This window comes from Dermochelys coriacea, chromosome 11, assembly GCF_009764565.3.
Source record: "Dermochelys coriacea isolate rDerCor1 chromosome 11, rDerCor1.pri.v4, whole genome shotgun sequence".
Lineage (NCBI taxonomy): Eukaryota > Metazoa > Chordata > Testudines > Dermochelyidae > Dermochelys > Dermochelys coriacea.
The window spans coordinates 968,338-1,036,408 of record NC_050078.2 but is presented as its reverse complement, the minus strand read 5'-3'; the positions used below and the strand labels follow the sequence as shown (position 1 = coordinate 1,036,408).

Here is a 68,071-nt window from a genome sequence, read left to right as displayed (position 1 = left end):
GGGAATTGCGGGGGGGGAGGCGACCTCTCTTCCCCCCCCCAGCCTCTATAGTTGGGGTCTGAGCAGCAGCAGCACCCCGTGAATGGGGGTCTGGCCGAGAGAAGATGCTGGGTGCCCAGAGAGCAACCACACCCGACCCTCACACAGCCCCCCGCCTCCCCGCTCCCGGCTTCCCAGCCAACGCTGCCCCGGTAGCCCGGATCCTCCAGCCCAGGTCTCACCCGGGATCCCGGCCAGGCCAGTCCCCCCAGCTCAGCTCAGCTCTCCCCGGCCCACCCCTGCCAGTCGGGCTCCCCGGTGCCCAGCCCGACCCTCACCGTGGGGCCCGGCGCCCCCGGCCCGCAGCAGGCGGCCGGCCACGAGCAGGAGGCAGAGAAGCGCCCGCAGCAGCCGCCGCCCCATCGTGGCCGCTCAGCGCCGCACCATGCCGGGCCCGCAGCCCAGCGCCTCCCGCCGGCCGGCCCCGCCCCCGCCCCCGCCCGAGGGGCCAATCACAGCCCAGCACCCGGACACGCCCCCTGCCACTCGGACACGCCCCCAAGCGGGGAGCCAATCGCAACCCGTGTCTCGGACACGCCTCTCTGGCTCAAGATAATTGTGCAGGGACACGCCCCTTGCGAATAGCCCCGCCCCTTTCGGGATATACCAATCACGGTGCTAGCCAGAGACCCGCCCTTCGAAACAGGGACTAACCGCAACTCGCAAGCGGGGTTAACCCCCGGGGGTGCACCAATCACACTTGGTCATAGGACACGCCCTTCTCTGAGGAGCCACGCCCACTGCCGATGACACCAACCACAACCCAGGTGGAGGGCACAAGAGACCCGCCCCCTGCGTAACAGACCAATCACAGCCCAGCCCTGGGACACGCCCTCACACCAGGTGGGCCAATGGGAGGGTTGTGGTCTGGACTCCCAGGAGTGGGACCTTGGGGCTTCCCCAGCCTGCCTGCTCCCGTGTTAGATTTACTGTCTGAGGGGTGCAGGAAACCATGGGGCGGGGCAGCCAGTGGGGCAGGGCGGGCAATGGGGAAGGGCAGGGCATCGAGGCAGGGATGACAATGGGGCAGGCAGGAGAATGGGGCAAGTTGAACAATGGGCACGACGGGGCAAAGCTGACAATGGGGCAGGACAGGATATGGGGCAGGGCAACAGGGCAGGACAGGCAATGCGGGAGTCAGACTATAATTATTGGATGTTACAAGTGGCAGCTCACTCCCACGCCCGCAGTGGGCAGCCCGTGGCTCTGTCCAAGGGGCCCAGCCTCCGCTCACACTGGGGTCCATTCTCCAGCAGAGTTTCTCCCCTGGGGCCCAGCTGGGCCTGCCAGGGACGCTCGCTGGCAATGCATTTTCGTGGGTGTGCGCGTATCCACTGAAATCGGCGTTCAAATTTTCCCACTGACCCTCTAATCCTGCTGAGCCGGCCGACAGCGTCCAAGAACCCATTAGCAGCGACGGCTCCTCGCACTCAGTGCAGCTGGCGTCGGCACCTCCCCCTGAGCAGGTTCGGAGCCTAATGCCGCAGTCGGCATTGCCAAGCCCCCGCTAACGCAAAAGCATCTCCGTGCCTGCATCGTGCATCTCTCCGGCCTGATCCCACGTTCCCTCGCCCCACCCAGCGCCGGGCATTCTCCTGGCCCACCGCGTTCACCATGTCACCCCTCTCGTTGCCCCCTCCCCAGCTCGCTCCTCTCCATTGCATCAAACATCAGCTACTTGTCTGGCCCGTCAGAACACTATCGCCCCTCATCTTCTCCCATTCCCTCCCGGGCTGTTCCTGCCAGGGGTCAGCCCCCAACCCCACCAGGCCAGCCCTCCAGGCCTCACCGGCCCTGCTGTCCCTCTGCAGGTTAGCCATAGGCACACACCAACCCTCAAGCCGTGCAAGCAGCCCCCAGAGTACTCAGCTCCTGGTCCACTGGATGCCCCTGGCGTGCCAGGGATGCCTCGGGATTACTGCTCTGTTTGACACACACACCCTGGCTACCCACGCACCCCAGAATCTCGACTGCTACCGTCACATCCTGTAGTACTGCTCAGCAGCGAGGCTCATCACAACAGCTAGGATCCCTCATCCACGAACTGCCATGCTCTCAGCTTGGCTCCTCACTGCAGGGACTCGAAGTGTCTCCTTGCATCCCTCTGAGACACCACCCTGATTCGCTGACCTGTCGTAAACAGGCCACCCTCCTGTTGTGTGTTTCTTACTGGCAGTTTTGTGGTCTCTTGCCAACTTTGCAATCTTGATTAGCTGGTGGTTCCCTGTGAGGATAGACTGACATTGTGAGACACACAGTGCACAAGGACCCACCAGGGAGAGGAGTGTCTCCTACCCCTTTGAAGGATGCTGCCTCTGCCAGGACACAACTGAGAGTATCAATTCAGGACAAATTGCTTAGAGCAGGGCAGTCACAGCCCAAGGCTGGGGGTCCTTTGCACACCGAACCAGCCGAACAGAGAGGACTTCAGTCTCATCCCACTGGCTAACCATAAGTCATACAAGCAATTCCCTTAGACACTCCAGTTTCCCAGTATCACCACCAGTGCCTCTCGTTATGCGTACAGATGGTTATGAAAACCAATACCCCAGGAAAAGAACAAAGGTTCTCTCGATCCCAAAGGACCAAGCCCCAGACCCAGGTCAATATACAAGTCAGATTTTACCCACAAATCATGCTGTTGCCAATCCTTTAGAATCTAAAAATCTAAAGGTTTATTCATACAAAGAAAGAAATACAGATGAGAGCTAGAATTGGCTAAAGGAATCAATTACATACAGTAATGGCCAAGTTCTTGGTTCAGGCTTGTAGCAGTGGTGGAATAAACTGCAGGTTCAAATCAGGTCTCTGGAGAACATCCCCAGCTGGGATGGGTCCTTCAGTCCTTTGTTTAGAGCTTCAGTTTGTAGCAAGGTTCAATCCTGCTTCTGACCTCTGGAGGAAGACAAGATGGAGGGGTTTCCAGGGCCTTTTATATCCTCTGCCCTGTCAAAGGACCCCTTTGTTCTTACTGTGGAAGATCACAGCAGCAAGATGGAGCTTGCAGTCACGTGGGCGAGTCACATGTCCATGCATGACTCAGTTTGCAGGCCAGGATGCCATTGTTTACATGTTAGTTTGAACGTTCCCAGGAAGGCTCAGATGTGGATTGGCGTCTTCCAAAGTCCATTGTCAGTTAAGTGTTTCTTGATTGGGCACTTACTGAGAATAGCCCTTCTCAAGAAGCTGACCAAATGCTTCACTGATGCTACTTAGAATCAAACACATTGAGATACAAGTGCAGAGTCAATATTCATAACTTCAACTACAAAATGGTACACACATACAGACAGCATCATCATAACCAGCGAATCATAACCTATCCATAGACACCTTACTGGACCTTCTTTGTACAAGATTTGGTGCAACTATAGGACCTTGATTGCAACAATGATCTATACGGTCAGAGTTTATGTCAACAACTTGGTTTTGTGGTCTCTTGCCAACTTTGCAATTTTGATTAGCTGGTGGTTCCCTATGTAGATAGACTGACATTGTGAGACACACAGTGCACAAGGACCAGCCAGGGAAAGGAGTGTCTCCTACCCCTGCCCGACCAGAACCCGTCTGTCACCTGCTGGTGACCTGTCTGAATTCACACACCTTAAGAACACGGCTTTCAGTGTAGATACATCGCTTTGTGACTAGCTGTACCTACCTGTCACACTGACTGTGGTGACCAGAGCTTTACTGGCTCTTGGGAGAGCCCTCATGCCACCCGTCGGCACTCTGTTCTAGAGCCATCAGACCCAGAGGACACCTGCAAACCCCTGTGCACCCCTCATGCCCCCTGCCAGTTGGCTCCAAGCAGTCCCTGGGTCACAGAGGTGCGCCCCATAAACACCCCCAAAGCTACCTCATCGTCCACCTTCCTCAAAGCGCTCCTTTGCCAAGAGCCCAACAGAAGCAACCTCGCTAGGCCACAGTGTGCTGAGCCCACAGCCTGCCAAGCTGCCCCGACAGGGCTCGTTTCCTGGCACTCCCTAGCTGACCACCCCATCTCTTGTCTCTTCCTCAGATCGTCAGCTTGTTGGAGCAGGACCTGCCCCTTTGCTCTCCGTCTGTACGGCGGACGGGGGTTCCGCTGCATGATGAGGGCTCACAGGCAGTGATATAAATAGAGCCTCATCCCTATTAAACCATAGACCACCTCATGCCTGGATCTTCATACAGATCCTAGCAGGTCCCACGCCCAGTGCAGGCCAGCACCACACCCCTTGGGCAAGGGCTTGCCCACTGCAGGAGGACAGGGACCGGGAGCACTTGCAGCTGTCTACAGATCATTTGCCAATATCTGCCCCAGGGAGGGTTTGAACTCGCAGCATATTGGGGCAGCTCAAGTTCCATAACCACAGTGTGTCTTTGACCCACCCAGTTCCTGTGCCAACAGCCTGCCTGAAACCCTCTCGCCTCAGCTTGGTGCACAAGTACGTGCCAGTCTCCAAGCCGGGCTGGTCTAGGAGCCAGGCTCTGCCTTTATTGCGCCCCCAGAGGGGCGGCTGGGAGAAATGCCGAGCGACTGAGACTGGCTGGGGACTGATCTGAGCCGCAGCTGGAGCTCCAGTGGGTGCACAAAGCAGAACGAATTGATTTGGGAACATGGCGCTGCTAGGGGAATTTAGCTCAGACACCCCTAGCTCAAAGGGCCCCAAAGCCAGACCCCTCACCCGACCCTGCCCCCAAGGAGGTCCCGCCCTTTTCGAGGCGAGCGGAATCAGTGTGAGGAGTTTAGAGCTGGAAACAGGAGCTTCTCAGCTTCCCTGGAGCTGAGCGGCCGCTCTACTGAACTAATTGGCCCGTTACAAGCATTAGCCAACGGCTCCTCCCTCCAGAGCCGGACCGTGGCCTGGCCATGGGCGATGGCCTAGCTCAGGAAGGGGCACAGGCAGGGGCAGGGGCGGAGAAGCCAGGCTGGTCATGTTGTACGAATACTGGCGCGTGGCTGGAGGCAGGTTTAGAACCTGCAGCTGGCAGAGCCATTCAGGGGTGGCCCATCCGGGCCGAGCCAGTGCCCTGCAAGGGGAGGAATCGCCGAAAGCGGCTTTTGTCTAACATGACCAAGGAATTTTGTTAGACAGGAGGGAGAGTCTCGGCCTACAGCTGCTCCCTCCCATCCTTGCTGCCCACCCCACTCTGCAGGGTGAAAGGAGCAGTTAAAGCCAGAAATGTCTTTCAGCTCCCGTGTGCTGCCTGCTCCGGCCTGCACTGATCTGGCACCCCGCAAGCAGCTGAGCTGGGCTGGGCTGGGCTGGGGGTCGCTCCACAGCTCAGCAGATAACATGGGGGCTGTTGGCTGGCAAATGCCCCTGGCAGTGGTCAATGCAGCCCCTGCACCTGGGGGCACAGGGCGAGACACTGCCAATCTGCACCCCCAAGAGCCTGGCCCCCCGAGTGGTGAGTTGCTCCAGACTGTGGGTGGCGAACGGCACTCGAGGCAGGCCACGCCGTCCGCCACCGCTGGGTTTATGCCTGAAGGACGAGGTCGATACCCGTTGCCAGAGCCACTCACAGAACAGCCAGGCCCTGCCCCACTGAGCTCGCTGGCCAGGGGTTTGTCCAAAGCAAGGAGTCGGACGCTCCTGTTTTAGGACACAAGGGACTGCTGGCGCCCAGAGGTTGGACCAAGGAGACCAGCGTCTCCCCGCAGCTGCTGCTGGCTGTTACGCGGCAGAGCGTCCGCACAGCCCCGTCCGCAGGTGGCTGCCAATTTCATCAGAGCATGGCGGCCATGTCCAGATCCCTGTGGAGCCCGGGGGCCGGTACCGTAGCACTGACCTACAGCCCCCGGCTCCTTCGCGAGTGCAGCGCTGGGCTGGGGCAGGTCAGGGCAAGCGAAGCAGCCAGCTGATGAGGCTTCACAGCAAGCCATGCTCCAGGGATGAAACCTGGTGCCAAGAGGCCAGAAGGATCAAGGAGCAGGCAGCCCCCCTCCTGGCCTCTTCTCCTTGCCCCACAGCCTGCAGGCCAGGGCCCAGAGCTCACTGCCCTAGGGCTGCTCCCAGCAGCTGGAACCAGGAGCTGGGGCTGAGCGAAGCCAGGAGAGCCTGAACTAGCTGCAGCTCACCCCATCCCTGCCCGATCATAGAGCAGAAACCTCTGGGCCCCAAGGGGACGAGGCTGCCTCTCTAGAGGGGAAACGTTCGGCCCTTAACGAGAGACAGCCCTTTCCAAGCCCTGGCTGCTGGGACATCGACCCAGCTTGCGGCCCAAGGGGGCTCTAAACCAGGGGCTCCCCTCCACGTGGGAGGGGGATGGTCATTCTGGGAGCAAAATGCACACAAAAGCTGTGGCTCGCCCCTGTCCCGCCAGCTCAGCCATGAGGCACTGCCAGAGCAGGGCCCTCACCTGCTCTGTCCCCGAGGGGCCCCATGCCCAGTGGTACTCTGCTAAACCACTCCCCTGGGGCCAGGGAGACATGGACAAGGGTGCCCCTTCTGCTCTGACCCTGGGGGGCCAAGCCACAAGCCCAGGGCGAGCAGACCCCAATGCTGGCGCTGCAGCAGGACCGGCTCCCAGGGCAGTTCAAAACAAACGTTCCCCTCCCAGCTCAGCTCAGCAAGATCTGCCCCTCCGGACATGCAACCCTGCCTGTCTGAGACCCCCAAAACGACCCAGGGCCCTTCCGATTCCCCCCCAGGGGAGGCACCCTCGCTCCCTTCTCCCCAACTGCCCCCTCTCCTGTATTAGAGACTGAACATTTTGGGACCTGCCCCTTTAGAGTCACAGTCTTGTCCCCCTGCAGCCCTACTGGAGCTGGAGGTTTCTGCCACCAGGAGCAGCAGCTAACAATTCTCTCCTTTCACCTATCGTCATTAGGTTCCAGAGTTAGAGAGACAGAGACATGGATTGCAAGGCTGGAAGGGATCACTGTGGATGTAGTCTGAGCCCTGCACAGCACACACAGCGACCTGCCCTACAATCACCCCTAGAGCAGCTGTTTTAGAGACACAGCCTGTCTGGATGTTAAGGTCAGGGATGGAGAACCCACTGTGCCCCCGGGGAGCAGTTCCAAGTAAATTCCTCTCACCCGTAAAACTTCTTTCCTGCCTGAATGTCTCGCTTCGGGTCCAGCCAGTCCTGTGTCTGCATGGTTACGCCCCTGGTTTGCGGGGTTGGGTTTGTGTCACGGCTGGGCTATGGGGAGGGGACAGGCTGGCGTTCCCAGAGGGAGGCAGGGGGCCCTGCACAGCCCCTCAGGGCTGTTGAAGCCAGAGGGGAAGCCACGGCCCCGTGCTAGGGCTCCAGCCAGTGGATCAGCGAGTGCCGGTCATGTCCCATTCCCCACTGCGCCTCCCTGCTGCCGGCCAGCTCAGGGGTGAGACCCTTGTGCCCCTGGGACTGGCTGGGGGCGGGAGAAGGCTCTGCCCTGGCAGCTGTGGTCCAACCACTCCAACGGTCTGCAGGTTCAGAACGAGGTTTGGTTTCTGTGAAAGCTCAAATGCTCCAGGAGCTGCCACAATCCAGAACGGCTGCCCCCCCGCTCCCCAAATTGCCAGGACCCCTGGGTGAAACCAGCCCAGAGAGCAGCTGTCAGGTCCGCAGCAGCCAGGCCAGGCTGATCTCCCTCTGCTGCCCCAAAGGGGGTTGGGGGAAAGGGGGGGTCCCTGCTCTGCACAGGGGGTTCAGTCTGATTCCCCCAGTTCCTCTCCCTCTGGGGGCTTGGAGGGAGGGGGCTCTTCTTTTCCCCTCCTGCCCCTTCCTGGGGGGGAGGGTCCACACTAATACCTGCTCCCGCCCAGGTGGGACCAGGTGCTGCTGAACCAGCCAGGGTCTGGTTGTGTGGGGCAAAACACACGTGCGGGGGTCCCCTCCTCTGCAACAGGCCAGGGTGGGGGGACGCCCACTTCCCACCCTAGGCAGGGCGGAAAGGCCAGCAGCTCAGGGTGTCTGGATACCAGTTATCCCACCGGGCACTCCTGGGGGGAAGTTCGCAGCCCCCACAGAAGCTCGTGACATCACTCCTGCTCCTCTGCCCCGCCCAGAGCCACACTCTGTGAATTTGTTAGTCTCTAAGGTGCCACAAGTACTCCTTTTCTTTTCACTCTGTGAATGGTGAATGCACTTTAATAGCCCCCGGGCAGCTCGGAAGGGCCCAGCTCAGCCCCCCACCCCACGCTGCTCAGTCCACCAGCAGGCCGCGGCTCACCTCTGGGAAGAGGCTGAAGAAGCCCTGGAAGGAGAGAGGCAGAGATCAGGGCTGGGGCCAGGGCAGGGTCAGGCCAGCCAGGGAGCTCCGGGGGCTGGGGGAGGAACAGCTGCTCCCTATTCAGTTATACAAGCGTTACCATGGCAACCAGCTAGTCACTTCCTGCTGGATGATGTTGCCATAGTAACCAATCACTGACTCAAGGCCACTGCAGGCTGCTATGGTAACCATTCAGGGATGAAAATGGCCAGGGAGGGGCTGGAACGGGGGTGGGGGGAGTGGGAGGGCAAGAGCAACAGGACCTGGCTGAATGTCCACAGAGCGTCAGCACATGTGTGGGGTGGGGACCCAGGGGCTGCAGGAGACCCTGGCATTTACCTGGAAGCACCCTGAGATGGAAGGGATGCAGGGGGGATGGGCTTTAGGGGTGGGATGCAGGGGGACAGGGTGCGGGGAGATGGGGGCAGAGGGGTGCAGGGGGCTCTCTTACCTGCAAGAGGCTGATGCTCTGCAGTCCCTGGAGCTGTAGGGGTGCAGGGGGACAGGGTGCGAGAGGAATGGGGGCAGAGGGGGTGGTGTGTGGAGGGATGGGGCAGAGGGGTGCAGGGGGATGGGCAGAGGGGGTGGGATGTGGGGGGACAGGCTGCAGGGGGCTGGGGCGCAGGGGGCGCTCTCACCTGGAAGAGGGTGATGCTCTGCAGTCCCTGGAGCTATAGGGGTGCAAGGGGAAAGGGTGCGGGGGGGATGGGGCAGAGGGGTGCAGGGGGACAGGCAGAGGGGGTGGGGTGTGGAGGGATGGGCTGCAGGGGGGTGGGGCGCAGGGGGCGCTCTCACCTGGAAGAGGGTGATGCTCTGCAGTCCCTGGAGCTATAGGGGTGCAAGGGGAAAGGGTGCGGGGGGGATGGGGCAGAGGGGTGCAGGGGGACAGGCAGAGGGGGTGGGGTGTGGAGGGACGGGCTGCAGGGGGGTGGGGCGCAGGGGGCGCTCTCACCTGGAAGAGGGTGATGCTCTGCAGCACGCTCGAGGTGCAGCACATCTCGCGGATCGAGTGCATGGCCAGCTGCGGGCAACCGATGTCCAGGACCCGCAGCCCCAGGTGGGAGGCCAGGATGGGCCCGATGGTGGTGCCGCAGGGCACATCGTTCCGCACCATGAACTCCTGGGACGGGCAGAAGGACAAGGGTGGGGGGGGAGAGTAAGGACCATTCTCCCAACTCCTCAGCCCCCATGAGTGCCTTGGGGAGCAGCCCCAGACAGGCTGGGCTCCCAGCTAACCACGGCCTTGGCATTCCACTAACGAGCCCGGATAATGACCCTCGGGGCTCAGTGCAGACCTGACATCCTGGAGCAGGCAAGACACCAGGGCCAGGCCCCAGCATGTGGGCTGCGAGCCCCTCAGTGCTGCCCACTCCTGCCCCGGGCTGCCCCAGGGGAGGGGGCACCAGAGCAGGGAAATACAGGTTCCTTGCCAGGCAGCCATTCGTCTGGGGGGCTTCCCTGGCCTGCCCTGCTACCCCAGTGACTCGGGGGGGGGCATGCAGACCCCTCCTGGTTGCTATAGAAACCCCATGGCCAATGGTGAGCAAGGAGGGAGGGGATGGCATGGAAGGGCAGTGCAGGGTGAACCAGCCCCTGGGGAATGGGGGCATCTGGCCCCATCGCTTCCCTCCCTGTCAGCCCTTGGCTCGGGCTGGGGTGTCCTCTCCCTCCGACTGCGTTCAACCCTGGGGGGTCTCAGCTCTGCAGCCAGTACTGCGGGTCCCCTCATGGGGTGTAAGTGGCAGAGCCAGCCCCACAGACACCCACGGACGAGGGGCCTCCCCAAGCCCTGCCATCCCGTGGGGGGGGGGGGGCAACAAGGGGCGAATGCCAGCACCCCGTGCGGATGAGTGTGGGAATGTTTTGAGCTTGCTCATGGAACGACCGTGGGGCTGTTCTCCCGCTTGTTCCGTACAGGGGGTCGCAAGAGATGGTCACCCAGGTGCCTTCCGGCCTAGGAACCTGGGAATATTCCAGCTCCGGGCCTATCCCATCGGCAGTGCCCCCCCATGGTGGGAAAGAACTGTGGGGCTCCCCGGGACACGGAGAGCAGGCCAGACATTTGGGGGACAGCCGCTGAGGCTGCCTGGGCTGGAACCAGCACCTCTGAACGGAAACCTCAGTGACTGAATACTGACTACGGCAAGTTACTGCCCCGCACGCCTCTCTGCAGGCCGAGCTGGAGAACAAAGGCAGAAGGGGTCCGAAGAGAGGCTAGACAGGAGGGGAGGCCAGCCCAGGGGAGCTAGGGAAGCAGGGCACGGGGGGCTTCCATCAACAGGAACTCAGGAAAGAATCCTACAAAAAGTAGAACCCAACCAATGACTAAGGAGCACGGAACAGCCCATGCTGGAGCCGCAGGATGAGCTCACGGAGCAGGGGCAAGGCAGGCAGCAAGAGGAGGGGCTGCAAACACATTTGGAGCAAGGGAAAGACAAAGGGAAGGGCAGGTCCTTTGCTGAGTGGGGAAGGCGCCAGTAACTGGTGCTCAAGAAGCTGAGGTGTTTAATATCTATTTTGCTTCAGGCTTCACTAGAAAGGTTCACGGTGACCAGACACTCCACACAATTACTGTGAGCAACAAGGGGGATGGACCAAGCCAGAAGGGGAAACGAGCAGGTTAGTGATGATTTGGAGGAGTTGGACGTATCCAGGCCGGCAGGGACTGTGACATTCAGCCAAGGCTATTTAAGGAGCTAGCTGAAGCAATCAGAACTGTGAGCAACTATCTTTGAAAGCTCCTGGAGGGCTAGAGAAGGGAAGACATGAAAAAGGGGGAGTAAGAGAACCTGGGGAGTTACAGACCCGTCAGTCTCACTTCCAGACCTGGGGAGATCCTGGAACAAATTATGGAACAATCAGTTTGTCAGCACCTGGAGGCTAATGGGATTATAAGGAGTAGCCAGCATGGATTTATCAAGAAAATCATGGCAAACCAACCTAACTTCCTCCTTTGACAGGGTCACCGGCCCAGTGGCTGGGGGAAGCAGGGGACGTGATATATCTGGATGTCAGTAGGGCTTTTGGCACAGTTCCACGTGACATTCTCCTAAACAAACTAGGGCAATGTGGTCTGGATGAAATTACTATCCGGTGGGTGCGCAACTGGCTGAAAGGCCATACCCTAAGAGTAGTTATCCAGGGTTCATTGTCAAACTGGGAGTGTGTATCTGGTGGGGTTCTGCAGGGGTCAGTCCTGGGTCTGGCATTATTCAATATTTTCAGTCATGACAAGGATAATGGAGTGGAGAGGATGCTTATGAAATGTGCAAGCTGGGAGAGGTCGCAAGCACTTTGGAGGCAGGATTAGAATCCAAAGGGACCTTGACAATTGGAGAATTGGTCTGAAACCAACAAGACGAATTCAATAGAGACAAGCGCAAAGTACCACACGTAGGGAGGAAAACTCAGATGCACAAGTACAAACTGGGGACTAACTGGCTCAGTGACAGTGCAGTGGAAAAGGAGGTCACAGGGGGGGGTCACAGTGGATTACAAATTGAAAGTGTGTCAACAAAGTGATGCAACAGTGAAATCTCCTGAACAGGAGCATCATGTGCAAGACACTGGAGGTCACTGTGCTGCTCTGCTTGGCATGGTAGAGGCCTCAGTGGCAGTGCTGTGTCCAGCTCCGCACGTTGCCCGCTAGGAAAGATGGGGGGAGTCCAGTGCCCAGCAACAAACCTGATCGAAGGTTTAGAAACCCTGACTTGTAAGCAAAGACTAAAGAGCCTGGACATGCCCAGCGTGGAGAAAGGAAGCTTGCGGGGGCCTGAGAACTGCCTTCCAATACGTTGCGGGCTGTTCAAAAGAGGTTGGGGATCAGTTGTTCCCCGTGTCCAGTGAAGGCAGGACAAGCAGCAATGGGTTGAACCTGCAGCCAGGGGGACTGAGGTTAGCGACCGGGAAAAGCTTTCGAACGCTCAGGGGAGTCGCGCTCCGGAGCAGGCTCCCAAGGGGGGCTGGGGAATCCCCGTCACTGCGGGTTATGAAGAAAAGGGCTGGACAAACCCGTCCCAGATGCTCGAGGCTCCCTTGGTTCAGTCACAGAGAAGGGATTGGGATGGGACGACATCTCGAGGTCCCCTCACTGCTGTGATCCCAGGCCTGCCTCTTTCTCACTAACCCAACTGCAGCCAGGTGCCCCAAATATGGTCACTTGTTATCCCAGGGCTGCCAGGCGCCTCACTGCAGACGCCGGCTGGGAGCACTGCGCCCCCAGGGCTGCCAGGCGCCTCACTGCAGACGCCGGCTGGGAGCACTGCACCCCAAAGGGGAGAACAAAGCCTCCTGCAAGTGTCTGGCCTGGCTGGACTTGTTGCAGGAAGCCATGCAGAGAGCAGAGGTCACCGGTGCCCAAAGGTACAGTCTGGGAGTGGTGCAGGCCAAAGGCTGGCCCTGTGGAAGCGTGGGGGGGCCTGGTGCCCTCATGGAGCACTCCTGGGAGGCTGGGCACAGACCAGACCCTGTGGTTCCCTGACTTGGAGATTCCCCAGGCAGGGAGGCCATTCTGCCAGTGACCACAGGGCATGACCCATTCATGGCCACAGCCCACGAGAGTGGGATCCCCTGGCGGCGCTCAGGCTGGCCAGGGCCAGGGCACTTACCTGCAGGGGAACGTTGACGCGGCCCGCGATCTCCCGGATCACTGCCTCGGTGACAGCCGTGGAGGCATAGCGCTGGTTACTGTTCACCTTGATCACGGGGCCCTGCGCAAACACCCAGACTCAGCCTGGCCCTGACCCCTAGCTGGGAGGGCAACGCCCCCTGGCAGTGGAATCTGCCCCATTTCCCAGCAAAGCTGCCTGCCCTCGGCCTCCCTGAGCAGGGGCGCGGCACAGTTGCCCCATGACTGAGGTCCTTCCCCAACCCCCTGGAGCTCCCGTGCTCCGCAGCCCAATGGGGCGCCGGCTGGGCCACACACCCAGGATCCTCACAGGGGGCTGGCTCGAGGCTTAGCACAGGCTGCGGGGGTCTCAGAGCAGCCGGTAGACGGGGCTTCGTGCCAAGCCAGGATCGGGGGCCCCAGAAAGCTGGATGGAGAAAGCGCTGGGGAAGGGCCCTGGATCCGAAGAGCCTGGCTCTTGTCAGGGGGTGCAGGGAGAGCTCCCCCCGGCCCCTGCCCCGAGGGAGCCCCCAGTCCCTGCCGCAGGGAGGGGGCTGCGCTCACCTTGTGGAAGGCCGGCCGGTGATTCTCCTCATGCTTGTCCCTGCAAGAGAAGCGGAACGTTAGTCCTGGGCCGGCCCCAAGGGCAAACTGCCCTCCGCCCGTGAGGCCTTCCCGTGCCGCTCCCCCACCGGTCACTCACAGGTAGTTGGGGTGGGCGGCGTGGGCCATGTCGGCGCTGAGCAGGTAGGACTTGGCCAGGGCCTCCTCGAAGGCCGTCAGGTTCTGGGGCGTGGCCGAGATGCGGCGCAGAACCAGCTCTGTCAGCAGGGACTCGGCGCCCTGCGCGCTCTCCGAGCCCACCTGTAGGGAGGGCCTGGTCAGCGCGGCTGGCAGCAGGGGGCCTCGGACTCCACCCCCAGGGCAGCCCATTCGCGGCTTGCCCCAGGACCACATGGGAACGACGCCCCGTTTCCCCCAGGCCATTCCTGGCCCCACGTCCCAGCAGGAGCCAGATCCCCACTCCGTGGGAACGCGCCTCCCTCTGCGGCTGCAATGCCAGTCTCCTGCTCCGCCTTGGAAAGGGGCTGCACCCCCTGGCTAGTGCAGCTCCTCCAACCTCGTTGGTGCCCCTCAATCTCGACCCACAGCTCCCTGCTAGCCCCGCCCTGCGCTCCCCCCGTGACGTTATTGACATGAACTGGGACCGTATAGATCATTATTGCAACCAAGGTCATGTAGTGGCACCAAATCTTGTATAAAGGGGGTCAAATATGGAGTTTAAGACAAGGTTATGATTTGCTGGTTATGATTATGCTATCTTTATGTGTGTATCATTCTTGTATTTAAAGTTATAAGTATTGGCTCTATAGTGTCTGTATTTCAAACTTGTGCTATGCTTCTGGGTGACACTCCAGACAATTTGGCATCAGCACGGCCTAGCTTGCTTGATGGCCCATTAAGGACCATCAGCGATACAACTGACCCATTGAGAGAAGGCAGACATGCCTTGTGACTCAGGAAGGCATGCAGGGACCTGCTTATGGATAGAATTTTATGTGTGCGCGCATAATTAATGAGCCATGCATATATTTTTAATTTTTTGTGCAGAAAAAAGCTTCTGCCAAAATGTTGCTGCAGTTCTGCCTTTTGTCCACCCGAGGGCGCTGTGGCACAAGAATAGAGCTGCAGCTTCTAGCAGAAAATAACTTCTGTCCTTCCATGTTTTGCCCATCAGAGAATGCTGTGGTGACAGAACACAGCAGCAGCTCCCAGCCAGCGAGGGAAGAGAAAGAGTCTGCCTTCTTCACAGCAGGCCAGGTTAGGAGACAGGGGCAGTGCAGAGACAGACAGCATGGGGTGCTGGGGGATGGTCATACAGGCGCTCATAAGGGCTAGCAGGGGAGGACAGACTGGGGCAGGGGCTGAATGGGAGTGGAGGCACAGGGCCACAGGGGGGAGGGAGGTGCAGGGCCACATAGTGATGAGGGAGGGGGTGCAAAGAGCTACATAGCAACAGGGGAGTGGCTGGGGGGGCACAGAGACTCATGGGGACGGGGGAGGGGTTACAGGGATACATAGGCATTGGGGTGTCTGAGTGGGGGCACAGAGACACATGGGGATGGGGAGGAGGTACAGAACTACATGGGGACAGGGGGAGGGGTGCAGGACCACATGGGGACAGGGGCACATGTGCCTGACTGAATGGGAAAGGCTAGAGGTTAGCCAGGGTCTGCATGGGGGAAACTCCCTAACAATCTCTCCCCGCCCCCCCCAAAAAACTTGTTCCATACTTTTCACACCCATACTCAACAACCCTCCAAGTTCACACCCAGGCTCCTTCCCAGCAATTTACTTCCCTCTACCGCAGCTCCTCCGTTACCCCTGACTCCCCCAAGCCTTTACACTGCTTCTGAGGGGTGTGGGAAATACAGTTCTGTATTGTAGTTTAAATGAATTATTACTCAGAGTCCTGCATTAATATGCCTAGTAAGGAATCTATTTGTCAAAAAACATTTCCTGTATCTTTTTTGTTGTCTGTATTGTTACAGGCAGACTGACAGGTATTTTGAAAAAAATTACCAAAAATAATTGAAACTGCTGTGATTATATTGTGTTATTTTGACAAATAAAATATGCAGAATTTTAAAATATTGTGAACAGAATTTTTACTTTTTTGGTGCAGAATTCCCCCAGGAGTAGTGGAGGGGAAGGACGGTTTGCTCTCAGGGAGGCTAAGAGACATTGACATGAATGTTGCCTGGCTGTCTGAGCAGGGATGGGTCATTAAAAAAAACTGGTGGAGCCTGACCCCAGATCAATGGGGAATCCCAGAAGACACAACGGCAAAGCCAGTCACAGGACGCTGGCACCCACAACCAGTGCCCGAGGGGGGGTGGATTTCCCCACCTCCCCCCAGGGAGGCTGGGCATCATCCTCCAGTTGGAGAACAGAGGACAGGGGAGGAGTGAGGTAGGGGATCAGAGCTGGCTGCTGGCAGGAGTCAGGGCTCACTTGGACTCTGCTCAAGAAGGCCAGACAGAGACAGACGGAGCCTGAACAATGGAGTTCACTACAGCTGGGATGGGCTCTGGCAGACCAGAACGGATGATGCTTTAACCTTTAATTCTCTGGGCTGAGCTATGGTGTCCCTGTGTTAGTCCAGGTGACTAATAACCCGCCTGTCGGCCTGCGCTGGCTGTGTGTCCCTGCAGATGTTGGGGGAGGGGGCGCTGCCCTCCAAGATGGTACAAGTCTCTGGGGTCTGTCTCAGGGGGACTTGCTGCCTGGAGCTTATGGCGGGGGCGCAGGGAGGCTGCAGGCCCAGAGGTCCAGCCCCAGGAGGCAGCGAAGCTGCGTGGCTTCCCCTGGAGGCAGAGTGAGACCCCTTGGGGGCCTGTCTCACTGACAGGGCCTACAGGGCCTGTCCCCATGCTCGGGCCCCGGGCCTGATCCTGATCCTGGGGGTCCATGACACCCAACATGGGGCGAGTGGTGCCTGGGCTATTGCCCTGCTGCTGCAGGGAAAGGCACCGGCAGTGGCTGCCCTGGGAATCTCTGGACATGGGGAGTAGGTGTGGAGGTTGGGGGAAGAGAAGATGGATCTGCCCCTTCCAATCCCTGCCCAGCTGTGAAGCGCTTCAGGAGGGGGAAGGGTGCAGGTTCCCCCCTCCCGATCTCCCCGCCTCCAGCTCAGTTCTCAGGTGGGGCACGTCACCGCCCCACCTCCGCTCACCTCCTCGTTGTCGTACAGCGCGATCAGGCGGACGTTGGGCTCCTGGGAGAGGGAGCCGAGAGCCTCACAGGAGCCAATCAGGGCCTGCAGGGGACAGAACATGGGGCTGAGCTGGGGTATTCCTGGGGCAGAGCCCACACAGCCACCAGCCGAGCAAGCGCCGGGCAAAGAGCCCCTCCACCCTGACACGTGCCTGGCCCTGCTGCCGTCCTGCCAGAAGGGGAGTCCCCACAGGGTCCTGCTGACACCCCGCCCCCCAGAGACGTGTGCAGCCGTGACCTCAGAGAGGAGCGCGGAGTAGGGGTTGGGGTGGGACAGTCTCTCTGGTGCAGCCCCCCACTCACCTGCAGGGCACAGTAGCAGCTGTGCAGATTGTCCAGGCGGGGGGAGAAAATGAACTCATCAAAGGCACCACCTAACGTCTGAAACGAAATGAACGAACGGAGCCAGTCACATGAGCTGGGGGAGCTGGTGGAACTGGGCAGTCCCATCTCAGCAGGGCTCTGGGCCCAGTTCCCACCGGCGCCCCGGGCCGGGCCCCTGCACATATGCCCAGAGCCAGGTGCTTGGGTGCTGCCCCACCACGCCCTGGGTAAGTCCCACCCTCCAAGAGCGGGGCTGCAGGGGTACCGGTGCCCTGGGGAGCCCGGCTCCTGCCCCAGCTGCACAGCGCCTGAGGACTGACCCCAGCCCTGCTTGGGGATTGCCCTGGGGACTGTGCCACAGGGAGTGGGGGGCAGCCTCCGAGGAGGGCACAAGCTGGGGACTGGCTTGGCTGGGATCTCAGGGCACGTGTGGATGAGCCATGGGTGTCCCTCCATGCCAGGCTCCCGAGCGCTCACTCCCAGAGGTTGGCGGCCGCAGACACTCAGCCTGAGGAGTGCAGACACTGGGCCCTGAAGGCTGGGGGGCGCGCAGCAGAGGCTGCTCCCAGGGGAAGTGCGCAGCAGCTACGTTGGCCCCAGGAGGGAGCTGGTGGGGGACCGACAGTGGGGGACGGTGGAGCCCCACGGGGAGGCCAAGAGCAGGGACCCCAAGTCACCGTCAGCACAGAGCAAGCAGCCTGCTCCCAACCCTGGCCACACAGGTGTGACCACGTGGGAATTTACTGTAGTGTCTGTAGCAGTCCCGTGTGTGCCTCAGTTTCCCTCACACGGCCACGGCGACCCAGTAGGAAATAGGGCAGACCCAGAGATGGGGGTGGGGTGGAATGAAGAATCCTTAAGGAAAGACCCCAGCTTGAGAACAAAGGCCTGGGAGGGGGGATAAGGGCAGGCCCCCGGCTGGGGGCTCCCCCACCTGGGAACTGACTTTGGAGACAGACGGAGCCTGAGCCTAGGGCTCCCCACAGCTGGCCTGGGCTCTAGGCAACCAGCACGGACCGAGATTTGACCTCCTGTTCTCGGGGCTGCCCTAAGGGCTTCCCGTGCTGCGCCCATGGGACGAGCCCCCCGCCCAAGGGACAGCGCGGGCTGCCCGTCCCTGCAGTGCACCAATCCCTGCGGAGCGGACAGGCCTCGCCCTGGCGTCTGTCTCAGCCAGACGCGCTGGGCAGAGAGCAGAGCCTGGGGCGGGGGGGGGGGGCGACCCTGAAGGAAGAGGGAGGCCCCTTGGGAGGGGCACATGGAAGAAGTTCCCCCGAGGGACTGTGCCCAGCTTGGGGGTGTAGCCCTGATGCCGTGGTGCCGTGACAGGCGGTGTTCGTGCTGGGATGCTGAACGCACCAGCAGCAGCGAGCAGCAAGTGATGCGGGGAGTGAAAGGAATCAGCAAGTGGTGCGTAGCCACCGCCCTGAGCAGGGCTTACACGTGGGCTGGAGGAGGATCGGTCCCAGAAGCAGGTTCCAGGCCCAAGGGGGGCTCTGTCACGGAGCGTGGGGGAGTCAGAGCCATGCAACCCCACTTCCTGCGATTCACCGGGACTTTCAGCTGGCCAGTAATACTGAAGGTTTATTAGACGACAGGAACACGGTCCCAAGCAGGACTAGTACGTACAACCAGGACCCCTCAGCCAGGTCTCTCTGCAGGGCAAGGAGCTTAGACCCCAGCCTTGGGGTTCCCTGCGTCTTCCCAGCCAGCCCCAAACTGACTCCCCCTCCAGCCCCTCCTCCTCTGGGCTTTGTCCCTTTCCTGGGCCAGGAGGGCACCGGATTCCTTTGTTCTCCAACCCTTTAGCTCTCACCTTGCAGGGGGAAGGGCCAGGCCATCAGTTGCCAGGAGACAGAGTGTCGCCATTTATGTACCCTGGCCCTTTGCTCTGCAACAATTACACCCCCTCATCTCACCACCTAGAGACTTAATTATGCAAGGCACTGAATTTAGCCATATGGAGTGGAAATCTATCAACTCCATGAAATTTTTTAAATTTGTTAGTCTCTAAGGTGCCACAACTACTCCTTTTCTTTGTTTTAGGGGAAACTGAGGCACCCCTACAGTATTCAGAGGAAACATTAAGAACGGCATTTTGGGCTGCATTAGTAGGAGCATTGCCAGCAGATCGAGGGACGTGATCATTCCCCTCTATTCGGCACTGGTGAAGCCACATCTGGAGTATTGTGTCCAGTTTTGGGCCCCCCACTACAGAAAGGAGGTGAACAAATAGGAGAGTGTCCAGCCGAGGGCAACGGAAATGATTAGGGGACTGGAACACGTGACTTACGAGGCGCGGCTGAGGGAACTGGGATTGTTTAGTCTGCGGAAGAGAAGAATGAGGGGGGATTTGATAGCTGCTTTCAACTGCCTGAAGTGGGGTTCCAAAGAGGATGGATCTAGACTGTTCTCAGTGGTAGCAGATGACAGAACAAGGAGCAATGGTCTCAAGTTGCAGTGGGGGAGGTTTAGGTTGGATATTAGGAAAAACTTTTTCACTAGGAGGGTGGTGACGCACTAGAATGGGTTACCTAGGGAGGTGGTGGAATCTCCTTCCTTAGAGGTTTTAAAGGTCAGGCTTGTCAAATCCCTGGCTGGGATGATTTAGTTGGGGTTGGTCCTGCTTTGAGCAGGGCGTTGGACTAGAACCTCCTGAGGTCCCTTCCAACCCTGATCTTCTCTGATTCTATGGGGGCGGGGGAGGTACCCTCTGCCTGAGCAGCACACTGCTCCCTCCCAGGGCGTCTCAGCTGGACTTGTTGGGCGGGATACAGCAGGAGGCTGGTGCCCACAGGTCCAGTCTAGGAGGCGGGGAGGCCGCGTGGGTCATCCCGGGGAAAGAGTGGGACTCTGGGGGGTCTGGCACATCACACCAAGAGACTGACCCAAAGCTGGGGGCATAGCCCCGATCCTGTGGATCTGTGACAACATGAAGGATGGTCCCTGCCTCCTCCCAACCCGGGCAGCTCATCACCAGCAGGGCAGGGCAGGGACCTTGGCAGCAGATTTTACCCTCAGGTCTGTGACAGTCAGCCTGGGGCTGGAGGGAGAAGCTGCTGCCTTGCCACTGCCTGGCCCCCCCCAGCTGGGTCCTGGTCACTCACCGCTGGCTGCGTATCCGCCAGACACAGCTCCATCTCCACAATCTGCTCCGGCTTCACGCCCAGCTGGGAGCAGAGCAGGGACAGCAGGGCGGGGGCATGCCGCTCCGTCTGGGGAGAGAACAGAGCCCCCCAGGGGAGGTGAACAGGCCACGAGACCCCCCTCCCGCAGGGCAGCACCGCCCGGCCCCAGTCCCCCCGGCTCTCCCAGGAACACTGCAGCTCCTGGCTGGGTTTCCCCTGTCCCAGGGTCCCCCGGCATGCTGAGCAGGGGACACTCGGTGCACAAACCCACATGATGGGGAGCTGGGCTCTGACACCCCCAGGGGCCCTCCTGTCTCACCTGGGCATCAGCAGTGCAGGGAGCCCCAGCCTTGGGTGCCCCCTTCTCCAGCTCCTCCTGGATGTTAGTGGCCAGAATGGGCACCCTGTGGGGAAAAGGGCTTGGTTGGTCATCTGGGCATTTCCAACCCCGCTTGGCTGCTCCCACATCCTGGGGCAATCGCCAGAGTGAGCCCTTCTCCGGGCACGCCGTTGCCCTGCTCCCCGGGGGCTCACCAGCCAACTGGCAGAGAAAGGGGTGTCAGATGCCGATACCCTGGGAGTGACTGAGGGGGAAGCCCTGCCCCAGGCCTGCGATCCACCCCCCATCTCTGTGCCCCCACGGTACCCTGCCAGCCCCCCAGACCTGGCAGCATGTGCTCTGGGAACACCTGGGCTGTGAGCTGGCTGGGGAGGGCCCCACCACACAGGGCAAGAGCAGGAAGCTCTGCCAGCCCGCGGGAGCCCTCTTGGCACACAGCCGGGCCAGGCTCCTGGGGAGAGCGCGGGGAACATTCGTGCCCATGCTCTGGCGTGGGATGGGGACGCCTGCCCCACTGAACCCTCCCGCTCAGGGCGAGCCCCTGCTGGCGGCTCACAGGTGCTGCTCCGTGTTGGGCCCAAAGCTCTCGTTGACACTGCGCTGCAGGTGGATGGCCAGGTTGGGGATGCGCAGGACGGGCCGCTCCACCCACACCAGCCGCTGCTCCAGCCGCCCCGCAGCCAGCTCCTGAAAGCAAAGCAGGGAGGGCGGGTCAGGGAGCCCTTCCCAGGGACCACCCCATCCCCACCCACAGGAGTCAGCCCTCCTCCAGGGGAAGGACAGGCCTGGCCCCCAGCCCTTCAGCAGGGATGGGGGCTGGAAGGATCTAATCCATGGGGTGAGGGTCTCTGCCTGCCTGGGGCATTCCCTCTGCACCTGCCTGCCCAGCCGCCCACCATGTGGGGTGAAGAGGGCGGCAGTGCGGGACCCAGGCCCATATCCCTGCAGACAGGGGAGGTGTGTGTTCCACGTGTGGGGTAGGGAGTTGGAACCTGCTGACTTCCGAGGGGGAGTGTGGGTGTGACAGACAGACGGACGGACTCTAGGATCCGGGATGTGTGGATGGGAGTGGATCCCACCATGAGCTGTGACCTGCAGACACGGAGCTGTGGGACGGGAGCGGCTCCCAGCCCAGGCCAGACTCACCTTTACGATCACCCGCCCGGCTACAGTCAGGTCCCGGTCAAACCAGGTGTTCCAAATCCCACCTCCATAGGTCTCCACGCCCACCTGCACCAGGCCCACCTGGCCTCTCTTGGAGCGACGCTTCACCTGTATGAGAGCCAGCAGCCCATCACCAGCCAGCGGGCCGGGCACTGCCCACGACGGGGCACCTCCGGCTCAGCCACAGCCCCCTGGGCACCAGCAGCAGCGGTGGGGAGGCCACCAAGGACGGGGCTCTGGGGCGGCCATGAAACCAGGTCCTGGGGGCTGGAGAGCGAGGCTCCTTGAGATCCTGCCCCACGGTGATCCCAGCCTGGGCGAGGCCCCAGCGTCGGGCAGGGCCAGGTGGAGCGGGTGATGGGGCAGGCAAGGACGGAGCCCCAGGGGAAGCGGAGCGGGGCCGGGGCAGGTGGGGCTGGACGCGCCCCAGGGGAAGCGGAGCGGGGCCGAGGCGGGTGGGGCTGGACGCGCCCCAGGGGAAACGGAGCGGGGCCGGGGCGGGTTGGGTTGAGCTGGCTGCGCCCCAGGGGAACCGGGGGCAGGGGGGTAGGGCAGGTTGGGTTGAGCTGGACGCGCCCCAGGGGAACCAGCGCAGGGCAGGAGGAGGCAGCTGGCGTCCCGGGTGCAAGGGGTCCCTCACCCTGAGGCAGGGGCTGTCCGTGTGGGCGCCAATCAGACTGAAGCCGTTGCCAGGCTGGTACCGGCCCCCGACGGCGAAGGCGATCAGGGTGGAGTAGTTCCGGGTCACGAAGTACTGAGAGAAAAGGGGAGAGGCAGTAGTGGCGGCGTTAGCCTAAGCCCATCCCCACAGCTTTGGGGCCAGGACCCCCTCAGCCCTTTCCCGGAGGTGGGGAGAAGTCGGGCCCACCCCACCGAGCTGCCCCCTCCCCCCACAAATGCACTGTGCCCCCAAAGCCACAGGCCAGGGTACAAGAGCACCCCACATCCCCAGTCCGTGCCCTAGGCAGCCCCCTGCCCTACCTTGTGCTCGGGCTGGATGTCCCAGTGCTCAGCCTCCTTCAGCTCCCAGAACCCTGCCTGCAGCAGACGGCTCCGGCACTCGGCAACCACTGTGGGGAACCACACAAACCATCATGCTTATTGCTTATAATCACTTAAAATCTACCATTGTGTACCCCAAAGCAACATCCTGGCCTCCCCAGATTGGCCACAGTGATAGGATGATGATGTGTTTGGTACAAAGTCTGCCTTGTGAGGTGTCATTTTAAAAGTCTTGATCTGTTGCCCATGACTCTCCCGTTGGATTGTACGTGCTGTCATTGTATCTGGAGTTAGAATTGTATCTGTGTGAGCCACTGAAACATGCCGGGAGGTTAAAAACACCCACCACCAGCCCTTCAAGTACAACAATACAAAAGGCAAACTGGTGTTGATGGCCCTCTGAGGGGAACACACACTCACAAGGATCACCCCAGGAACTGGGTACAGTGGAAACCTCTCGGAGAGAGCATTACACAACAGGGACTGTTGGACTCCTAGCAAAGGATCTTTCCAGCAAGCTGGAAGAAGCCATAAAAGGGGGGGAGCGACATCATTACTGGCGTCACTCCCTCCCCAGCTCAGCTCCTGGAAAGATGTCTGGAAAACCAAGGACTGCGTGGGCGGGGGGTCCCAGGTGGAAGGAGGGAATCCCAGCCTGTGTATGGAAGATTGGTGAGCCGCTTGTACCGGCAGGATGAGACGCTGCTTGGTTCAAATCCTGTCTAGTTTATAACACGCAGCTTGCGGGTTGGTTCTGTTTCTTACGTGATCTACTCCGATCTGTCCACTTATTGCTTAGGATCACTTAAAATCTACCTTTCTGGCATCAATAAATCTGTTTTGTATTTTTTACCTAAGACAGTGCGCACAGGGAAATCTGCTCAGCAACAGGGGCTGGTGCATGACGCCTCCACATGGAGGGAGGGGTGGACTGGATAATAACTAACACTGGCCAGGCTTCTGCCCAGGGCCGGATGGTACAGTTCTGGGGTGCAAGGCTGGAAAGCTGGGGGGCACTGGCTGGGGCCTCTCTGTTGAGAGTTCATGAGGGGGTAGAAGCAGCATTCCTGTAACTCAGCAAAGTGCCTGCCTGCCTGCCTGGGGATGGCTGTGTGAGTGCAGGACCTGGAGGGGTCTGCAGCTTGTCACAGCACCACAGTGGGATAGGGAGCCCAGGCTGGTGAGACAGAGGGCTCAGCAGTACCCCAGTTCCAGGTTGCACCCTGGGGAAGTCCGTCACAAGGGGCAGCACGGAGACTGAGCCCCACCCTCGGGCCATGCCAGCCCTTCACCCATAGGGGCCAGTGGGCACTGACCATAGGAAAATGGTTCTACTCCTCTGCCAGCTGGCACCTTGCCAGGGTGCTGAGCCTGACTGGGTCTGAGAAGGGTCCATACAGAGCAGTGCATGGGCATCGCAGCTCCCGCCCCCCTGTGCCATCCCCACTCAGCCCCATAGCCTTGGAGGGCAGGGATTATGCAGGGCCCTCTGCAGGGGAGTGCAGACCCTCCCGTCAGGGTGAAAGCTCCCCAATGGGGCAGGCGGTTAAGAGGGCAGCTCCCCCCGCACAGCACCTGGCGTGGGTGCCAAGCACCTGGGGAGTCGGCCCCGCCTGTGCTGATAAGAGTCGGGGAAGGGACTTTGCTTCGGGGCAGGGAGTGGGGAGGAAGGAGGAAACAGCCTCCCCCCCGCCACCCCAGATCCTCATGCACTCAGCAGGGCTGGGCAGCTGGAACTGGGAGCTCCCCTGGCTTGCAATTCCCAACCTGCTCTCTCACCAAACCTTCCCCCGCTTCCCCCCAGACTGCACACTCTGCAGCTGCTGCCCGGGGGGGGACGGGGGGGACTCCACACCCTGCAGCGTCCCGCAGGCTTCTGATAAACAAGTGGGGACGCTGGCTCCTTGCAGCCCTGCCGCGTCCCCTGCCTGGCTGCCAGCGGGAGCGAAGCTCCTGGATGCAGGCCCTGGCTCCGGGCACGGGGAGCGGGCACCTATGGAGAGACAGGCGGGGGGGCGGCGGGGGGCTGCATGGGGCAGGAGAACAGGCGTTGTGACGCCAGGGTGCGGAGGGAGCCGTGCCGGGGCAGTGTGAGAAATGGGCCCGGTGCCCGGGTGTGGGCAGCAATGTCCCAGGGTTAACGCCCTGGTGAGTTGGTGCCCTCCCAATCTGGCCAGTCTCTCCCCCTACCCTACCCTACCCCACCCCACTCCACCCCACCAGCTGGGGAGTCTCTGCTACCCCCACCCGCCCCATGGGAATAGAGGCTGGAGCTGGGAGGGGGTGAAGGGGCCCCCGGAGGGGTGCGGGTAGCTCGGTGTTGCCGTCCAGCTCCAACAGGCAGCGCCGGGGGCAGCGCCGGGGGCAGCTCTCTGTCGATGGGGTGAAAGCCTGGACAGGGCAGCAGCTGCAGGCTCAGGGGGCCCTGCCCCGGGCGCAAACCCCCTTCCCCCAGGCTGCCCCAGCCCCTTACCATGGTAGGGGGAGGGGCCCCGATTCACAAAATTCAGGAACTTCTGGGCCGCCGCCTGCACGGAGTCTTTGGCCGCGGAGGGCTGGTGGGCAAAGTGGCGCGTTAGTGGGGCCAACAGGGACGGAGGGACCCCCCCCGGCCCCCCACTCGCTGGCGCATCGCCCACGGACCGACCTGAGAGCTCCGGGACACCGCCCCCCCCGCGACCCCCCCGGGCCGCGCCCGCGTGACCCCCCCGGGCCGCGCCCGCCCCCGTGTGACCCCTCGTGTGACCCCCCCCCGGGCCGCGCCCGCCCCCGTGTGACCCCCCCCGGCCGCGCCCGCACCCTGCCCCCCCATGTGACCCCCCCGGGCCGCGCCCGCCCCTGTGTGACCCCCCCGCGACCCCCCCCGGGCCGCGCCCGCCCCTGTGTGACCCCCCGGGCCGCGCCCGCCCCCCCCGCGGGCCCCCCCCGCGACCCCCCCCGGGCCACGCCCGCACCCTGCCCCCCCGCGCGACCCCCCCCGGGCCGCGCCCGCCCCCCCCGCAACCCCCCCCGGGCCGCGCCTGCCCCCCCCCCGCAACCCCCCCGGGCCGCGCCCGCCCCCTGCCCCCCCGTGTGACCCCCCCGGGCCGCGCCCGCCCCCTGCCCCCCCGTGTGACCCCCCCGGGCCGCGCCCGCCCCCCCCGCGACCCCCCCCGGGCCGCGCCCGCCCCCCCCGCAACCCCCCCGGGCCGCGCCCGCCGCCCCCACCCGTGATTCCCCCCCGGGCCGCGCCAGGGGGTCCCCAAGGGTCGGTTCCCTGCCCCGGCACCTGCATGATCCCGGCCCCGGCTCCGCCCCGGACACCGACGCCGAGCGGGGCGGGCTCCGGGGCCCCCTGCGGGCCGGGAGGAGCAAACACAGCCCCGGGCCCCATAGATCCGCCCCGTGGACCCCCCCCGCCAACCCCCCGCCCCCCTTTGCCCCGTGGACCTACCCCCCCACCTGCCCTGTGTCCCTGCACCGCCCTATAGACACCTCCCCTGCACCCCCAGCCTGCCCCATGTCTCCCCATCGCCCCATGGACCCGCCCCGTGGAGCCCCCGGCCCCCCTTTGTCCCATGGACCCGCCCCATGGAAATCCGCCATCGCCCTCCTCATCGCCCCATGGACCCGCCCCGTGGAATCCCCCTCATCCCCCCATCGCCCCATGGACTCGCCCCCCCGCTCTGTGTCCCCGCACCGCCCTATAGACACCTCCCCTGCACCCCCAGCCTGCCTCAGGTCTCCCCATTGCCAGATGGGTCCCCAGCTTGCCCCCCACCCCTGGGCTGCCCATGTCCCCCCACTGCCCTATATACCCCCAGGCTGTCCCACAGACCCCCCCTCCAGCCTGCCCTATGTCTCCCCACTGCCCTATCAAGCCCCCCGGGCTGCCCCCCATGTCCCCACCCCATAGGCCTCCCGGCCTGTCCCCCACCAGTGCTGCTCCGTGTCTCCCTACTACCCCATAGACCCCACCCCAGCCTGGCCCATGTCCCCACACTGCCCTATATATCCCCCAGGCTGCCCCATGTCTCCCCACCGCCCTATCAACTCCCCCGGGCTGCCTCCCATGTCCATACCCCATAGGCCCCCTGGCCTGCCCCACAGACCACCCAGGGCTGCCCCATGTTCCCCGACACCGGCCTGGAGATGGGGGACCCAGGGACTGGTGACCGGGAGGCCCAGCACAGCTTGGGAGCAGCCGGGTCTGGGCAGTGGGAGGACAAAGGGCTGAGGAGAGCGGGCCCCCGGTGACCTGCCCAGCTGGGGGGAACAAAGGACGGGAGAGAGGGGGCCAGGGGGCCTGTTTGCCTGGGACCGAGGACACGAGACAGAGGGGGGCTGTTGGGGGAGGGGATTTAGGGGGCTCGGCTGGAGGGAGGAGGCTGCTGGACTGGGACAAGGAGAGCTGGAGCCCATGGGGACGGGGACAGACCCAGCTGGATGGGGCTGACGCTGGCCAGGCCTGAGGCCCTGAGGCGTGCCTGTGCTGGGTTCAGACAGTCAATAAACCTCCTGTTTTGCACTGGCTGAGAGTCACGGCAGGCTAGAGACTGGGGTGGCGAGGGGTACATTGCTCCCTCTGGGGGATGGAGGTCCCGGGGGGCCCAGAGCGAGGGGACTCCCTGAGGGACCCACGGCGAGAAACAGGTGTGCTAAGGCTCAGAGAGGTGCGGCTCCAGGAGGCAGAGGGGCTTAACCCCCGAGAGAGAGAGTGGACCCCCGGGAGAAGGGCTGTTGCACTGAAGGAAGTATTTTTTTCAAACAATGCACAGTCAACTTGTGGAACTCCTTGCCAGAGAATGTTGTGAAGGCCAAGACCATAACAGGGTTCAACAAAGAATTGGATACATTCATGGAGGACAGGTCCCTCAGTGGCTATTAGCCAGGATGGGCAGGGACGGTGTCCCTTGCCTCTGTTTGCCAGATGCTGGGAATGGGGCCAGGGGATGGATCACTGGGTGATTCCCTGTTCTGTTCATTCCCTCAGGGCCACCTGGCCCTAGCTGCTGTCAGAGGACAGGATACTGGGCTAGGTGGACCTTTGGTCTGGCCCAGTCTGGCCGTTCTTAGGTTCCTCCCAGGGGCCCTATGGAACAGAGAGAGCCTGGGTCCTGGGGGTCCGTGACAATGTGGTAGCAGAGGATGGTTGGTGGATGCACCCTGTCGACAGTGGGCTGCGAGCGGGAATCACCACCCTGCTTGGAGAATGTCTCTGCAAGTGGGGAAAGCGCACGGGGGCCACTTCTGCAGAGGACGTGTATCACCTGGTGGGGCTGGATTGGCTGTAGAACATCTGTCCTCCAGACCTTAAAATGTGGTTAGTGGGCCAGAAGCTTAAAGACCCGTGAAGTGCAGGTATGCTGGCAAACGAGTTTAGGAACAGCAGATGTGGATGGGGGGAGACCCACGTCGGGGACTCAGAAGGAGAGTCCTCCAGAGACCTCTCAGAGCAGGGACTCTAGGAACCCCAATCCAGGGGTGCCCATGAACATAGGCACTGACTCCATGGGTTCTCTGGGGCCGCCCTGCACCCACCGGGAGCCAAGCTCCCCTCCCCCCCAGCCCCACCTCCTCCCCTGAGCGCGTTGTGTCCCTGCTTCTCCACTTACTTTCCAGTGCTTCCCGCCCGGCTGCCACCAAACAACTGTTTGGCCGCTCCAGGGAGGGGGGGAGTGGGAACGTGGCACGCTCAGGGGAGGAGGTGGGGAAGAGGCGGGGCTGGAGCAGGGATTTGGGGAAGGAGTCGGAATAGGGGCAGGGAGGGGGTGGAGTTGGGGCAGGGACTTTGGGGAAGAGGTTGGAATGGGGGTGGGGGAGGGGTGGAGTCGGGCCAGGGCCGGGGGCAGAGATGGGTCGAGCACCCACCGGCGGGAGCAGAAGTTGGCACCTATGCCCGTGAATGCTGGAGTTGGCAGACCCCTCCATGGGACCTGCGGGACCTGCGATGTAATTACCGTGCGCAAAAAGGACACCAGGTGGTGCAATGCCCCAAAATAAAGGAAATCTTGGCGGAAGAGAACCCTTAGAGGGTTATGGTAGCCATGGGAAGCGGCTCTCTGAAGCCCTGTGCCTGTCCCTTTGGAGGAATCAGTCACCCAGCCAGCTTCTGGGGCAGAGCTGGCCAGGGAAGGGGTGGAGGCAGACGGGCTTCCACCCCAAGCCCTGCAGATAGGTCTGCTTGTGCACCCCTGGGCTCAGGCTGCTCTGACCCCCGAGGGGAGTGGACAGAAGTACTCAATGGGGAAACATTCACAGGATGGAGAGGTCCTGGGACCAAGAGACTATTGTCGGTGTGATGCAACCCCACCAGATGCTGAGGGGCTATATGACTTGGGTGAGGGTCCCAAATATACAGCCATTTGCCCTGCCCCGGCTCAGATCCCTATGCAGACACAGGAAGGATGGGGGGCGGCAGTGCCGGGTTCACAATGGTCCCAGTGGTGCCATGGAGCCGGGCCTATGCTCAGAAGGGGCCCCGACCTGCTCCCCTTGCACTGTGCCCCGAGACCCCCCAGCCCACTGGCTTCCCCTTCAACCCCACCCACCACTTGCTCCTCTTGGCCAGCGGCTGGCCGGCGAATGGCTCCTCCATCCCCTGGCCTCAGGTGCTGGCTTCTCTCTGCCACCTGGCCAGACCCCAGTGCACCTCTGGCTCCAGGCAGTCGCGCTGCCCACCACCTGTGGGGTGCCGCCTGTCTCCCCGGAGCTGATCTACCTGGGACTAGTGCAGAAGCCTGGCCAGTCTCAGCCAGTTGCGGGGGGGACAGTGTGGGGGGCTTGGCTGGGCTACTCCAGGCAAGTGGGTCCTGAGGGAGCCCAGGCGGGGCAGGCCCTGGCCTGGCTGATCGCGCCCCTCCGGAGGAGCCGGAGCGATTCCACCAGCCCGGCTGCGCTGGCAGCTCAGCCCAGCAGACACAGTCGCCTCCCAGCAGGGCCAGTGAGTGGGATGGGAGGCAGAGTGTGGGGGAGGGGGGTTTCTGGAGGGCCTGCGGGGGGGGTGCTGGGATGTGAGGGGGGGAAGATCTGTGTGTTGGGGCACTAGGGAGTGGGGGCTCTGTGTGGGGTGCTGGGCAGGGGGGGTGTTGTGCAGGGTGCTGTGCATTTGTGGCAGGGTCTGGGGAGGCGCTGGGCATAGCGGATCCGGGGGGGCTCTGGCCATAGGGTATCGGGGAGGGGGGCTGTGTGGCACAGCATGGGCCCACCCCCGAGGGGAAGGGCCTTGCTGGCAGCACGGAGCCGGGCGGACCATTGTGCTTCTGGCAAGTACTGCTTTGTAAATCATGCCCTCGCGCTGGGCTGGGCGGAGCGGGGCCGCCCCTGTCATGCCAGGCCCCTGGCCAGCCCCTTGCTCTGGGGACTAACCCCCTCCCCCCGCACCAGGCCCCATTGCCCTGTGGGGGCTCACAAAAGGTTAATCCAGCCAGGGTAGATAGGGGAGGCTGGCAGCTGGGGTCCTTCAGCACAGAAGCTTTGATGTACTCTTGGGTGACTGTCTCTTTAAAACAGGATCCAAATCCTGTGCCAGGAACGACCCCGAAGGCAGAGAGGGCAGGAGCCAGTGGGCATGGGAATGGCTCGGCTGGGGCCAGGAGGAGGGAATTTTCCCCCTGGCTAGTAGCACAGGGGAAGATCTGTGAAGCTCGGTTACCTGCCTGTCTGTAGCCAGACCCCTGGAGCTGTGTGTGACTGGCCAGTCCTGCACCAGGGAGAGGTGGCTCACGCTGGCTCTGATGCTGGAACCGAAGCCATGGTTCGCTGCCTGCCCTCACTGGACACAGGTGCTGAGGTGACGACAGCCAAGGGGGTGGACCCTGATCAAGTAGGGCCCAATGCATACCTAGGCCTGAGGGGGGTGGTCAGACCCCTGGTTAAGGTCCTGTAGCAAGGTTACATCTGAAATGGGGGGCCAAAGGGGTCCCCAGAGAGGTTTGGGTGCAGAGTTAGCTACCTGTGGAGGTGCTGATGGGGGATGGATTGGAGAACGGCTGTGTGGCACCCCAGACCACAGCCAATGAGGACTGGGCCGAAACCCAGAGGTTGAATTCCGGACCGAGCAGCAGAAGGAACCCTCCTTGAAGAAGCTGAGGGCCCTTGTGGGTCCCAGGGTTGCAAGACCCTGGGGGAGGACTGCAGGGAAAGAGCCCTGTAAGAAAAAGGATCCTGTACCAGGAAAGGGCTCCCTGCGGGAAAACTGAACCTGGCAGGATCAGGGGGCAACTGGCGGTTCCCCAGGAGTACCACCAGTGAAATGTCCCTCTGTCTAAACATTAGCGGGTCCAGCGCACCAGGTGAGGGCTGCTACAGAACTTTTACTGCCCCAGAAATTCACAAGGGTCCATCCATGAGAGTTATATGGAGGGAGAGTGAGGGGACCCCTGGATTTGATGAGAGACGAATGGGAGAAGATAAATGGGATATCGGGGTTGGAGTATGAACTATCATCCCAGGGAAAGCTCACTGAGCCCGTGGGCTTGGCCAAGAACCTAGCGTAACGAAGCTGGTTCTGGCGGGACCCAACGGAGAGTGCCAATTCAGAACAAATTGCTTCAAGCAGGGCAGTTACAGCCCAAGGCTGGGGTTTCTATGCACACCAAGGCAAACCAAACTAGCCAGACAGAGAAGACTTTGGTTTTACCCCACTGGCTAACCACAAGTCACACAAGCAATTCCCTTAGACACTCCAGTTTCCCAGTATCACCACCAGTGCCTCTCGTTATGGGGACAGACGGTTATGAAAACCAATACTCCCGTAAAAGAAAAAAGGTTCTCTCGATCCCAAAGGACCAAGCCCCAGACCCAGGTCAATATACCAGTCAGATCTTACCCACAAATCACGCTGTTGCCAATCCTTTAGAATCTAAAATGTAAAGGTTTATTCATAAAAGACAAAAGATACAGAGGAGAGCTAGAATTGGCTAAAGGAATCAATTACATACAGTAATGGCCAAGTTCTTGGTTCAGGCTTGTAGCAGTGGTGGAATAAACTGCAGGTTCAAATCAAGTCTCTGGAGAACATCCCCAGCTGGGATGGGTCCTTCAGTCCTTTGCTTAGAGCTTCCGTTTGTAGCAAAGTCCCTCCAGAGGTAAGAAACAGGACTGAAGACAAGATGGAGGAGCTGCAGCTGCCTTTTATAGTCTCTTGCCATGCGGTCTCTTTCTTTGTCCCTAAGACAAGCTGCCCATCACGTGGTCTGGACAAACCTCAGAGTTCTGTGCATGGGTGGGTCCCTGCACACCTGGCTGAGTCCCCAGGCGTGTCTGCCTTCTCCCAAGGGGTCAGTTGTGTAGCTGATGGTCCTTAATGGACCATCCAGCAGGCTAGGCAGAGCTGACACCAGTTTGTCTGGGGTGTCCCCTAGAAGCACAGCACAAGTTTGAACTACAGACAGTACAGAGCCAATACTTGTATCTTTAAATACAAAAATGATACATGCAAACAAACAGCATAATCACAACCAGCCAACCATAACCTTGTCTTAGACACCTTATTTGACCCCCTTTATACAAGATTTGGTGCCACTACAGGACCTTGGTTGCAACCATGTTCTATATGGTCCCAGTTCAAATCAATAATGTGACACCTAGCCAGGGGCCAAGGGAAGCAGAAGGGCTGGTATGACTATGTGCTGGCTCCTCTGGCACAGAGGACTAGGAGAGGGGTCTCAGCTCAGTGTGAAGGGGCCCTGTGAAATCATGAACCAGCGGAAGAAGGCAAGTCCTGTGCTGGAGCTGTGGGGCAGGGCGAGCGTCCCATGTGGACATGATGAATCCTGCTTTGACAGGGAGAGACCTTGGTGCTGCACTGTGTGTGTGGCCAGGGGGAGAAGGAGGAAGATTCGCTAGTGGATCTTTCCCCTGAGACTGGAGCTGGCCCCTTCCTGCAATCAATTCCACGCTCTGCCCAGCTCACCCCTGCCCTGCAGGCAGGAAGCAGAGGGGCCGAGTTCTTCCCCGCAGCTGCTCTCCTGCCAGCCTGGTCTGACTAATCTAGCTGGGAGGGAGGCGGGGAGAGACGAAAATAACCCTCCCACCAGTTCCAAGTCACAGGGAACACAGCCCAGGCCCTGGAGAGAGAGCTCTGAGACCTGCTGGCTTTAGGGGTGGTCCAGCTGCCCACCAGCCCTGGGCCTCTCCCGTGGTGCTGGTCCCCGAGAAGGACAGATTGATGTGCTGCTCCCCAAGAAGGATGGGTCAATCAGACCTGGTGTGGACTGTCAGAATATCAGTGCTGTCACGGTGCCTACGACTGACGAGATCGTAGACAAGTTGGGGGGGGGGTATTACCTCACTACCAGGGATGTCACCAAGCATAGGTGCCAACTCCATGGGTGCTCCGGGGCTGGAATGACCCCGCTCAGTTCAGACTTGAAGGTGGGAGAGATGTGACGAAGTGGGGAATTTTCTTAGTGTTTTGAATGAACCCAGTGTGTGCCTCAGTTTCCCTGTGTGCTGCATGTGTAATCAGGGGCAGGAGGGGGGTTTGTCGTTGCAGAGGACCAGGTGTGACCTCGCCCAGCAGTCTGGACCTTGGGCACCGGCCTGGAGATGGGGGACCCTGGGACTGGTGACCGGGAGGCCCAGCCCAGCTTGGCAGCCAGCCGGTTCTGGTCAGCGGGAGGACAAAGGGCTGAGGAGAGAGGAGCCCAGGTGACCTGTTTGTCTGGGACTGCAGACAAAGGACAGGGGAGGAGCTGTTGGGGGAGATGATTTTGGATGATTGGCTGGAAGGGGGGGGCAGCCAGAGCCCCCCTGGATGCGGGTCAGCCTAGATGTGCTGGGCTGAGACTGGCCAGGCCCAAGGGCCCGGAGAGCTTCCTGTGCTGGGGTCAGACGCTCAATAAACCTCCTGTTTTGCGCTGGCTGAGGGTCGCGGCAGGTTAGACATCGGGGGGGCTTTGCTCCCTATGGGGGTGGAGGCCCCGGGGGCCAAAGCGAGGGGACTCCCTGAGGGGCCCATGGCAGAGACAGGCGTGCGAAGGCTCAGAGAGGTGTGACTCCAGGAGGTGGAGGGGCTGGACCCCCGAGAAGGGCTGTCGCACTGAAGGGGGCACCCCCAGGGACCGCATGGGGCCGAGAGAGCCCGAGCCCTGGGAGTCCGTGCCAGGGGACCCCTCCTCACAGCTAGAAATGCTCTGGGAGCTCCAGGTCGTGGCCAGGCCTGGAGGTGGGTCAGCCCAGCCCTGAGTTCAGTCATCATGACTGGTCAGGAAACCGTTCCCAGAGAGGAGTTCTCAGGGGTCACAGTCAGGCTGTGTGACGAAGCGGGACTGTTCTTAATGTTTCCTCTGAATAGTGTGGGGGTGCCTCAGTTTCCCCTAGGCAGTTCTTAAGTATCTAGGGGGTGGGATAAGGGGGTACGATCCTTGCAGAGCCCTAGAGGCAGGTGTGTGCAGGGGTCTGGACACAGAGAATGGCCGACACCCTATTTCCTGGCAGCTGATGGCCTGGGCCCTTCCCCCCTGCAAGGTGAGAGCTAAAGGGTTGGAGAACAAAGGGATCCGGTGCCCTCCTGGCCCGGGAAAGGGACAAAGCCCAGAGGAGGGGGCTGGGGAGAGTTTCACTTTGGTGCTGGGTGGTGGAACGCAGGGAACCCCAGGGCTGGGGTCTAAGCTCCCTGCCCCCCAGAAGGACTTGACTGAGGGGTCCTGGTTGTACCCCAAAGCTCTGGTTTAGACTGTGTTGCTATTGTCCAATAAACCTTCCGTTTTACTGGCTGGCTGAGAGTCGCAGTGAATCCCAGGAAGAGAGGTGCAGGCCCCAGACTCCCCCACACTCCATGACACCAGGTTGTCAGACCCCCATGGAGCTGGGGGCACCCCACCTACAGCCCCCCAACCCCCAGGTAGCATGCAGCGGCGCCGCCGCTGGGATTCCAGGAGAGCGACGAAAGCTGGGGGCTGTCTGTGCTGGGAGCTCGTACCAGCTCCTGCGCCCCCGGGAACCCCCAGCTGCCACGCAGACAAACAGCTGCTGGGGGCTCCAGGTCCCCCATGGGCCAGGGCAGGAAAACGCCGGTCTCTGGCCCCTGGCCGGGGGACAGGAATAGGCTGAGCAGAGGCCCCGAGCATTACGGTCCCAGCAACAGCTGGCACGGCACTGACGGCCCCCAGGAGCCAGGGCCCAGCCCAACACCCTAGTCCCCAGAGCTATGGGGCATTGGGGTTAGCACTGACTGCGAGGGGAGAGCCCCCCACTGAGCCCCCCTGCAGCCCAGCGCCCCCTCCTGCCACAAGGACAAGAGCCACCAACGCAGGTTTCCCGCAGCAAGGTGGGATCCCTGGACATCTCCCACCCCTGCACTCACCCCGTCCAGCCCTGCTTAATGGCCAGGGTGTGATGGGAGCAGCCCCTCTCCCCCGTGCCCCCCACATGTATTACCTGCAATGCCTGTCCCGCCCCCAGCTCAGGGCAGCAGGTCCCCTTCCACTGCTGTCATGGGGAACCTGGCAAGACTCTGGGTGCCCCATGGGGCTCTAGGAAGGGGCTGGAAGGGGGGTTGGGGGTTTCCAGAAGGGGACCTGGGGGGTTGGGCCCCCTGGGTCCCTGGGAAGGGGCTAGAAGAGGGGTTGAGCCCCCTGGGTCTCTGGGAGGGGGCTGGAAGGGGGCTGGGGGTCCCCGAGAGGGGGCTGAGGAGGTTGAGACCCATGGGACCCTGGGAAAGGGTGTGGTGGCCCCAGGGCCGGACACAATTAGCTCAGCTGTTTTCCAGCATCCCTGGGACAGTCTATTTCCAGCTGCTCGGCTGAGTGGCAGCAGCGGGTGCACCCCTGCCCCCCCGCCATTCGCCCCATGCCCCAGGCCGGGCATGGGCCGGCCCCACGCCAGGGGCTATTCTGGGGGGGGGTGGGGCAGGAGCTTCCAGAACAAGCCCCCGTGGCTGTTCCCGACTCCCCCCCCACCCCACCCCTGCCAACCACCCCCGCCGGCCTCGGCCCCTCTCCACGCCCCAGAGGCCGCTTCCCCCCCCCGGCCTCGGCCCCACCCCACAGGCTGCTCCCCCCCCGCCACCCTCGGCCCCTCTCTGCGCCCCACAGGCTGCTCCCCCCATCAGGCATCCCTCCCCCCTTGTCTAACCCCTCAGGGCTGGGGAACGCCCCATGGAAAACCTCTGCTGAGCTGGGGGCCCGGTTGGAGGCAGGGGCCCTTGGAGCTGGCAGGGCTAATGGCAGCAGAGGGTCACTGTCGGGGCCAGGGGGTTCCCGGGGGGCTGGAGAGTCAGGCACCAGCGGGGCTGCCAGCCCGGGATAGGCCAGAGGCTCTGGGGCAGGCCTGATAGTGCCAGCCAGCGGGGCTACCGGCCCCAGGGGGGTTAACAACCCCAGAGGGGTTATGGGCTCTGCGGGGGGGAGTAACGGGCTCCAGGACGGGTAACAGGAAGAGTGACTGGCCCCACAGGGATTACATGCACCGGGGGGGGGAGGGGGTGTAATGGGAAGGGCAACCGGCCCCACAGGAGTTACAGGCCCCAGGCTATGGGAAGGGAACTGGCCCCGCAGGGGTTACAGGCCCCAGGCTATGGGAAGGGAACTGGCCCCGCAGGGGTTACAGGCCCCAGGCTATGGGAAGGGAACTGGCCCCGCAGGGGTTCTGGGCCCCGGCTAGGGGAAGGGAACTGGCCCCGCAGGGGTTACAGGCCCTGGGCTAGGGGAAGGGAACTGGCCCCGCAGGGGTTCTGGGCCCCGGCTAGGGGAAGGGAACTGGCCCCGCAGGGGTTCTGGGCCCCGGGCTAGGGGAAGGGAACTGGCCCTGCAGGGGTTACAGGCCCTGGGCTAGGGGAACAGGACCGGTCCCGCAGGGGTTAACTGCACAAGCCGTTCAAGGAGAGATTCCACAAACAAGCCCGTGGTGGAGCCAGGCCAGGGGAGCGGGGCCAAGATTGGAGCACATCCGGGCTGGGCGCCCCGAGGCTGCAGAGCTGGAGCTGGGAGGAAGAGGTGTCCGGGGGGGATGGGGACGGGGACGGGACGGACCAGCTCTCCCAGCCAAGCGCTGGAGCAGGGCAAAGCGGATTCCCGTGCACTGACGCGGGGCTGGGCCAGCTGCCAGGATGCCTGAAAAGTCCCATCCTGCTGGGGTGTGGCCAGTGGTTAGACTGGAGCCGGGCAGTGGGGCTGCACCTGGCCTCTCCCATGGGTCCCCAGTAGTGCCCCCAGCCATACCCACGGGGGCCATGGGTCACAGCAAGCCGGGCCCTTCTCAGCCCACACGGCCGGGCTCTCAGCCCAGCTAGCTAGCCAGGGCCAGCAGAAAGCCCCGTGGGGTGGGATGGGATGGGATGGGATGGGATGGGGTAGGATGAGGGCACCAGGCCACTGTTGGAGGTGATGGATCAAGAAGCCATGAGCCCCTTTTCCCCTGGGGCCCCCTGGACCCACCTGGGTCCAGCCGATTCAGGTGCCCAGCCTGGGCCTAGAGGCGCTCTCTGGGTGCCCCTTGCCAGGGCCCAGAGGCCAGTGGGCCGGGCCCGGTGCCAGCTGAGACAGAACAATGTCCTATTTAGACAATAAGACGTGCTGAGCCGAGGGAATGGGCCGGCGGGTTCTTCCTACTTAGGAGAAAGGCTCCTTGGTGCTGCATGGCTGTAAAAGGAGCGGGGAGCCAGGCACTCTGGAGCAGACAGGCCGGGGGGGCAGTGGGGTGCCACGTTCCCAGCCTCTGTGTTCATAACACAATGATGGATCCTTGGGACGGAACAAGAATGCGGGAGGGATGGAATGGGGGCAGGGCTGCCTAGGGAGAGGCCAGTTTCTGCCCCCCAAGCGGGGGGTGCTGCAGGGAATGGGGCGGGGGCACCGGCAATAGCTCTGCTGCCTGCACCCCACATATGTGTCCTCTCGAGCAGCGACGGGATTTGGCAGTTGAACCTTTGTGAGCTGAGCAACCCTGTCTCTGACTCCCCAGCCATGGGGGGGGGCTCTGTGCAGGGGGGGTGCTGGTGGCCAGAGGGATGTGGGGAGGGGAGGGGATGGTGGTCAGGTGGCTGGGGGAGGGGAGGGGGGCAGGGAGGTTGCCTGAGTGCAGCTGGTTTCACTCATGCCAAAGTCGTGCCCTGACCCCTCGGAAATCCAGCCTCTGGCGCCACATCCCAGCCTCCAGCCCCATCCCAGCTGTGCCCCAGGCATGTACAGCTCGGCAGTGGGTCAGAGCGGGAGTGGGAGAGGGCCAGGGAGAGGGCGCCTTGCTGGGGCATCAGCCACGTGTGTCCTCCCCCCGACTCCCTAAGCAGAGGCTCCCCCTCCCTGCCAGCCCCTGCCCCATCATGCCCAGTGATGCCACCCCTTGGGGCTCCCCCCCGCATGGCTGTGCTTGTTACCCCCCCCCACACACTCCCCTGTCCCTGTGAGCTGAGTTGGACTCGGGCAGCTCCCCGGTGCCCTGGCCTGTCTCAGCGTGGCCTGTGCACGCCCCATCACTGGGGCAGGATTCCTGGGTGCGGTGATGTGGGCCGCTTCGGGTTGCCCCGGCTGCCACCTCTCATCATTCATGGAAGATCCCAATTCTGACCAGGTCCTGGCTCCACGGGGCCCTTGGATCAGTGCTCCACTCTCGCAGGGGCCCCGGCTCCCCGCATTCCCCTCTGGAAACCTCACTCCCAGGCTGGGGGCTGCCTCTGGCAGAGCGGGGCCAGTGAGATGGGCCTTATGGGCTAGTCCCCACTAGACCCTGCCCTCTGGCCCTGTCGTTCTTCGGGACAGGGCCCACTCTCCCTCTGTCTGTGCACAACAGGGCACGTTCCTGGCATGATGGCAGGAAGTCAGTGCATGCCCCACGGCCATGCTCCAGCCTTCCTGGCCCCAGACTGAGATCCACAGCTGTTGCTTGGGCAGCTGTCAGAGAGGCTGAGCCTGCCCTGGCTATGGGGGTCTCTCTCCGCGCTCGGCTCAGCCACCCGCCAATGGGCTGGTGGTGGGTATCACGGCGTCCCCGGGCGATGCCCTGGAACTGCTCCCTACGAAGCCAGGCAGGACTCTGGGGGAGTCTCCTCTCTGGGCGCAGCCTGTCTGCAGGACACACAGCTCATCCGGCTCCCCCCTTCCTGGGTCTGACCTCGGAGCATCCAGCATCCTCTGCCCCTCCGTGCGCTTCCCACCGCGAGTCCGCCCAGGCGGGGTCCTGGGGAAGCCAGAGGGTCCTGCCCCCCAACTCCGCAGTCAGACGCGACTCTCAGCCAGCCAGTAAAACAGAAGGTTTATTTGACGACAGGAACGTGGTCTAACACAGAGCTTGTAGGTACAGGAAACAGGACCCCTCAGTCAGGTCCATCTTGGGGGCCAGGGGGCCCAGACCCCGGTCTGGGCTTCCCTCTTTTTCCCCAGCCAGCTCTAAACTGAAACTCTCCAGCCCCTCCTCTGGCCTTTGTCCCTTTCCCAGGCCAGGAGGCCACCTGATCTCTTTGTTCTCCAACCCCTTCAGCTGGCACCTTTGCGAGTGGTGGGGGGGAGAGCCAGGCCATCAGTGGCCAGGAGACAGGGTGTCAGCCATTTTCTGTGCAGACACCATCACACTGGCCCTCTAGGGCTCTGCAACAATCACACCCCCTGATCCCCCCACCTGGATACTTAAGAACTGCATAGGGGAAACTGAGGCACCCACACAGTATTCAGAGAAAACATTAAGAACAGTCCCACTTCATCACAGTGGGAATCGTGGCATGGGGGCTCGGGGTGCAGGAGATCTGGATGGCCAAGAGGGTCCCGTCTGGCCCTGGATCGAGTCATCCAAGTGCACTCGTGGTTCCCTGTCCTTCGAGCTCAGTGCTTAGTTCCCATTGTTTGCTGGGGACACAGGGAGCCCAGGGACTAAGAGCAGAATTTGCCCAAGTAGGTGCCTGGTGTGAAGATGTTGGAATTTTCTATAATAGTTTTATGAGGCCGTTGTGTGCCTCAGTTTCCCCTGTATGCTGCATTGTTACCCAGGGGGTGGGAAAGGGCTGATAGCTTTCTGGGCATGCAAAGCAACATAGCTGCAGGGGCCACCCAACTGTCTGGGCCATGGGCCCCATGTCAGGGGAGGCTCTGAGAAGACAATGGCCAATCCAACTGCCTGGACTTCAACCACTAGCAGCCAAGGACCAGAGAGCTCTAGACGTGGCTGCCTCTCGGCAGGGACTAAGCCCCATCTCCCCAGGTCGGGAACAAAGGGCTGCAGGGGGGTGAGGTGGGCAATAGCGTTGGCTGCCGCACAGTCCTGGAGTCTGACAAAGGAGGTCAAAGGGAGAGAGAGAGACAGAGCCGAACCGAGGGGTCGCCGCAGCGTGGCTGGGCTCTGGGCTGACCAGGAGGGACTTGGCTGTAACCTTCTCTCCCCTGGGCTGGGTCCAGGTGACTAATAACCTGCCGCTCGGCCCGCACTGGCTGCGTGTCCCTGCAGACGATGGCAGAGGGGGCGCTGCCCCCCAAGATGGTACAAGTCTCTGTCACAGACTGTGGGGGAGTCGGGGCCCTGCACCCCCCACTTCCTGCAATTCACCAGGACTCTCAGCCAGCCAGTAACACAGAAGGTTTATTGGACGACAGGAACACGGTCTAAACCCGAGCTTGTTGGTACAGAGAACAGGACCCCTCAGTCAGGTTCAGCTTGGGGGGTGGGGAGCCCAGACCCAGGTTCTGGGCCTCCGTCTGTCTCCTAAGCCAGCCCCAAACAAAAACCCCTTCCTGCTGCCTCCCCCAGCCACCTCCTCCCTGGCCCCTCCTCCAGCCTTTGCCAGTTTCTCGGGCAGAAGGTGTCACCTGGCCCCAACCCCGTCCTGGGCTTAGGTTACGAAGGGCAGCTGCCAGCCTTTACGTGCTGGCCGTCAGGTATCATCCCTCAGTGAGGTATCAGTGCAGACAGTAAGAACATGAGAACGGCCAGACTGGGTCAGACCAAAGGTCCAGCCAGCCCCGTGTCCTGTCTGCCGACAGCGGCCAGGGCCAGGTTCCCCAGAGGGAGTGAACCTAACAGGTAATGATCAGTGATCTCGCTCCTGCCATCCATCTCCACCCTCTGACAAACAGAGGCTAGGGACACCATTCCTTACCCATCCCGGCTAATAGCCATTAATGGGCTTAACCTCCATGAATTTATCCAGTTCTCTTTTAAACCCTGTTATAGTCCTAGCCTTCACAACCTCCTCAGGCAAGGAGTTCCACAGGTTGACTGTGCGCTGAGTGAAGAAGAACTTCCTTTTATTTGTTTTAAACCTGCTGCCCATTAATTTCATTTGGTGGCCCCTAGTTCTGATATTATGGGAACAAGTAAATAACTTTTCCTTATTCACTTTCTCCACGCCACTCATGATTTTATAGACCTCGATCACATCCCCCCTTAGTCTCCTCTTTTCCAAGCTGAAAAGTCCTAGCCTCTTTAATCTCTCCACATATGGGACCCGTTCCAAACCCCTCATCATTTTAGTTGCCCTTTTCTAATGCCAGCATATCTTTTCTGAGATGAGGGGACCACATCTGTACGCACTATTCAAGATGTGGGCATACCATGGATTTATATAAGGGCAATAAGATATTCTCCGTCTTATTCTCTATCCCTTTTTTAATGATTCCTAACATCCCGTTTGCTTTTTTGACTGTCGCTGCACACTGCATGGACATCTTCAGAGAACTATCCACAATGACGCCAAGATCTTTCTACTGATTAGTTGTAGCTAAATTAGCCCCCATCGTATTGTATGTCTAGTTGGGGTTATTTTTTCCAATGTGCATTACTTGACATTTATCCACATTAAATTTCATTTGCCATTTTGTTGCCCAGTCACTTAGTTTTGTGAGATCTTTTTGAAGTTCTTCACAGTCTGCTTTGGTCTTAACTATCTTGAGTAAACTAGTAAAACTCCCATGCCACATTACCAGGTTAATACTCCCTACTTCCTACTCTGTCACAGTCTCCTTCGGGGTCTGTCTCTGTGGGACTCGTTGCCCAGAGCTCACGGGGGAGCAGGGGGGCTGCAGGCCCAGAGGTCCAGCCCCAGGAGGCGGTGAAGCCACTTGGCTTCCCCTGGAGGGAGAGCGAGACCCCTCAGGGCCTGGCCCATTGACAGGGCCTCCCAGAGCCTATCCCCATATTGGGGCCGTGGCCCCAATCCTGGGGGTCTGAGACACTGGGATCCCTTCTCCCTCCTGTGATTTCACTGACCCCTGGTGCCTTCCACGCAATCCCTGTGGGGCATGGGGGGGCATGTTGGCTGATCCCCAGGCTGTGCTGGGCCAGGGCTGGCCAGCCCCACTGATGGGGTCAGGCTGGCTGCTCCATTGAATGCTGTTCTCCCAAGGTTCCCTTCTCCCTGCAGGTGGATCCCGAAGTGCCAGTGGGACGCAGCAGGGATGGGGGAGTGTTGACCTGGGAATGTGGCAGGAGGGTTTCACTGGGGATGGGAGACCTGAGAGCCTGTCACCGGAGCCAGGAGGGGGAGGGGGAGGTGACACCTCTGCCCTGGGAAACTGGACAAAGGCTGCAGGAGGGAGCCTGCTGGGGGGGTTTTGGTCTCAGTTTGGGGCTGGGTGGTGGGATGCAGGGAACCCCAGGGCTGGGGTCTAAGCTCCCTGCTCCCCCAAAAGGACTTGACTGAGGGGTCCTGGTTGTACCCCCAAGCTCTGTTTTAGACTGTGTTCCTATTGTCCAATAAACCTTCTGCTTTACTGGCTGGCTGAGAGTCACAGTGAATCCCAGGAAGAGGGGTGCAGGCACCAGACTCCCCCACACTCCGTGACAACGGGTGGCCGCAGTGGGATCTACTGCACCCCATGAACGGTGTTTCCTGCAGTGAGTGCCTGGGGAACAATAAAACGATGGGGGATTGACGGGGACCAGGCGTGCTGAAGATTCAGAGAGAGACGGTTTCAGGGGGTGGTTAACCCCTGGGAGTGTGTGACCAGAGAGAAGGACTTTTGCAGTAATGGGGTTCCCCGGGGGATTGCAGCGAGCGGTCCCGGGGCGGACGAGTCTGCAGCTCGACCCTGGCAAAGAGGTGGTGACCTCAAGAAGGGCTGGCACCCTCGGGGTTCTCCCTGGAAACCGTGGAAAGCTGCCCAGGCCTGCGAGTGGCCAGCAGGGAGATGTTTGCTAAACGCCTTAAGAGCGACCTGGTGGAGCTGTGCAGGCCAAGGGGGCTGTGCAGTGGGAGGTCCACCAAGGAACAGCTGATTGCCAGTTGGAGGAGAGGGATCGCTTGGATGACCCAATCCCTGTCCCTGAGGGAAGCCGCCCGGTAGACGTAGCATGGGCCCTGGGGCCTAACCGGGCTGGGAGGGGTCAGACTGCTGCCGAGGACATCCCAAGACCCTTACCTATGCCTAGGGGAGGGGTTGGGGGAAGCCCAGTGAATACCGAGGGCACCCTGACCCCGGCAGCCAGCAGGGGATCCTCCCAGCGGAACTCCCCATCCCTGGAGTGCAGGCGGCTGGAATGGGAGAAGGAGATGAAAATGAGGGAGCTGGAAGATCATGAAAAGCAACCTCAGCATGAGGAGAAGCAATGTCAGCATGAGCAGGAGGAGAAAGAGAAACAGAGGCAGCATGAAGAGAAGCAGCTTCAGCATGAACTGGAGCTGGCCAGGCTGCGGAGCAGTGGGGCCCCGGCTGCAGTGAATGAGGGGGGACCCAAGACTGCAAGGAGCTTTGATAAGTGCTTCCTGGCCTAAGGAGGGGGGGTGGACAGGACCCCATTCAAGGTGCCTGTTGCAAGGGTACACCTGAAATAGGGGGCGAAGGAGGGCTCCAAGGACGTGGGGGTGCACCACCATTTGCCCACTGAGGTTTTGATGGGGAGGATATAGAGGACTGGCCAAGCAACCCTCAGATTGCCCTAGTTGTGACCCGTAGCCAGAGCCGGCGAGGGGCACTGCGCCCCGACCTTGGGGAGGGCACCACACCAGAGGCGCAGGACCCTACTGTGGTGGGGAGGGAGCGCCAAGGGGCACGGCTCAGAGAGGCTGTGGCCTCAGACCCGGCCAATGAGAGGGAACCGGGCCCCATCCCCTCCCCAGCCGCTGAGTTCCAGGCCGAGTTGCAGAAAGATCCCTCCTGGCGGAAGCTCAGGGACCTGGCCGACCTCAGTGTGGTACGGACCATGAGGAGAGGTTGCCAGGAGAGGTGCCTGTGGGAGGAGGGGTTCCTGTACCCAGAATGGGCTCCCCCAGGGGAAGTGGAGTCCTGTGGGGTCAGGAGGTAGCTGGTGGTACCCCAGAAGTATCGCCGCAAGCTCCTGTACCTGGCCCATGACATCCCCCTCTCAGGGCACCAGGGAATCCGGTGCACCCGGCAGAGGCTGCTACAGAACTTTTACTGGCCTGGGGTCTTTACCGCTCTCCGGCAGTATTGCCGATCCTGCGACCCCTGTCAGAGGGTGGGGAAGGCCCGGGACAAGGGGAAAGCGGCTTTGAGACCTTTGCCCATCGTAGAGGAACCTTTCCAGAAGGTGGCCATGGACATAGTGGGACCTCTCAGCAAGACGACCCGGTGGGGGAAGAAATACGTTCTGGTGGTGGTAGATTTCGCCACCCACTACCCCGAGGCGGTGCCCTGAGCTTCCACTGAAGCAGACACCGTGGCAGATGCGCTGCTGACCATTTTTAGCCGAGTGGGGTTCCCCAAGGAAGTCTTGACAGACCAAGGGTCCAATTTCATGTCGGGCCTGCTCTGGTGCTTGTGGGAGAAATGTGGGGTCCGGCACAACTGGGCCTCAGCGTATCACCCCCAGTCCAATGGGCAGGTGGAGAGGTTCAATGGGATGCTAAAGATGATGCTGAAAACCTTTATGAACCAGCACGCGCAGGACTGGGACAAGTACTTACCTCACCTGCTGTTCGCGTACAGGGAGGTACCCCAGGAGTCTACCGGGTTCTCGCCTTTCGAACTGTTATATGGCAGGAGGGTGAGGGGCCCCCTGGACCTGATGAGAGATGAATGGGAGGGGAAGGCCACTCCCGATGGAGAGTCAGTGGTGGAGTATGTCCTGATCTTCCGAGAGAGACTTGCTGAACTCATGGGCCTGGCCAGGGAGAATCTGGCCAGAGCCCAGAAGAAGCAGAAGGTCTGGTATGACCGCACGGCGCGGGCCCGCGCCTACGCCACCGGGGATCTGGTGATGGTTCTCGTCCCCGTGAGAAAGAACAAACTACAGGCCGCCTGGGAGGGCCCTTTCAAGGTTGTCAAGCAGCTAAACGAGGTAAACTATGTGGTGGAGCTGTCGAACCGGGCCCACCACCGCCGGGTGTACCATGTGAATATGATGAAGCCATATTATGCCAGGGGGAATGTGGTGTTGGCTGTGTGTGGACATTGGGAGGAGCAGGGAGATGACCCTTTAGTAGATCTATTCCCTGGGTCCAGAGCTGGTTCCCCCCTGGAAACAATTCCCCTCTCGGATCAGCTCACCCCTGCCCAGCAAGCTGAGATCGGGGGGATGCTGCATCCGTACCGACAGCTGTTTTCCAACCAGCCTGGACGCACTAATCTGACTGTCCACCGGGTGAAATACTAGCGGCCACCTAAAGCCAGAACCAGCTAAGGTGGAGGAGATCAGAGACTGGCCCACTCCCCACACCAAAAAGCAGGTCCAGGCCTTTATTGGGTTGGCAGGATACTACCGAAGGTTTGTGCCCCGCTTTAGCACCATCGCCACCCCCATCACCGAGCAATGCAAGAAGGGGAAGCCAGACAAGGTGGTCTGGACCGTGCAGTGCCAGGAGGCTTTCCGGGCGCTGAAGGAGGCTCTGGTCAGTGGCCCAGTTCTGGCAAACCCAGACTTTGACAAGCCCTTTATGGTGTTCACCGACGCCTCAGACACGGGACTGGGGGCGCTGTTAATGCAGGAGGATGAAAAGGGGGAGAGACACCCCATCGTGTACCTGAGCAAGAAGTTACTACCCCGGGAGCAACACTACGCGGCCATTGAGAAGGAGTGCCTGGCCATGGTGTGGGCCCTCAAGAAACTAGAGCCGTATCTCTTCTGGTGACACTTCACCGTATACACCGACCACTCTCCCCGACCTGGCTGCACCAGATGAAAGGAGCCAACACCCCAAACTCCTGAGGTGGAGCCTGCTCCTGCAGGACTATGAATGGACGTGGTCCATGTGAAGGGAAGTGCCAACGTGATAGCGGATGTGTTGTGCTGGAGAGTGGGTGTCACGGAGTCCCCAGGCGATGCCCTGGAGCTACTCCCTACGAAGCCAGGCAGGGCTCTGGGGGAGTCTCCTCTCTGGGCGCAGCCTGTCCCCAGGACACACAGCTCACCCGGCTCCCCCCTTCCTGGGGCTGACCTTGGAGCATCCAGCATCCTCTGCCCCTCCGTGCGCTTCCCACTGTGAGTCCGCCCAGGTGGGGTCCTCGGGGGGCCAGAGGGTCCTGCCCCCCAACTCCACAGTCAGACGGGACTCTCAGCCAGTCAGGGAAACAAAAGGTTTATTAGATGACAGGAACATCGTCTTAACCAGAGCTTGTAACTGCAGAGAACAGGACCCCTCAGCTGGGTACATCTTGGGGGGCAGTGAGCCAGACAACCACGTCTGCACTTCACTCCTCGTCCCCAGCCAGCCCCCAACTGACTCCCGCTCTCTCCACTCCCTCCTCCTCTGGGCTTTGTCCCTTTCCCGGGCCAGGAGGTCACCGGATTCCTTCGTTCTCCAACCCTTTAGCTCTCACCTTGCAGGGGGGAAGGGCCCAGGCCATCAGGGGCCAGGAAACAGGGTGTCGGCCATTCTCTGTGTCCAGACCCCTGCACACACCTGCCCTCTAGGGCTCTGCAATGATCATACACCCTTATCCCACCCCCTAGATACTTAAGAACTGCCTAGGGGAAACTGAGGCACCCCCACACTATTCAGAGGAAACATTAAGAACAGTCCCGCTTCCTCACAGAGGGCCCTGAACTTCCCCAGGTCACTGGTCAGAGTGACCCCGCTCACTTCAGTCTCGAAGGGGGGAGAGATGTGACGCAGCAGAGAGCGGGGAGTGTTGACCGGGGAATGTGGCAGGGGGGTTTCACTGGGGATGGGAGACCTGAGAGCCTGTCACCGGAGCCAGGAGGGGGAGGGGGAGGTAGCACCTCTGCCCTGGGAAGGTGGACAAAGGCTGCAGGAGGGAGCCTGCTGGGGGGGTTTGGTTTCAGGCTGGTGCTGGGTGGTGGAACGCAGGGAACCCCAGGGCTGGGGTCTAAGCTCCCTGCCCCCCAGAAGGACTTGACTGAGGGGTCCTGGTTGTACTCCCAAGCTCTGTTTTAGACTGTGTTCCTCTTGTCCAATAAACCTTCCGCTTTACTGGCTGGCTGAGAGTCACAGTGAATCTCAGGAAGAGGGGTGCAGGGCCCGGACTCCCCCACACTCCGTGACAGCCAGTCAGTATCTGCAGCCCCTGCCTGCCATGACTGGGGCTCCCTCTGCCCTGCCAGCTACCTCCCCGCTTCTCCGATTCCTTTCCAGGCTGTCCTCGCCCTTGGACCCGTGACCAGACCCTGGCAGAGCCACACTGCGAGGGCCAGACCTGATGCCTCAGCTCTCCCTGGGCCCAATCCGCCCCCGGGTGGCTCCAGCCTAACCAAAGGGGTGAGCCCGGGACTCAGCTCGAGGAAGCTTGGGGCGGGTATGGACGGGACACTGCCCACCGCTGCGGGGTTTGCCCACCTAGTTCACAAGACCTGCAGCCTGGCGGCCAGCCGGCTCCCTGCTCGTGCCAGGCCACCCCAGGGTCCAGCTCCTGGCACCCACTGCTGCCAGCTGTGCCTGCCCAGCAGTGCCCCCGCCCCCGTGACACAGGGCTGCGATGGTCCTTCGCGCTTTGGGGCCTGCTTCCTGGTAGCTGCCTCTTCGTGGGTGCAGGAGATGCCAGCCTGCCGGGGTGGGAATTGGCTCCCCTGGCCCGTGGCTGGCAGAGCAGAGGGCTTGGGGTGATGCTGACCCTCGCCTCCCAGAGATTACAGTGACCCACACAGAGCGAAGCCCCTGTGCAGGGACCTGCTTCCCCCATGGGGGTGACCCTGCTTGTCCCCCCATGCCCTGTGGGGAGCAGAAACTGGGCCAGGCGGGGAGGCAGGGGGTTGGATCATGGGGCAGGTGTGGGGAGCAGGGGAGTTGGAACACGGGGCAGGAGTGAGGGAAAGGGGGGGGTGGATTGTGGGGCAGTTGTGGGGAGCAGGAGATTGGAAGGTGGGGCAGGAGTGGGGAAAAGGGGGATTGGATTGGGGGAAGGCAGGGGGGTTGGATGGTGGGGCAAGTGTGGAGGCAGGGGGTTAGATTGGGGAGAAGGCATGGGGCAGGGGGGTTGGATTGGGGGCAGGCAGGCAGGGGGCAGGCATGGGGGTGGGGTTTGGGGTTGGATTGGGGGCAGGCAGTTGGATCATGGGGCAGGGGGCAGGCAGGCTGGGTGTGGGGCAGGCAGGACGGATTCTCTCCCTCAGACAGTCAGACAGTTCGCTGTTTTTCCTCCCCCTCCGCCCCCCATCTGGACATACCTTCCCTTTAAAGGCCGGCTCCATCCCTCAGGCAGGGCCAGGCCGTGCTGGGAGCTGCAGCATTACACCATCCGCTCCCTGCCTGGAGAGGCATCAGCTCAGGGGGGCCTGGCTGCCTAGGGGGCTCCAACTGGCCCCTTGGGCTGCCCCTGCAGGGAGGGTCCGGGGGAAGGATCCCCACGGGTGGGGGTGGGTGAGAGCAGGCTGTTTTGAAGCAGTCACCCCTCCCCCATGGGTGCACAGGGAACGGGGGTGCTCTAGCAATTGAGGCACAGACTCTGCGCCCGAACTCCTGGATCCTCTTCCTGGTGCTGCCGCTGACTCAGTGTGACCTGAATCTAGTCCCATGACTGCCCGTGCCTCAGTGTCCCCCGTAGCTGGCTGGCAGGTTCCAGGATCCTGGCTAGGGCTGAGTCGCCCTGTGCCCACAATGATGCCAAGTGATCAGGGCCTCTTGTCTCCAGCCGGGGGGGGGAGCAGGTTGCAGAGCATTGCCCTGGGGCAGGGCTTTGCTGTCTGAGCTCCCCTGAAAGGGGGAATCTGGGCTGGGTGTGGGGTGGGCTCCAGATGCTCTCCAGGGGCAGGATTGGGCCCCCTGCCTCCTTGTCTGTGGAAGCCACCCCAGCTCCCAAGCAGCCGGTGCAGTGGGGTTTCCCCCGGAGCGCTGGGTCCCTGGGGGCAGGGGCTGTGCAGCTGGGGTCCCCTTCCTGTGCCCACCTGGGGAAACTGACCTGGATGCAGCGCCTGGCATTGCTGCTCACTCCCCCCTCGAAAGCTGCTGCTCCTCGCTCTCCTCGGGGGCTGTGGAGGGGATTGAGGGGGCTGTGGGGGGAGCGAGGAGCAACATCAGGGCTCCCTGCAGCCAGGTCACTTTTCCTCTGCGTAAGGGGGGCAGAGAGCAGCAGCTCTGGGCGTCTCACTGCTCAGCCCAGGTAGGGATAGTGACCTGGATGAACAAAGCCCTTGGTGTTGCTCCTCGGTCCCCCCTCACAGCCCCTAGGGGGGCACAGAGGAAGGTTGGGGGCAGCAGTATCTGTGTGCCTCCACTCGCCCCCCATGTTCCGCCGCCAGGAGGAAGCAGGAAGAAATCTGCTCCCCCGATGGGGCGCTCCCGGGGGCAGTTGCTGACACTACACCGGGCGGACACCCCTGCGCTGCTGCATGGCACCCCCTTGACCCCTGGGCGGCCGCGTAGGTGCACCCCTAAGGCTGGGCCGGGAGGGACCCCTCAGGAAACGGCCGGCATGTGGCTGGAGTGGGGGACCGCCAATGTGCCCATGGCCCGGGAGCCCTGTGGGGGAGGGAGGGAGGGCGTGTCTGGCACTGAGCCGGGGCCGTGGGCAGAGCTCCCGCAGCCGGGCACCGAGCCCCGGTGTGCTGCCATCCGGGCCTGTCTGCGCTGTTTCCGAGGGCGCCTGGCCTGGCCCAGCTGCAGCATCGTCGGTTCTCAAAGCTTCTGTCTTCAGCCCCATGTGACGGCGAAATCTGAGGGACCAGGTGTGTGTGTGTTGGGGGTTCACCCCCCGCACTGAGCAAGTCAGTGGCGGTGCCTGGGTACAACCCAGGTGCCCTGGCCCTAGGCCTGTGCCTGGCCCACTAGGCCATGGGCCCGCTCGTCCCTGGAGGCTGCGGAACAAGCCCCAGCGCTTGGCCCCGGCCCCCGGGGAGCAGGAGGGGTTAACTGGCCCCGTGCTCATCAGTTTCCTGGGCTATAAATACCGAGTGTGGGGCTGGTCTGAGCCACGCGGCTATTTCGGTCCCGAGCCGCCTGCCCTGGGAATGTGCTGGCCGGGGAGCGGCTCCTGACGTCACCGGGCCACTCCGGCCCTGGCCCACCAGCACAGGGGCTGCAGGGGGAGGGGGGCAGCCCTGGGGATGGCGTCAGGGCTCCTGTCACCCCTCCCAGAGTGACTCAGCCCGGTGCGGGGGAGCAGGTGGGTCTCCGCCCCCCTGGGGTGGGGCTGGCCCAGGCCCCTGCCCCAGCTGGGCAGATGGCTGTGTATGGAGAGCCCCACGCGCCCGGGGGCCTCCCGGGGGCCGCAGGGACTGGGACGGGGAGCCAGGGTCATGGGGGGGGCAGGGAATGGCTGGGCCACGCCAGGCAGAGGAGCCCCAGGCGGGGTCAGCAGGGCCCCTCTGGGGGCGGGGAGACCCTGCAGTTGGTGCCCGTGGGACTGAACTGCCCTGCCCGTGTCCCGAGGGGCCGCCCAATGAGGGGCACGATGGAAGCTGAGAGCAAGGCCCCTCATCACACCTCCCCCGCTTGGTCCGGGGGGCCCTGCCCAGCGACTCTCCCCCGTGGGGCTGCATTAGCCCCAGAGCCTGCCCAAGGTGCAGGCAGCCTGCGGTGCTAGGAGTGTCCCGCTCCCCGGGCCCGGCTGGGGCAGGCGATCACCCTGGGGGAGCCCCTCGCTCGGTGTACGCAGCACTTTGGGGGCCCTGGCAGCAACCCCCTCCCCCAGCAGCACCCTCCAGTCGCCAGACCCTCGCCTCCTGCAGGCGGCTTGTGCCGGTTCCCCCCGTAGGGCAGCTGGGGCAGAGGATGAGCCCTGCTGAGGCCGGGCAGTTGGCACCCAGCACATGCCTCATGTTCCAGACAAGAGCACCCCTGGGTGGGGAGACCCAGGCAGCCCCTGGGACACACTGGGCTGCGGGGGGCCAGAGGACACTGGGCTGCGGGGGGCCAGGGGCTCTGGGTTGCGGGGGGCTGGGGGCTCTGGGTTGCGGGGAGCCAGAGGACACTGGGCTGCGGGGGGCCAGGGGCTCTGGGTTGCGGGGGGCTGGCGGCTCTGGGTTGCGGGGAGCCAGAGGACCCTGGGCTGCAGGGGCCCAGGGGCTCTGGGTTGCGGGGGGCCGGGGGACCCCAAGCTGTGAGGGGCCAGCGGGGCCCAGTGGTAGTTCCAGTGCTGTCCGGCCAGTCCTTGCCCCTGCCCGCTGGCCCGCCCTGCCCCCCCGGAAGCCCCAGCTGTCTGCGCTGTCACTCCGGCCCGGCGGGGCTGGGCCGGCTGATGTCAGAGGGATACAAATAGCCGGAGCCTGGGTCCCTCCCCGACTCCTCTCACTTGGCTCCCGCTCGCTCTGCAGCCACCCCAGCGTCAGCCTGCGCCCGGGCTCCTTCCAGCCGCCACCATGAGCCAGTCGTACTCCTCCAGCCAGCAGCGGGTCTCGTCCTACCGCCGCACCTTCGGCGGGGGCTCCCCGGCCTTCTCCCGCTCCTCCCTGGGCAGCAAGGGCCTGGCCAGCTCCGTCTCCTCCCGGGTCTACCAGGTGTCGCGCGGCGCGGCCGTGCCCAGCCTGTCCAGCCTGCGCGTCACCCGCGTGGCCCCGCTGCGCTCCTACCAGGGCGGCGGGGAGCTGCTGGACTTCAGCCTGGCCGACGCCCTGAACCAGGAGTTCCTGCAGACCCGCACCAACGAGAAGGTGGAGCTGCAGGAGCTGAACGACCGTTTCGCCAGCTACATCGAGAAGGTGCGTTACCTGGAGCAGCAGAACGCCCTGCTGGTGGCCGAGGTCAACCGGCTCAAGGGCAAGGAGCCCACGCACGTGGCCCACCTCTTCGAGGAGGAGCTGCGCGCCCTGCGGCTGCAGGTCGACACGCTCACCAGCCAGCGGGCCCGCGCCGACGTGGAGCGCGACAACCTGCTCGACGACCTGCAGAAGCTGAAGCAGAGGTGAGGGCGGGGCGCCGGGCGGGGGGGGGCGCCGGGCTGGGGGGCGCCGGCCGGGGGACCGGGCTGGCCCTGGTTCCTGAGCCCTGCGCCCCACGCACACCCCGTCCCTATGCGCCATCCCTGCGCCCCCATCACTGAGCCCCCCCACACCTCATCCCTGCGCCCCAGATCCCCATCACTGAGCCCCGTCACTGCACCCCACACACACCCCGTCCTTGTGCCCCACACACACCACGTCCCTATGCTCCATCCCTGCGCCCCATCACTGAGCCCCACACACACCTTATCCCTGCGCCCCAGATCCCCATCACTGAGCCCTGTCACTGCGCCCCACACCCCCATCCCTACACCCCCCCCACACCCCATCCCTGCACCCCACATACATCCCGTCCCTATGCACCATCCCTCCGCCCCCCCACACCTTATCCCTGCACCCCAGATCCCCATCACTGAGCCCTGTCACTGTACCCACACTCCCCATCCCTGCACCCCACACACACCCCATCCCTGTGTCCCGCACACACCACGTCCCTATGCTCCATCCCTCCGCCCCCCATCACTGAGCCCCCCATACACCTTATCCCTGCGCCCCAGATCCCCATCACTGAGTCCTGTCACTGCGCCCCACACCCCCCATCCCTACAACCCCCACACACCCCATCCCTGTACCCCACATATATCCCGTCCCTATGCACCATCCCTCCGCCCCCCATCACTGAGCCCCGCCACACCTTATCCCTGCGCCCCAGATCCCCATCACTGAGCCCTATCACTGCGCCCCACACACCCCATCCCTGCACCTCACATACATCCTGTCCCTATGCACCATCCTTCCGCCCCCCACACACCTTATCCCTGCACCTCAGATCCCCATCACTGAGCCCTGTCACTGCACCCCACACTCCCCATCCCTGCACCCCACACACACCCCATCCCTGTGCCCCACACACACCACGTCCCTATGCTCCATCCCTGCGCCCCCATCACTGAGCCCCACACACACCTTATCCCTGCGCCCCAGATCCCCATCACTGAGCCCTGTCACTGTACCCCACACTCCCCATCCCTGCACCCTACACACACCCCATCCCTGTGCCCCACACACACCACGTCCCTATGCGCCATCCCTCCGCCCCCCATCACTGAGCCCCACACACACCTTATCCCTGTGCCCCAGGTCCCCATCACTGAGCCCAGTCACTGCGCCCCACACCCCCCATCCCTACACCCCACACACACCCCGTCCCTGTGCCCCACACACACACCACATCCCTATGCTCCATCCCTGCACCCCCATCACTGAGCCCCCCACACACCTTATCCCTGTGCCCCAGATCCCCATCACTGAGCCGTCACTGCACCCCACACTCCCCATCCCTGCACTCCACACACACCCCGTCCCTGTGCCCCACACACACCCCGTCCCTATGCGCCATCCCTCCGCCCCCATCACTGAGCCCCACACACACTTTATCCCTGCGCCCCAGATCCCCATCACTGAGCCCTGTCACTGCGCCCCACACCCCCATCCCTGCACCCCCCACACACCCCATCCCTTTGCCCCACACACACCACGTCGCTATGCGCCATCCCTCCGCCCCCCATCACTGAGCCCCACACACACCTTATCCCTGCGCCCCAGATCCCCATCACTGAGCCCTGTCACTGCACCCCACACTCCCCATCCCTGCACCCCACACACACCCCATCCCTGTACCCCATCCCTGCGCTCCACCCCCATTCCTGTGCCCCACACACACCCCATCCCTGCGTCCCCCACCCCCGGCACCATGCCCTGTCCCTGTGCCCCCCCAAACCCCATCCCTGCGCCCCCCACACTCCCTGTCCCTGTGCCCCATCCCTGCACCCCACACCCCCATCCCTGAGCCCCACACCCCGATCACTGCCCCTCACATGGCCCAACTTCAGTGGTTCTGCCCCAGCCCCAGCCCCCTCCTCTGTCCGGCTCCATTCCCAGCAGTTCTGTCCCCTCCATCCGGCGACGGGGCAGGTCTCTCCTTGGGAGTCCCAGGCCCCAGGCGTCCCCTGGGGGTCGGTGCAGCCGCTGAGAGGAGCCGGGAACACCCCACTAGTAGCAATGCTGGGGCTGGCTGCAGTAGGGCGGCTCCTGCCTCGGGGGTCTTGGTTGCCCCGCCCAGCCAGGGGGCAGGTACCCGGCTCCTGGGGGCACAGGAACCCGCTAGGGGGTCAAGCCCTGGCAGCAGCAACAGCGCTGGCAGCTCGGCCCAGCCCAGCCCCGCCAGTCTTGGCCAGCTCGGCTGGCTCTGGGCAGTGCAGACAGATGGGGCCAGAGCCCCCAACCCTGTTCGCCAGCCCCCCTTCCCGCAGTAATTGTAACCCACTGCCACAAGCTCTAGGGCTAACCAGGCCAGAGGTCGATGTGCGCCCCCAGAGCTCAGCACTCGCCCCCCAGCACTCAGCACCCACCACAGCGCTCAGCACCCGCCCCCAGCCCCCTCCCCAGCACCCGCCCCCAGAGCTCAGCACCCACCCCCAGCGCTCAGCACCTGCCCCAGAGCTCAGCACCCGCCCCAGAGCTCAGCACCCTCCCCCGCATACCACCCAGCACCCACCCAGAGCTCAGCTCCATCCTGTCCCTAATGCCCAGGGCCCTTCCCAGCAGCCTCCCCGCCCACCTGCCTCTGTCTGTCTCCGCTGTCCGACCCACCCCTCCCACTCCCTAATGGGGACGCAGGGGGTAAGGGGCGCATCCTGTTGTGGGATCCCCATGTGCCCAGGAGCCCCACTGGCCCTCGCTTTCCAAGCTCACCGCTTTCCCAGGGTGTGTGGCCTGGCTGTGCGGGGGTTTCACCCTCTGAAATCTTGTCCCTGGCAGCCAGGGGCCCCAGGGTTACAGGAAAGGGGGGGTAACTGGGAGCCCCCTACCTAGACCCAGAGCTCCGTGGCACTCAGCTGCCCTCAGCCCAGGGCCGCGGTGCCGTGGGGAGGGAGGAGCCGGGGCCCGCGGAGGAGAGCGTGGCGATGCTGGCGCTGCCCACCTGAGGTCAGGCCGGAAGTGCAGGAACCTGAGCACTGCAGCGTGATCCCTGGGGCAACCCATGGGCCCCCCCGGCCCCCGTTTGCTCTCTGCTCCTCCGCACCCTGGGCGTTTTGGGCCCCCCCATCCCCGTAGCGGTCCTGTTACGTGGCGCAGGAGTGCAGCGCCATGGGGTCGGCCCCAGCCATCGGGAGGCTCCCTAGCTGGCACAGAGCTGCCCCATTGCAGCCTCTAGCACTGGGGCCATGCCAAGAGGGGGGCTGGCATGGGGCTGGCATGTTTCAGCTGCACAAAGCAGCAGCCCTGAGGCTGCCGTGACTTACGCCAGAGACCCCCCCACCTTCCTGTGCCAAGCGGCGCTGGGCCTGAGTAGAGAGCCGGGCCTGGTCACGCTGCCTGCAGGGACTGCTCTTCTCCCCGGGCCCCACACTGGGCTGCCTTGGGCCCTCCTGGGGGGGATGCAGCCCACCAGCTGCCCTGGGGCCAGGCCCGCACAGCCAGACCGCCATGGGCACAATAGCAGGAGCGTTGGCACGGTGCCTGGGCGCCGAGGGCAGCGAGCCCCGTCGGGCGAGGGGCCCAGGCTCCAGGGGAGGGTCCCAGCTGGCACCATCAGGTTCATGCAGCGCTGGAAACCTGTCTGGGCCTGGACCAGCCTCCCGCCCACAGCCACGCCGTGGGGGCCTCAGCATACCGAGTTCTGCACTGCCCGCCCCCCCCACCCACAGGCTGGGCTGCTGAAGCTCTGCCCCACCCCACAGAACTCAGGCCCGATGGGTCGGGGTGTGGGGGGTCGCAGCTGGAATGGTGGGAACCCTGAGCTGGTTCCGGTGCGTGCAAGGGGCAAGATGTCTCTGCTCTCGGGGGGGGCCAGTCCCAGCGCTGCCAGAGGCACAGAGGGAGCACGGTGGGGGCGGGGGAGCTGCATGCTGGGGAGGGGAGCTACACGCTGTGGGGGGAGCCCCGCCCTGCAAGTTGAGGGAGGGAGCAGGACTTGGCTTTCAGAGGGGCTCCCCAGTCTGACAAGGTGGGGTTCCTGAGTCCCATGTGTCCCCCCTCACTGTCTGGGGTCCCTGTGCCCCCTGATTACTGCCCCATCTGCACCCCCATCTCACAAGCTGGGGTTCCTGGACCCGGTGTGCCCTTGTCTCATTCTCTGGGGTCCCTGTGCCCCATGTGCCCCCCCCACTGTCTGGAGTTCCCATGCCCCATGTGCCCCCCTCTCCCCATATCGGAGCCCTGTATCCCTGAATCTCATCTCCCTGCCCCTGGCATCACAGCCCCGATTCTCTGCATCCTACCCTTGCGGATCCCCCTGGCCCCCCAGCCATGCTGCGCTTGGCCCCAGCCCCTCGGCCCGCTCCCCTATAAGGAAGGGCAGGCGGTGCAGCGCGGGGTGACCTCAGCCTTTGTGCTGGGCTCTGGTTTTGACTATAATAGGGAACAGGATCCCAGGCCGCTGGCCCCCAGCCAGCCCGCCGGGAATGCGGAACAAGGGGCCCTCCAGCGCCTGGGGGCTGAGCCGGCCTGGACCCCGCACAGGGCAGGGAGCCCCCTCCCATGGCAGCCCGTCTGTCCCTGCTTCTTCCCTCTGGCCTTGGGCTGCCCTTCCATCTGCCCCATGGACGGCCCTGCCCCGGCTCGCCCTGCCTGCCCCCCGCCCCCTGTCTGACACCCCCTCTCTGCCCCCAGGCTGCAGGAGGAGATCCAGCTGAAGGAGGAAGCTGAGAATAACCTGGCTGCCTTCCGAGCAGTAAGTGCCAGCGTCTCCAGCCTCTCCTGCCGGGCCGTGGCACGGGGAGCAGGGAGGGCTGGGGACCCCCCGGGGCTGTGGGTGCGGACCAGAGAATCGGGTTCCCTGCCCCCTCCCCAGCAGAGAGTCCCCAGGCCAGAGACCCTCCCTCGCCCCCCGGCTGGCCCGGCCTGGGCACCCAGCCTCCTCGCACTCGGCACCCAGGGCTCAGCTGTTCTGACTGGCGGCAGGTGGGGCTCCTGCCCCCGCCCACAACCTCAGGCCCACAGGAGGGGCCCCATGGGCACAGAGCAGCGTGGCTGCAGGGTTAGCGTGTGGGGCACAGCTCGCCCTCACCCCAAACATGTGACCACCGGCAGCCAGGTGCCCCCCATGGCCCTGGGCTGGGCTCCCCCATGGCCCTAGCCAGGCGCCCCCCTGTCCGGTGCCACTGGTGTCACTCAGCACCTCCGTGGCCTCCCGCCCACGCTCTGGGCCCAGCCCTGCGGCTGCCCGGCTCTGAGCCCGGCTCCCTCTCGGCCGGCAGGACGTGGACGCGGCCACGCTGGCGCGCATCGACCTGGAGCGACGCATCGAGGCCCTGCAGGAGGAGATCGCCTTCCTCAAGAAGGTGCACGAGGAGGTAGGTCCCCGGAGAGCCCTGCCCCGGCCCCGCCCCCCGTTACTGCCCCGGGGCCCCCACCCCCCCCGATTCCCGCCTCGAGGCCCTGCCCCACCCATTACTGCCCCGGAGCTCTGCCCCCTGATTACTGTCCCAGGGCCCCGCCCCCCCAATTATTGCCCCGGGGCCCCACCTCCCTGATTACTGCCCCGGGCCCCACCCCCCGATTACTGCCTTGAGGCCCCGCCCCACACCTTCCTGCTCCAGAGCTCTGCCCCCTGATTACCGCCTCGGGGCCCTGCCCCACCCATTACTGCCACGGGCCCTCACCCCCCTGATTACTGCCCCAGGGCCCCGCCCCCGATTTCTATCCCAGAGCCCCGCCCCCCGTTACTGCCCTCTGGCCTCACCCCCACAATGACTGCCCCAAAGCTATACCACTGCAATTGCTGCCCCAGAGCCGCATCCCCCAATTACTGCCCTGGGTCCCTGCCCCCCTGATTCTGCCCTGGGGTCCCGCCCCCCAATTACTACCATGGGGCTCCACCCCCTAGTTACTGCTCTGGGACCCCACCCCCTGGTTACTGCCCCAATGCCCTGCCCCACCCATTACTGCTCTGGGGCCCCGCCCTCAATTAATGCCCTGGAACTCTGCCCCCTTATTACCGCCCTAGAGCTCCACCCCCGCAAATTACTGCCCTGGGACCTCACCCCCTAGTTATTGCCCCGGAGCCTCACCCCCATGTTATTGTCCCAGGGTCCCACCCTCCTGGTACTGCTCCAGGGCCATGTCCTCCCCAGTTACTGCCCTATGGCACTGCCCCCACCCATCAGGTTACTGCCCTGGGCCCCCACGCCCTGGTTTCTGCCCTGAGGCCCTGCCCGATAGGTATGGTCCCCAAATCAGGGCTGGCTTTGGCTGGTGTTGGGGTGTGAGAGGCTGGGGGTAGGGACTTGGGGCTGAGGTTGGAGATTGGGTCGGGGCGGGGGCAGGGTTGGGGCTGGGGCTGGGGTGTGGTCCAGATCTGGGGCAGGCTGGGGCTGGGGCGGGGTGGGGCAGAGCTGAGGCAGGCTGGGGATGGGGCTGGGCTGTGGGGCGGGGCGGAGCTGAGGCAGGCTGGGGATGGGGCTGGGGCTGGGCTGTGGGGCAGGGTGGGGCGGAGCTGAGGCAGGCTGGGGCTGGGGCTGGGGCTGGGGCTGGGTTGCGGGGCGGGGCGGGGGCCACTGCGCTGATGCTGCCCCTTGGCCCCAGGAACTCCGGGACCTGCAGGCTCAGCTGCAGGAGCAGCACGTCCAGGTGGACATGGACGTGTCCAAGCCGGACCTGACGGCCGCCCTGCGCGACATCCGCGCCCAGTACGAGACCATCGCCGCCCAGAACATCTCCGAGGCTGAGGAGTGGTACAAGTCCAAGGTCAGGCCGGGCGGTGTCGGGGGCTGCGCTGGCGTCGGTGTCGGGGGGGGGTACTGGCGGGGCTGCACTAGCCCAGGGGCTGGGCTCTGCTGCCATGGAGCGGGGGCTGGGCTGGGGACCGCTGTTCCCACCACTGCCCCGTGCCCCCGGAGCTGGCTCCTGGCTGCCAGCTGCTCCCAGTCCCCGCAGGGCCCGGCGCGGGGCAGGGCGGCTGAGGTCAGGTCACGGCGTGGGGCTCTGGGGCTGCGTTGCTGCCCCCGGGCCTGCGGTGAGCTCAGAGCCGCGCCAGCCCAGCACCTGCGGTCGCGTGAGCCCCAGCTGTGCCCCGGCTGCTGGCTCAGCTGCCCTCTCTGGGCCCCTCCCCGCAGGTGTCCGATCTGACCCAGGCCGCCAACAAGAACAACGACGCCCTGCGCCAGGCCAAGCAGGAGATGATGGAGTATCGGCACCAGATCCAGTCCTACACCTGCGAGATCGACGCCCTCAAGGGCACGGTGAGCAGCGGGCACGGCTGGGGAGGGGGCAGCCAGCGGCTGGGACTCACTGGCTGGCAGAGCTGCCCGTGAACCCGCTGTACAGGCAAACGGCCCCCAGAGATGTGAAGTGCGGGGCGTCCGGGCGTTCCCGGGCGACGCTCTGGAGCTGCTCCCTACGAAGCCAGGCAGGACTCTGGGGGAGTCTCCTCTCTGGGCGCGGCCTGTCTGCAGGGGACACAGCTCACCCGGCTCCCCCCTTCCTGGGTCTGACCTCAGAGCATCCAGCATCCTCTGCCCCTCCGTGCGCTTCCCACAGCGAGTCTGCCCAGGCAGGGTCCTGGGGGGCCAGAGGGTCCTGCCCCCCAACTCCGCAGTCAGACGGGACTCTCAGCCAGCCAGTAAAACAGAAGGTTTATTAGACGACAGGAACATGGTCTAACACAGAGCTTGTAGGTGCAGAGAACAGGACCCCTCAGCTGGGTCCATCTTGGGGGTGACAACCCCGTCTCCACTTCACTCCATGTCCCCAGCCAGCCCCAAACTGAAACTCTCTCCAGCCCCCCCCTCCTCTGGGCTTTGTCCCTTTCCCGGGCCAGGAGGGCACCTGATTCCTTTGTTCTCCAACCCTTTAGCTCTCACCTTGCAGGGGGAAGGGCCCAGGCCATCAGCGGCCAGGAGACAGAGTGTCGCCATTTATGTACCTGGCCCTTTGCTCTGCAACAATTACACCCCCTTATCCCACCCCCTAGAGACTTAAGAAATGCCTAGGGGAAACTGAGGCACCCCTACAGTATTCAGAGGAAACATTAAGAACAGTCCCACTTCGTCACATCTTCCCTGCTCTGGGCCCTCCAGAGTGTCCCCCGGGGGCCGACGGGGCCAGTGCGGGCACGGTCCTGGGTGGAAGTGGTCAGAGACGGGGCTGGGGAATCCTGGCTCTGCAGAGCAGCTAGGGACGCCCGGCACCCAGCCCCTGCTGGCAGAGAGCCAGCAGCCCTGCCCCCCACACCTGGGTCAGACCCCCCCCCCAGACTAGTCCTGTGCCAGTCCCATCAGCCTTGCCCACTGTCCTGGAGTCGCCAACTGGGGGCTCGGGCACCCACGGAGTGACGCGAGCCAGGGTTCTGGGGCAGCGTCTCCCCTCAGGGCCACTCACCAGGGCCAGGAGCCTGCCCGGCTTCAGCACCTCCTGGGTCTGACCTCGGAGCGCTCAGCCCCCTGCTCCCCCGGGAGTTCCCTGCAGCGAGTGCCCCTGGACAGGACCGTGGGGATCCTACCCCCCAAACGGCCCTGCCCCCTCTGAGTCCCCAACCAGGAGACAGCAGCTTCCAGCAGCCCAGCCTCAGTCACCCCTATCTGCCCCCCAGCGGGCTTTGTCTCCCCGCCACCCCCGCTGGCAAACATGTCCCCTGGTCTCTTTGTTCCCCAACACTGCCCCCGTCACAGCTCTGCCCCCTGTCACAGACCCACAGGATCGGGGTCACGGCCCCAGCATCGGGATAGGCTCTGGGAAGCCCCATCAGTGGTCCAGGCCCCGAGGAGTCTCGCTCTCCCTCCAGCGGAAGCCAAGTGGCTTCACTGCCTCCTGGGGCTGGACCTCTGGGCCTGCAGCCCCCCTGTGTCTCACCCTGCCCCGAGTGCAAGTGGTCCCTTCCCCCTGCCCAGGTGACACTGCAGCACAGAGGGGAAACTGAGGCACACACAGGCTTCATATAATGATGACGTAAAATTCCCACTGTCCCTGCTGGCGGTGCCGGCTCTGACACGGGCTGTTCCTGCAGAACGACTCCCTGATGCGGCAGATGCGGGAGCTGGAGGAGCGCTTTGCCGGGGAGGCGAGTGGCTACCAGGACACCATCGCGCGGCTGGAGGAGGAGATCCGGCACCTGAAGGACGAGATGGCGCGGCACCTGCGCGAGTACCAGGACCTGCTCAATGTCAAGATGGCGCTGGACGTGGAGATTGCCACCTACCGCAAACTGCTGGAGGGCGAGGAGAGCCGGTGAGCGGGCATCTGCCCTGCCCAGCCCCGGCCCTGGCCCCTGCTGCCCCTGGGGGTTGGCTTCTGGGGGAGTGTCATGGCGTCCCTGGGTGACGCTCTGGAGCTGCTCCCTACGAAGCCAGGCAGGACTCTGGGGGAGTCTCTTCTCTGGGCACAGCCTGTCCCCAGGACACACAGCTCACCCGGCTCCCCCCTTCCTGGGTCTGACCTCGGAGCATCCAGCATCCTCTGCCCTCTGTGCTCTTCCCACAGCGAGTCCACCCAGGCGGGGTCCTGAGGGGGCCAGAGGGTCCTGCCCCCCAACTCCGCAGTCAGACGTGACTCTCAGCCAGCCAGTAAAACAGAAGTTTATTAGACGGCAGGACATGATCTAAAACAGAGCTTGCAGAGAACAGGACCCCTCAGCTGGGTCCATCTTGGGGGGCAGTGAGCCAGACAACCCCGTCTGCACTTCACTCCATGTCCCCAGCCAGCCCCAAACTGAAACTCTCTCCAGCCCCCCTCCTCTGGGCTTTGTCCCTTTCCCGGGCCAGGAGGGCACCGGATTCCTTTGTTCTCCAACCCTTTAGCTGTCACCTGGCAGGGGGGAAGGGCCCAGGCCATCAGGTGCCAGGAAACAGGGTGTCGGCCATTCTCTGTGTCCAGACCCCTGCACACACCTGCCCTCTAGGGCTCTGCAAGGATCGTACCCCCTTATCCCACCCCCTAGATACTTAAGAACTGCCTAGGGGAAACTGAGGCACTCCCACACTATTCAGAGGAAACACTAAGAACAGTCCCGCTTTGTCACAGGGAGCAATGACCTATGGCCCAGGGTGGGGAGCCCCAGGGCTGGTGCTCCTGGCCAGCCCACCCTGGTGTCTGTGGGGCCCAGGGGACCTCTCTCAGCTGTGGCCGTGGCACTAACCCCTTTTCCTTCTCCATATGCTGCAGGATCACTCTCCCCATCCAGACCTTCTCGGCGCTCAACTTCCGGGGTGAGTGCGGGGCAGGGCTGCATGAGGGGGCTCCCTGATCCCACTGCGGTGGGGCATGCCTGGCATAAGCCATGGGGGCAGTGGGACAGGCCCCATAGCTGCTGTCTGTGCTCCCTGCCAGCCCCTGCATGCCCCCAGCCCATCACCTTGTGCTCCTGCCCTCTCAACTGCCATGACTAGCCCCTTGCCCCGTACCTCCCATGGCCCAGGCCCTGCCCCCCACCCCCTCAACCTGCACCCTCATGGCCAGCCCCCATGACCAGCCCCTCACCTCGTCCCCCCCATGGCCCAGCCCCACCCCAGCCCCTTGTCCCATACCCCCCATGGCCCAGGGCCTGCCCCCACCCCCACAATCTGCACCCCCCATGGCCCAGCCCCCATGCCCAGCCCCTCACCCCATCCCCATCATGGCCAGCCCCTCGCCCTGTATCCCATGCCCAGCCCCCATGCCCAGCCCCTCACCCCATCCCCACCATGGCCAGCCCCTCGCCCCATACCCCATGGCCCAGCCCCCCATGGCCCAGACCCCAGCCCCATACCCTGTACCCCCTGGGGTCCAGCCCTGGCCACTCACCCCCCTGCCCTGCCCCAGGCTGATTCTCCTCCCACATGCAGAGACCAGCCCAGAGCAGCGTGGCTCAGAGGTTCACACCAAGAAGACTGTGATGATCAAGACCATTGAGACCCGTGACGGGGAGGTGAGCAGGGAGCAGGCTCTAGCCATGGCTGTGGGGTGGGCGAGCAGCCCCTACTCTCCAGGGTCCCCCCAGGAGGGAGGGCTCCCTGGGCTCCGGGTGGGGTGCTCGGATCTGTTCTGGCCCAAGCTGGGTCGCTCCTGGCTGTGCCTAACGCAGACTCCTCAGCTGGGATCCAGGCTCCCTGCCACCCATCTGCCCAGGCCCGGCTGGCGCAGAACAGTTGCCTCGAGACTGTCCCTGGTCTCTGTGCAGGCCGGAGCTCTCGGGCTACCCGGCCTGAAGGGAGGGTGGCGTTTGCCCCTTGTGCCAGCTGCCGGGCAGCCCGGATGCCAGGCCCTGGGGCCCCCGTCTCACCAGGGCTCTCTCCCGAGCAGGTGGTGAGCGAGGCCACGGAGCAGAAGCACGAGGTGCTGTAGACGGCGCTGGCCGAGCGGCTGCGGAGAGACGATTGGCACCTTCTGTCCCCGCCGACGCCCCCGCCCTGTCCCCCTCCTGCCCCAGCCCCTCCTCTATTGTCCCCTGGGCATAACTTCCCACGCCCGTCTCCGTCCACACCCCCCGTCTCTCTCCTGCTTCTGAAGTGCTGTGTTGGGAGCTTGCCCGGGGGCCCCGGAGTCAGGAGTGGGGCTGGGCGTGGGGAGCAGGGGACACAGGGCCCCGGCTCAGGGGGTGGGGGAAGGGGGGGGCCATTGCAGGCTTCCAGCAGCAGTTTCTGCATCCCACCCCCATGCCCCCTGTACTCATGCGCACCTGCCCCGCACCTCCAGGGCCCCGGAGCTGGCGTTTCTCCTGGGCAGACCGCAGCGGTGCCCAGCCCTGCTCAGCCTGGGAGGGGAGACGGAGACCGACCAGCCCCCGTTGTCCCCCAGCCTGGACCAAAGCCCTGGAGCTCCCGGTAGTGCCCATCGCCTGGGGAACTGGGGCTGCTGCAGGCTCCGTGGGATGGCGAGGATCGGGGGGACCAGCCCCCCGGGAGTTTGTGCCAGGGACAGGCTGGGTGAGTCTGCAGGAGGCTCCCCACGGGCAGGGAGCAGTGGGACCTGCGGGAGCCTAGAGAGGATCCGTGTAAGTGAAGGAAGCAGGAGAGGGAGAGAGAGGGAGAGAGAAATGGACAGAGGCCAAGGGGTTGGGGGCATCACCCCCCACCCGGCCCCCGCCCCACAGCGTGTATGCGACTCCCCCAGGCTGCTGAAATAAACAACGGAGCACGACCCCGCCTCTGAGTCCTGCTTGCTGAGCCGGGCTCGCCCACCTGCCGGCCCCTCGGCGGGTCTCCCGGCGTACCCCCTCTCCTGGGGCAATCCTGCGACTCGCCCCTCTCCAGCCAGGCCCCAGCGACTAGGGCAGGGGAGCCAGCGGGGTGGCACCCAAGGGCCCAGCGCTAGCAGAGGTGGATTGGAGCACCGGAGCGACCTGCACGTGGCTCTCCGCATCTGAGCTGAGCTTCTCCCTGCACGCCCCAGGGGGGCTGGCTTGTCCCGTCTTTGAGCTCAGCCGGGCCTGCCAGGCTCTCCCACCCCCCTCCCATTTCTAGGTCCCTTGGGAGTTTGCCTCCTTTACTCGCAGACATGGCTGTGGGGAAGGCCCCTGCGTGGAGCCAGCCCTTGTTCTCTTCCCTCCTTGGAAGCTGGGTGCGGAGAGGCTGGCTGATCGGGGTCATTGTCCTGTCTTCCCTGGTTCCCTAACGCCCCTTCCCCAGCACCTCTGGCTCTGTACCCCGGCACGGGGCAAGGAAAGGCACTAGTCCGAACGGAGTCCAGGCAGGCAGAATCGAGGTGTTCTCTTTGCACGGTAACTTAATGACGGTCGCTGTCGATATTCACAATGTTAAAGCTTTAAAACACAAAGTGTCAAACGCCCAGAGGGACTGTCCTTAAAGTCGGCTTGAGTGCGGTCTCAGCAGCATCTCTGCCTCCCCCTCGCTGTGCGCGGCAGGTGTTATCAATGGGAAAGTTTCCCCTCAGCAGGCGACTCTGGTGAAATCGATAGTTCCCGACATTCCCCGAGGAAAATTCAATCTCTCCAAGCCCCCAGATAATTGGCAGAGCACATGGCCGCCCCAAGCTGGGGTCCCGCCAATCGACTGTGGACCATCCAGCAGGCTAGGCAGAGCTGACACCAACTTATCTGGGGAGTCCCGCACAAGCACAGCACAAGTTTGAAATGCAGGCACTATAGAGCCAATACTTGTAACTTTAAATACAAAACTGATACATGCATCCAGATCGCATAACTCTAACCAGCCAATCACAACCTCCTCTGCGACACCTCACTTGACAACCTTTGTACAAGATCTGGTGCCACTACAGGACCTTGGCTGCAACAATGTTCTATACGGTCCCGCTCCATATTAATAACGCCCCCGCAGGCGCTGGCTGCTCGATGCGAGTGTCAGAGTGTGACAGTGAAAGCTCCTGCCACATCCGTCCCAGGAAAGGAGAGCGGAGCCAAGTCCTCCAGCAGCCTAGAGAGACTGTGCAGGAAGAGCCAATCAGGGGGAGGCTACAAGGGCCTGGCCAATCAGGGGGTTGCAGGCTAGTACAAAAGGAGCTGGCCTAGCCTAGAGGCAGCTCCTTGCTGGAGCTAGAGGAGCACGGGGAGGGCTCTTGGCTGGCCAAAGGGGGCTGTAGCGCCACGGACCGCTCTGTGCTAGCAGGGACCGGGGCAGCGAGGAGCCGCCCCCTGGCTGGCTGAGGGGCCTGAAGGCCAAAGAGCCCCACGCTAAGGGTGGAGCAGCGGCCAAGGCTGGGGCTGCGAGGAAGTAGCCCAGGGAACTGAAAGCAGTTTTTTGCAAAGAGACACTGTGGTGTGTGGCTGTTGTTCTTAGGGTCCCGGGGGTGGGCCTGGATCCCCCCTATAGGCCACTGAGTGAAGTGCCCTACAACTGGACAGCGATTAAACTGCCTCCCCGAAGGGGATCTGAACTACTTTTGGCCCCGCTGAAGCCAGAATAGGCCAGGAGGGTGAAACCGTTGCCTCCGGGGAGAAAGTCCTGAGCATACAGCCCGATACCAGGGCAGGGGCTGTGTAGAGACTGCAGACACAGCTGAGCAGAAGGGGGCGCTTGTGAGAGGTGGGTGCCAGGCCACTATAGTGATTGGATTTGTCATTGTCTTCTCAAATGCTCCATTGCTATGGGGACCTAGCCCTCGGCAGCTCGGTGACACCCACACCTACGTCTCTTAGCCTGCCCTGCGAGCAAACAGCCCTCTTCTACCCATTGGGTAACAACGCAGCATATAGGGGAAACCGAGGCACAAACACAACTCAAAAAATATCCCCACTTAATCAGAGATTAACCGAGGGCTTAGATCCTTCTACAGTTGTGACTCAAAAAGAAAAGGAGGACTTGTGGCACCTTAGAAACTAGCAAATTTATTTGAGCCTAAGCAACTCAGTGGCCAGTTAACGAGGGCTGCACTGGGGCAGGGGCAGGGACAGGGTGAAGTCCGACAGGAGCGGAGAAGGCTGGGTGGACCGTAGGGCTCCAGGGTGTAAGGGGCAGCGCACGACTGTGACAGGGGCTGCAGACAGACTGAGGTACGAGCTTCCCAGGGATGCCATGAGGGATCGTGACGCTGTCACGGACTCTCAGATCGTGCCCACTCTTGGCCCTGTGCGGTCTGTGGGGGGTGCCCCTTTCAGTGCGACAGCCCTTCTCCTGGGGGTCCTCTCTCTCAGGGGTTAAGCCCCTCCACCTCCTGGAACCGCACCTCTCTGAGCCTTAGCACACCTGTATCTGCCGTGGGCTCCTCAGGAAGTCCCCTCGCTCTGGACCCCCAGGGCCTCCACCCCCCGAAAGGGATGATGCCCCCGTCACAGCGTCCCTGGGCCATGCTCTGGAACTGCTCCCTACGAAGCCAGGCAGGACTCTGGGGGAGCCTCCTCTCTGGGAGCAGCCTGTCCCCAGGACACACAGCTCCCCCGGCTCCCCCCTTCCTGGGTCTGACCTTGGAGCATCCAGCATCCTCTGCCCTCTGTGCTCTTCCCACAGCCAGTCCACCCAGGCGGGGTCCTGGGGGGGCCAGAGGGTCCTGCCCCCCAACTCCACAGTCAGACGGGACTCTCAGCCAGCCGGGAACACAGAAGGTTTATTAGACGATAGGAACATGGTCTAACACAGAGCTTGTAGGTGCAGAGACCAGGACCCCTCAGCTGGGTCCATCTTGGGGGGCAGTGAGCCAGACAACCACGTCTGCACTTCACTCCATGTCCCCAGCCAGCCCCAAACTGAAACTCTCTCCAGCCCCCCTCCTCTGGGCTTTGTCCCTTTCCCGGGTCAGGAGGGCACCGGATTCCTTTGTTCTCCAACCCTTTAGCTCTCACCTGGCAGGGGGACACGGCCCAGGCCATCAGCTGCCAGGAGACAGAGTGTCGCCATTTATGTACCTGGCCCTTTGCTCTGCAACCATCACACACTCTTATCCTACCCCCTAGAGACTTAAGAAATGCCTAGGGGAAACTGAGGCACCCCCACACTATTCAGAGGAAATGTTAAGAACAGTCCCACTTCGTCACACCCCCCACCCCCACCCTGTTCTCTAGCCCCAAGTGACTCTCAGCCAGCGTAACACAGGAGGGTTTATTGAGCGTCTGAACCCAGCACAGGAAACTCTCCAGCCTCAGGCCTGGCCCCCCTCAGCCCAGCACATCCCAGTCTCCCCTGCACCCGGGGGGGCTCTGCCTGCCCCCTCCCTCCAGCCCAGAATCCCCCTGCTTCGCAGCTGGGCCTCTGAGATCCCTGACCCCAGCCCCCCCCATCCATTGTCTTCCCTCCAGGTAAACGGGGTCGTAAACAGGGTCGCCTGGGCCCCCTCTCCCCACTTCTGTCCTCTGGCCCCTCTGGCTGGACCCGGCTGCTCGGGTCACCGGGGTCCCCTCTCCTCAGCCCATTGTCCTCCCGCTGGCCAGACCCGGCTGGGCCTCCCGGTCCCCAGTCGCTGGGGTCTCCATTCTACAGGCCACTGGCTGGAGTCCCAAGTTCCCTGCCGGTCCTGTGTCCCCACAAACTCCCTCTCCCATCACCTCGTTAAACCCGTAACGCCCAGGGAAACTGAGTCCCACCCCCTCTGCATGCAACCCGTTGAAAACCAAGAAAAAGGTGCAGGCCAGTCGTGTATAACACTAGGTGCTGGGTTCCCCACCGGCTCCTGCGGGCCAGCAGCGTGAGCGTGGGTGTGCGGGGCAGGGGCTGGCCTGGAGGCCCGGGGTGGGTCATCAGACGTTGGGGTTTGTTTAGATTCCTTGTTCCCCAGGAGGTGGCTCTGAATGACCTGGCTGGGGAGCTGAGTCGCAAGGGGGGGCACGCCCACTGGTGCCTGGACCTGCAGCGCCCCCAGCCGGGCCGGTGGAACGGGGCCCAGCAGAGCCAGGCCCGGCCAAGCCGGGAGCTCCCTGGGGCTGGGGTCCCGCGGGGGCAGCGAGCGCTTGCAGGGCTGGCCTGAGGGTGGCACAGAAACGCAGCTGGCAG

General features: G+C 62.9%; 3 protein-coding genes across 4 annotated transcripts in view; 1 reads left to right on the top strand and 2 right to left on the bottom strand.

Moving 5' to 3' along the window:
* PTPRN (protein tyrosine phosphatase receptor type N) overlaps window positions 1-473 on the bottom strand; it is a 58,429-nt gene extending 57,956 nt beyond the window's left edge. The window contains exon 1 of the mRNA XM_038421745.2: window positions 318-473. Coding sequence (XP_038277673.1) covers window positions 318-402 — 85 coding nt within the window. The 5' untranslated portion in view covers window positions 403-473. The remainder of the gene's footprint in view (window positions 1-317) is intronic.
* Window positions 474-8,087: 7,614 nt separating this feature from the next.
* On the bottom strand, window positions 8,088-25,912 carry LOC119863697 (aspartyl aminopeptidase). 2 transcript variants are annotated; one of them, XM_038422466.2, is made up of 15 exons: window positions 25,834-25,912; window positions 25,039-25,120; window positions 22,545-22,633; window positions 22,204-22,317; window positions 21,546-21,671; window positions 20,956-21,086; window positions 20,379-20,463; window positions 20,039-20,146; window positions 16,911-16,988; window positions 16,567-16,650; window positions 13,534-13,694; window positions 13,395-13,434; window positions 12,832-12,933; window positions 9,177-9,344; window positions 8,088-8,209 (listed from the first exon to the last, which is right to left on the bottom strand). In XM_038422466.2, the coding sequence occupies exons 1-15, from the start codon at window positions 25,837-25,839 to the stop codon at window positions 8,159-8,161; spliced, it is 1,425 nt and encodes a 474-aa protein (XP_038278394.1). In that variant the 5' UTR covers window positions 25,840-25,912; the 3' UTR covers window positions 8,088-8,158. The 2 variants fall into 2 exon arrangements, with proteins under 2 accessions (XP_038278394.1, XP_043360695.1); XM_043504760.1 differs by lacking the exons at window positions 8,088-8,209; window positions 9,177-9,344 and adding an exon at window positions 10,169-10,973.
* A 24,984-nt stretch (window positions 25,913-50,896) lies between these two features.
* DES (desmin) lies at window positions 50,897-63,812 on the top strand. Its single transcript, XM_038422486.2, has 9 exons — window positions 50,897-51,661; window positions 56,373-56,433; window positions 56,960-57,055; window positions 58,287-58,448; window positions 58,817-58,942; window positions 60,706-60,926; window positions 61,860-61,903; window positions 62,519-62,601; window positions 62,976-63,812. Exons 1-9 carry the CDS (start codon window positions 51,120-51,122, stop codon window positions 63,015-63,017), a joined length of 1,377 nt encoding a protein of 458 aa, XP_038278414.1. The 5' UTR covers window positions 50,897-51,119; the 3' UTR covers window positions 63,018-63,812.
* Window positions 63,813-68,071: the final 4,259 nt, after the last annotated feature.

What these genes read in the sequence shown, in the direction of transcription:
- LOC119863697 (XM_038422466.2), bottom strand. An exon ending in GGGCCCCTCCCCCTACCATG is followed by an intron (nt 22,634 to 25,038) that starts GTAAGGGGCTGG and finishes GGTTCCCCACAG; the next exon opens with TGGTTGCCGAGTGCCGGAGC. An exon ending in CCTGCACTGCTGATGCCCAG is followed by an intron (nt 20,147 to 20,378) that starts GTGAGACAGGAG and finishes TTCTCTCCCCAG; the next exon opens with ACGGAGCGGCATGCCCCCGC.
- DES (XM_038422486.2), top strand. Translation starts at nt 51,120, where the DNA reads ATGAGCCAGTCGTACTCCTCCAGCCAGCAGCGGGTCTCGTCCTACCGC. An exon ending in CTGCAGAAGCTGAAGCAGAG is followed by an intron (nt 51,662 to 56,372) that starts GTGAGGGCGGGG and finishes CTCTGCCCCCAG; the next exon opens with GCTGCAGGAGGAGATCCAGC. An exon ending in TTGAGACCCGTGACGGGGAG is followed by an intron (nt 62,602 to 62,975) that starts GTGAGCAGGGAG and finishes TCTCCCGAGCAG; the next exon opens with GTGGTGAGCGAGGCCACGGA.